A 72,089-nucleotide genomic window follows, 5' to 3' on the forward strand; every position below is an offset into this window, starting at 1 on the left:
AAAAAAAGGAAAAAGATATCTGATAAGGATGTTGCTTTTTTTCTTTTCTTTTCTTTACTTTCCTTCCTACCTTCCTTTGTCTCTTTCTAGCTTCCTTTTTACTCTGAGAAGAATATAAACACTATTTTTTTAAGGTACTATCTACCACTAATGCTTTTATTCCTATTATACATTTTACTTGTTAGTTTTTACCATTTCTCTATATTTATTGCTGAAATGTTGTACCCATGTTAATATTTGCTTCAATGCAGGACTAGTACCTTAAAACATTTCCTCGACCTAACTGCAACCTAGTGACCTCTATCTCTGAAAGCGGGGCAAATGTGACAAGATAACAATATTTAAAGGCATCTTTATTGCTAATTAACTTTGTGAGCAATAAAAATGCCTTTAAATGTTGTTATCTTGTCACATTTGCTCTGTTTTCGCGGACAGAGTACAATATTTGGTTTGATTTCCTACTCGCCAGAAAGGGCGAGTAGGACCTAAAAACAGCTCGACCTTGTTAAATTTAGCTCGACTATGCGAGCGGTCAAGTGGAATTTTCAAGCCCTGCTTAAGATGATTTTTGATGATTGGGTTTCTAATTCAGCTGCTGAGGCTACTATTGTAGTTACACCAAAGGATGGTAAAGACCATGCTGATCCTAAAAAGAATCTTCCAATTTCATTAATAAATCTGGAAGCTAAAATCTTTGCCACGGTCTTAGCTAAATGCTTAGAGTGTCCCATTCCTAATCTTATACACGATTCCCACACAGGTTTTGTAAAAGGGAGACTTGCCAGAGACAACATTCGGACCTTTTGTCATATATTGGAAAAAAGGAAAGCACTCAGTATTGCTATCGGTGGCGATCGCCCTGATGCCGAAAAGGCCTTAGATAAAGTCTCCTGACCTTTTTGACAAGCAGTTTTAGATTCCCATCACATCAGCAATTCATTTATTAATATGGTCATGTCTCTTTATGCACAACCAAAAGCTAAGATCAGAATTAATGGCGCTATATCTTCCTTTTTTAATCTTCGTCAGGACACTAGACAAGGGTGCCCTCTTTCAACTATTCTTTTTCTCCTATCAATAGATCCGCTTCTTTGTCTACTAAATCTGAATCAGGTTTTTAAGGGGTTTTAATTTTGCTCGTATACACTTAAAACGGCGGCGTATAGGGATGAATTTTTTTTTTCCCGAAGATATTGCAATAGCAATCCCCGTTATCCCTAACATCATAAGTGATTTTTCGCTCATATCTGGGTCTGAAGTAGTGGACCTCAGCCAGACCCGCTAGTGCAAGGGGTTCGACCTTCTCAGCACAAGTCCTCAGACCATTACGAAGAAGTTGGCACAGAAACTGGAATAGAAAAAGTAACTTTTATTTCACCTCATGAGGTGGTGCTACGGTTCAAAACAGCACCCTTCGGTATTGCAAGAAGTAGCAACACGAGCTAGGAAAGCATGGCTTATTTATACCCGCACAGGGGCTCAAAAGAATGCGGAACAAACACAAGAGTACAGTTTATGTACATAGAAGGTAATATTCAAGAGGCACAATCGATCAGTGGGAGGAGCTAACAGTTTTGGGGGTCGACAAGCACATTCCTATCTGGAACTAATCACTAACAGATGTGGACCCTAAAGTGAGGGAAGCTAAATATAACTTGTTGCTGGGCAGATTTCAAGCGCCGTGGACAGGAAGATAGGACAAAGCACATGGTCGACACAAGGCAGCGTGCAGTAGACAAAACGGCTGCCGTGAATCCAAAATGGAGTCCGCTATATGTCAAGTTTATGGCTAGAAGTAAGATGGCTTCTGCTAATGCTTAACCTAATCGCTGTTGAATTATAACAGGTACACTCTTAAAAAAGAAAAGACGTTTCCCCTAAACCCATTATGTTTTCGTGTTCACATGGGTGATTCAGGTTTTAACTGGCAATTGACTTGCATCAAATACTAAAGGATTTGGGGCCCGATGTAGGTGGCCCATTACCCGTCGGTAATCCCGAAATTCGGTACATTTTAGGCTTACCGACCGGTATTGAGCCATTTCAGGTGTAGGGGGTGATTCGATAAATACCAAATCGGTATTTACCGATTCTGTATTTACTGAATCATTACTTACAGATTCGGTATTTACCAAATCGGTAAATGGCATGTAGGAAGCACTTTTAAGAGTGCTTATGTGCTCTAAGGATTCGTTATTTACCACCAACTATTAGTTGGTGGTAAATACCGAATACCTTTGAAATTGCAAATCTGCGCATTTTCAACAGTGCTATGTGGCAGACATACATGCCCTTAGGGCATGTATGTGTGCCACATGTGCACACAAGCACTATTCAGGGGTGCAACAGAGTGTCAATGTGACACCCTGCCACCCTTGAATGTTTCCCTATTTTACTAAATCGGTTTTTACCGATTCGCTAATTCACATTTATTCCTATAGGAATAAATGGGAATTACCGAATCGGTAAATACCGATTCGGTAAATACCGAATCGTACCGATTTGGTAATATTTACCAAATTTTTTTCTACATAGCATTTAACGATTCTAAAATACTGTATCTGTAAAATTCGGTATTTTAGAATCTGTAAATCTTCCTTACCTACATCTGGCCCCTTGTTCTGTAAGAACCTGTCAGACGTTATCTTCCTGGTCTCCTAAATATATTTCTTGGTGGGGAAGATGACAAACTCTTAAAACGATGATAACCCCAATTATTAATTTTTTAACTTCCATGCTACCTATAAAACTTTCTTCTGCCTTCTTCCATAATCTTGATTACATCTCTACAAAATTCTTATGGAGTGATAAGAGAGCTAGAATTACCTCCAAACACCTCAGAAAACCTTCTAAGTAGGATGGTTGTAATCTTCGGGATTGGAATCTATATGAGGTTTCTTTTCTATCATCTCAAGGTGCTCTTTTTTTCTTACCGGATTCAAAATTATTACATCCTTGGATATATATTGAAAGAGAACTATGTACTCCTTTTTTCGCCCCTTCCTTTCTCACGGTTTATAATCAATGCATTAAAATATGTTGAAAGACCTCACCAGCCCCAACAAAAGAGCACTAATTAAAGTCCTTGGAAGCCAGGGACTCACTCAAAAAGTTAAGGGGCATACCCATGTTGCTGCACCAAATTCTCACCAAAACATCTGAAATTTCTGAGTCAACAAGCCCACACCAGTCCCCTGGACAGACCACACACATGTCAAGGTCAGTATCATCATCAAGGTCCACCACAGATGAGCCTCTGCCAACCAATCCCACTGAATCTGGAACAGCATCACTGATGAGGGTTGGAACACCGCTCTCAACACCCATCCATCTAAACAGAGCAACAACTTTCGCACAGCCATCAAGAATTTCATTACTTGGATCACCTCCTCTGTTGACTCTCTGCCCCCCCCCCCCTCAAACACAGCAATACAACAAAACCCACATACAGTTAAATGCAACACACAGCCAGTTGATACTCAGAGGGAACTCAGATTGAGGAAACTGTGCTGCAAAAAACTGGAGTGCAAATGGAGTATGAGCCAGGGCAATGCAAACAGGAGCACATTCCAATTCCACCTTAAGATGTTTCCACCAAATGATCCACACCATCAAAAGAACCACTCTGTCAGAACACACCAAAGTAAGCACCAAAGGAATACATTACATCATATTTAACCTCACCATTGGCAGCCATCAACCCAATCACTCCTTCACAGGATCTGTGGTAAATAAATTTTACCTCTGCAATTTTTCCGTATAATTATCAATACAAGACAGCTCATTTAAATTAGAGGCAGAGTCCGTGGTATCTGAGTCATACGGGCTTTAATATAATGCTTCGAAGCATGGGACATCGGGTTCCATCACCACTCAGGTTCAGGAAGGGACATTCAACGTTTTATTAACATTACACATTACATATAGTAAAAGGGTACAATTGAATCCAATACAGTAGGCGTAACAGGTGAAAAGAGAGAGATAAGAACACATGTGCGTAAGAGGAGGCGGGTAAGAAGGCGTACACATGAGCGTGCACTGTACATGTCAGAGAAACGACACAAGAAACGTCACATGTGGGTGGATGCATAGAGAAAGTTTGCAGAATCAGCAGAAACTTATTACCTATATGCTCGCGCAGCTGAGCATGACGTGTAACCAGAGAGAGCTGGGGGCTTTGACTTTAGCACTAGTAGAGGAGACTAATGTCTTGGATGTCAGGGCAACCTGTACCTATAACATATCTCATATCTCATGTTTGGAGGATGTAGTGTCTGAAGTAAAAGGTCTCTCGGGCAGGGGCCATTCAATATCGAATGCTAGTGCGTGCATACGAATCTACATGAAGAGAGTGCGGGGGCCATGGGCTTACCATGGTAACGGGAGCAGTAAATTACTTGCATGGAGGACAGGAAGGCCGGGAGACAGGGCCCTTTGCTCTGCAGCCGGGAATATGTTTACCTATTTCGCTAGACTGGAATGTGTTTTCGCGGAGGTTGAACAGATAACTGTAGGCAAAATACACTTTTGGCAGGCAGTCCAGGCCGAGCCGGGCACCGCTTCGCTGGCAGGAAGTAAGGCAGAGGTCAGGGATGCATACGACTTTCGGAGACAGGAGAGATGAAACAAAGGGGCCTCGTTCAAGGGCCTAGCTCGACTGGGCCAGGAAACATGGAGAAAACGTGTGCGATATTTCAGAATTGCACCATGTAAAGACGTTGGCACCATAGGCATAGAAGCTTAATTAACGGGATTTCTTTGCATGACTGGATAGCTGACATGTTAAGGATGGACGCAAATGTGTTTGCGTCTTGCTAGCATGAACAGAACACAAGTTACACGACATACAAGGAACATGGGTGCATGGATAGGGTGCGAGTAGGGGACACATTAGCTACCTGAAAATTTCTATTACCTCAGATCTGTGAAACAATCTCTCTCAATTCTTCAGCAACAAAATGACTGCCACTTGCAGAAATGTCAACGTAAAACTAAACTGAACAGAACTCACCAAATGCCACCCAATATTATCCAAAGAACCATTACTAACTACACATAGCCCATCATCAGTTTAGGAAAAACCATTGCAACCATGAAGTTCGACAACTCAGGGCCCCACTCAAACACATGCCCCCAACCAAGCCTACTTGGTTTCCACTCCAAATATTTTTGTAATGTTTCTATAAATGATAAGTTCTATTTTTGAGTATGAGTGTGTTGTGATACGATTGTATATTGTATGAGCGACCTCTGACCCTGTTTGCAGGCAGGTTGCTCCACACGCTGCTGCATGGCTCTGCCTGCATTGTTTAGCCTCATCTTGTAATTTTCGCCCGTGCCTAACTTGTTTTTTATTCCTCTGTGCCTGTACTTGCTTTCTTGCCCAGACGTTTTTTTATTCCTCTGGGCCTGTACTTGTTTTCTTGCCTAAACTTGTTTTTCCTTCCTGTGCCCAGTTCTCCTGCGGCCCGGCCCTTTTTTACCACTGCTGCGTACCCGCGTCCCCGTCCCCCTGCAATCCCATTTGCCATCCCGCTCCCACCTCCCAGCTGCTCCTCGATCTCACATCCCCTTATATGGAGGACGCGCAGTGGCTATGTGCAGCGCGCGCGCCGCTGGTGCGCTGAAGGCAAGCCCATCTGCGCCTGGAACACACCAAGACCCCTGGACCCCGCGAACGTCACAACGCCCGACACCGCTACGATGCCAGAACCCTCCACGCACTCAACACCGGGCAATCACACACCTGCTTCCAGGCCACCCCAAAGTGCACCCACGAAGCTTTCACCTGCTGTAACTGCAGCTTCACAAGCATCCGCCCCACCATGCTGCCGACCAGGAAAGAGCCCAACCACCTCAGATGCATCCTTCTCAACACCCGCTCCGCCCTCAAAAACACTGTTGAACTCCGGGACCTACTCGACTCAACCTCCCCAGACATCGCCTTCCTGATGGAGACCTGGCTGAACCCCGCCTCGGCACCCGACAAAGCCATAGCCGTCCCGGAAGGCTACAAGATCACCCGCAGGGACCAAACCAACGGAGCAGGAGGAGGAATTGCCATCTTCCACAGGAACACTCTCAGAGTCTCGACCAATACTGACGACACCCTCAGCACCGCCCAACTCCTGCATTTCCAGATCTACAACGACACCAACACCACCCTCAGAGGAACCCTCATCTACAGACCCCCCTGGACCCCGACCACAGTTCAGTGACTCCATAGCCGACTTCATCAGCACACACGCCCTTGCCTCCACAGACTACATCCTCTGCGGAGACCTGAACTCAAGAACAGTCGCCAGTGGCTGATTATCAATATCGTTTAGTGGAGGAAAGGAAGTTATAAAACTGAAGGAGTCACAAATTCAAAAATAACACAGGGAGTTGATATGTAATCTGCATTTATATTCCTTGGCAGGATATGCATAGACAAAACCATCATCATTTAGGTGATGTTATTTCAAATGGAGAGATTAGAGTTGAATTTAGTTTCCTCCATGGTTACAAATTAAGTCAGCATTAGAATCCCATCAACAGAAGGAGCATCTTATCTGATCCCAAGCCAGTATCCTTGGGTGGTTGTAGTGGCAGGGCTTCAGGCACTCAATGCACCAAGGAGAGTATTCCCTCTGAGGTGCCCAGGTGTTATATATGGATGAATAGAAAGGCCAGTGGTACATAAGCAACATGGTGGCGTAAACAGAGCTATGCACATTGCTTCCTTGTATTCTGTGTCCCAGGGAGGCTGACATGCGTTCTTCTGCTTCATTCTTACAGTGTTCCTCTTCATGGCAGGTACTGGTAGAGCTCTAGGAATGTTTCTTCTGACTATTACTGGGGCGGCATCAGAGGTGTGAATAATGACCTCACAGCTTCTTGGCAGGAACGCACCGTAATTCATAACCATAGACGGGGGTCGCCACTGGGTAGTATATTTCACAGAAATCTGGAGTAGCACATCCTTTCATGCCATATGGTTCCAAAGTTCCACCTGTGGAAAAAAAACACACACAATAATCACTCATTAGCAATGCTGCTACATAAAGCTTTTCTCCATCTCAGAACGAAATCATGCCTCTCCTGGCCACTGAGGCCCTGGGGCTTGAAGCACTGGAGGGCACTACTGCCCCTTCTCCCCATCCGGCTCTGCTTGCTCATACTCAGAGAGGCTGCTGCCTACTGGGCATCTGTAACTGCTCCCGGTGCCTCTTAACAGCATCCAATAATGCTGATTGGAGCTGACAGGACTAGTGTCTCCACTGCCCATCACTGCTGGACTGTGTCCTTTGGCTTCAGCATTGTCTATCACAGGTGAACCATACAAGTCAATGCAGGGCGCTCTTTTGGGGACACGACTCTTATCACCACAGCCGAGCGGCTCTAATATCAGAACCATGGTGCAACCGGGATTTCTCTGGGCCCTATTTGAAGCCAGTCCCATCCCCCCACCATTTCCTTGGGTATCGCTTCAAAAGACCCTCTCCACTACCTCTATCCTGGTCCAGAGACAGTTGGACCTTGGACACTATCACCAATGACTGGTTCCCTTGCTCATGGAATGGATTCATCCCAGCCCATTTTTGATCTCCTCCCTGCCCTTCTTTTAGAGGCCAAACGCCTAGAGTATCAGGACCTGAGATGATGCACCTTTATTTGTTGACGCTACTGTACTACTTTTCTCAGCCTGTCCGATTCACAATTTCCTGCAGTGGCGACCAGCCAAGCAGCTACACTGTCTAACCCCACCTGGACTGGACAGTGATTGCTTTCTCTAACCTGCCACACATCACTTCGTACCTGGGCCTTGCCTTCTTTACATCTTTTACTAAACCCGGCTCCTAACACAATATTCTAATATAAACCCTCTCACCACCTACTCTTCAAGGGTGTAGTGGGGGAGGGGTACGAAGTTGGCCTCTGCATTATCATCACTGGAAAAGCCCCTAGGCGCCATCCTCTAGAAACTTACCTCCTACAGCTGTGTTTCATAGACCTCAAGATAACCGATCTAATGAAGAAGTCAAGACCAAATAGGACACCAGAATCTTTTTTAAATCCGGGAAAAGGAAATAGTGGACGGGTAGCAAGTCAACGCCACAGACTGATTGGGGCACCTGGGACTGGACAACAAACCCTCAAATATAAGTTGACCTTGAAGACTGGTTGTTCCACCTGAACATCTGCAATTATGGAATACCACAATGTCTAGAACGTAATGACACCAACACGTTCCTCTTGGATCTTATCCCATGCATCACTGGTCTGTCCTTTAGCCTCACTGGAAATTCAGAGGGCACATAGAATGTGATCTTATACTAGTTACTCCTCTAATGTATTCTCCACCAGACTTCCTCAGCCTGTTTCCTACATCATGCCCAAACGATTCTTATTATACAGGATTACGGCCACGGTTCTGGTAAAGCTGCTATACTTACTCATGTCTCTGTTGTTGCACTTGTTCACCTACCTCGGGTTGGAAGCACTCCTTTCTTCCCCATCTTTATGAATGGCCTCTATACATCATCATACATTGACAGTTTCTCATCTGCTATCTGTCTAGTTGGCCTGGAGTTGCTAATGAAGTAATGTGCCAATGCCCACTTGCAGTGACGGCTCGTACAGGTAAGCGCGGTGGGGGGTGAGGTGAGGCAGGGATGGAGCGGGTGGAGTGGAGTGGAGTGGAATACAACATAACGGGATAGTAAAAAATAAATAAATACAACCACTTACTTGTGCTTGCTGCATCGCCGACAAAGTACGTGATTTTTTTTTAACTATATACTTCTTACTATCGTGTTGCATGTTGAATTCCATTATCCCCCACCCCGACCCGCTCCCGCCCCATCTCACCGCCTCACTGTGTTTACCTGTGTGAACTGCCATTGCGCCCTTGGCACTCACTGTATTATTTTCTCTCCTCTATCTCCCAATCTTGGCACCCTGACTATACTTATCCCTTAAGAGTATGACCATCATGAGTACCCATGCCATCCGATATCTCCAAGAGGGGTGTCAACACACAAGAAACATATACTTAACACCACCTGAACATACATTTACTACTCATGTTATGTTATCTTAACATAACATGAGTAGTAAATGTATTTCTTATAGAGGACACATTCACCAGGAGGTTTCATGGCGCTGACTCTAGCGTATGCCGGGATCAAGCAGGAACTACACGTGGGCCTGTGTGAATAACCATGTCTTGAGCATCTTCCTGAAGCTCATGAGGTTGTGGCAGGATCAGATTTCTAACGGGAGGGAGTTCCATAGTATGGGAGCCAGCGTCGCAAACTTGCAGCCGCCCTGGCATTGTAGCTTAAAGGATGGGGTGGCCAGAAGTTAAAGATTGCCGGAGCAGAGGTTGCGGGCAGGGGTGTACCTAGCTAGAAGGCATGTGAGGAATTTAGGACTGCGACCATGAAGGGACTTGAAGATTATACAGGCCGTCTTAAATGCAGTGTGTTGAGGGATGGGGAGCCATTGAAGTTTTTTTAGCAGTGGTCTGCCAGATTGCCATCTTGGTTGCTGATGGATTAGTCTGGTCGCCTGGTTCTGAACCAATTGGAGGTGTTTGCTGAGGCAGAGTGGAAGGCCCAGGTATATAGCGTTGGCGTAATCCAGGTGTGATAGTACCAGGGCTATCACAACCTGGATCAGGGCCGAGTGGGTGAACATATGGCTGATCTTCCTGATCTTGCGGAGCTGGAAGAAGCAGGAGGACACAACCGCACCTACTTGGGTCTTTAAAGATAGGTCATCATTAATGATCACCCCAAGGCTTTTTACTGAACTTGATGGGATGGGGGCTGGGCCAAGGTCTGTGGGCCAGCAGTGTGGGCCCCAGAGGGATTGGCTATTCCCGTTCAGGACCAGCTCGGTCTTGCCGGGGTTTAGCTTCAAATAGTTATCGTCCATCCACTGGCGAATGTGAAGCATGGTGCCCTGGAAATCCTGAATTGATTCAGGGGAGTTGTCTTTTGTAAATATCAACTAGAGATCATCTGCATAGTTGAAGGTGATAGTTTTCCATTCCTTCAGGGTCTGAATCAAAGGTATCAAATATAAATTGAACAACAAGGGAGAAAGTGAAGATTCCTGGGGGACCCCACATGTCCTGGGCAGCTTAGGAGCAGTAAAAGGGGCTAGGTGTACCGCCTGAGTGCAGTCGCTAAGGATGGACCTGACCCAGCCGCGGCACGGATGCCGGCCTATTTCACACTGTTCATTAAGATGGTATGATCGACCGTGTCAAACGCGGCCGAGAGGTCCAGAAGGACCAGGGCCTGAGGAATTCCTTTGTCGGCATTTCCTCTTAGAGCATCCAGTGCTGCGAAAATTACAGTCTCGGTGGAGTGGGCAGGACGAAACCCTGCTTGGTGAGGGTCTAAGTAGTCAGACTGCTCGATAAAGTTAGACAAGCATGTTACTACATGAGCTTCAAGGACCTTGGCCAGATAGGGGAGCAGAGAAATAGACCTGTAATTGGAGAGATTCTGGGGGTCCACACCTGTTTTTTTTAAGAGGGGTACTACAACTGCATTTATGAAAGCTTTAAGAACCCTGCCCTGAGATAAGGATGCATTCAGGAAGGGCAAAATAGGGAGGGAAAGGACCGAGAAAGCGTCCTTTAGAATATGTGGGGGACAGCTGTCCCTTGGCGAACCAGATTTTACCCTGGCCAGTAGAGCTTGCAGAGACTGAACATTTATGAGTAGAAAGTGGTTTAGGATATGGGGTTGGATATACCCTTACCACCCTTTTTAGATTGTCTGTTCTGCATCCTTATTGGCTTAACCTCCCTCCACACATGCCCTTAGATAATGTTAGGGTTCAGGCTCTCCTTCACCTGTGTCATTCCTGTGCACCCACAAATACTGTGCTCGCCCTCCCTTCTCCCAATGTCCTTGAACCTGCATACTCCCTTCCCCACCTCCTACTAATTGGCACTGTGACACCACCACAGCAGTCCAATACCAAAATACACTTGCCTTCCTCTTCCTGCTGTATACTTCACCAGCTTCACTTGCTAATGGCCACTACCATAGCTCACCACCCCCTTACTGTCATCACTCTCAAAGTTAATGTGCTGGACTCATTGAACAGGAAAAGATCTGAGCAATGACATGAGCCCTTTGCCAAGAGACACAGCTTTCAGCAATGGAGGCAGAGAAACTCATTGGACGGGTGGGATGAGTCCTCCAAAGCTGCCGGACATCAACCAGTCATGTCCTTACCGTACTCACTTACACCAATCCTAGCTCCAAAAAATGTGTGGTGGCCATTCTCATTCGGAAATCCCTTCCATGTAATTTTCTAGAAAACAGATCAGATGATGAGGGACCATATGTGTTTGCATGCTCTGGACTGGCACTATGGTGTTCAACGTGGGCTATGTCTACGCTCCTAAAAGTGACATGTCCACCATTCTCTCCCACCTCAACAGCCCCATCATTGAACACCGCAAATCCCATATCATCTTGAGAGAGGATTTTGCTCAATAAGACTGTAACAATTAGTGGCCTTCTGGCAGCAGGAAATGAACATTCGCCATACAGAAAGTGGCTTACGGAAATTGAGACCTGCCAAACACACGCATAGGAGGAGCAAAGCTTTGTAAGTGTGCTGCAGAATGCAGACAGATGAAATAATGAGGGGACATAAAGATATTTATTCTTATTGTACCTTCAAAGGAAAGCAGTAGCTTTTTGAAGCATTCCCTGGTTTTCCAGCTGTGAATGCAAAGAAAATCCATGGGTGTGACATCCACTCTCCATACAAGGAACGCCTTCATAGGGCAGAGTAATGTAAGCCAGCCACTTGCCTTCCCTCGCATTACTCCAGATTTACCAATCAATGCAGGGCCATGCAAGGTGGCCTTGTGTTGCTTATGGGGAATCTTTTTTCTATTGCCTCCTGTGTTTTTACTATGTTTTTGCCAGTCTAGAAGCTTAGGGCACTTCTCCACTGCTATTCAGTGCCAAAGTGCAAGTACTCCATATTGTAAATTGTTGTAATGGATTAGTGACTCCATGATTGGCTTATTTGATTTTCTTACCAGACCCTAGAACAGTGCACCATATGTGCCCAGGGCCTGGAAATCAAATGCTGCTGGTGGGCTTGCAGCACTGGTTGTGCCACACACAGAAGCAGCTTGTCAAATATGGCTCAGGTCTGCCATTACCTGTGTGCAGTCTGGGAGTGCCATGTCGACTTGGCAAGTGCACACAATTGCCAGAACCTAAATCTTCCCTTTTCTACATATTAGTCACCCCTAAGGTAGTCCCAAGGTATCCCCTTGGGCAGGGTACATTGTGTGGCATGTTCTGATAGTGAACTACATCCAATTTTGTTCCTATAGGCCAGAATGGGCAGTTTGATTATAAAATCTTATAATCTTAACTAACCAAGGGAACTAGGTAGAAATTCGAGTTTAGTATGCTGAACTCAAAATATTAAAATACATTATTTACTGAGGGTGATTTTTACATTCTGTGTTTGAAACTACCGCTTTTCAAAAGTATGTCTTTTCTTGCCTAACTATCAAGCATGCCTCTGCTAGGTATTCCATGTCTGGTTTGTGAGTGACAGGGGGCTTGAGAGGCTGGCGTGGGTCTTGGATCAAGCAGTCTGATGGGTCAGGGCTGGGCTGAATAGGGGACTTGCATTGAATGGAGAGTGGGGGCTGAGATTTCTTTTCACTGACCTGAGCCCTCATAGAATAGAGAGTAGGGGGAGGAGATTATATTTCACTTACCTGTGCCAGGTCTGGTCTCAGACATTGCTGTCTCCACCTCCTGCCTGGAAGCTGCAGAGATGTGGCTGAGCACAGGCACCCTCTGCCTTCAGAGGACAAATGATGTACTGGTATAAATATTGGGGCCCAGACCCCATAACTCTAGATCACTTCTGGGAATCAAGACAAACCTTTTCCAAGGAATCTGAAGGAGGAGACTGCCCCTGTGCTGTTTTGCTATTTCTGGGGTTGGCCTGCAGTGGATACTTTATTTGCCAAGGAAAGGGGAAAAGGACTTTTTTGGACTTTTCATATTCTTAAAGAAGAATCTCCAAGGGCTTGAAGTGTGCTGGCCCCCTGCCTGATGTCTCAGGGCTACAAGACTTCGCCACCAGCTCCCTTGAATTCCCTTGCTTGGAATTCTACCTGCAGAGAGGTGCCTACTGTTGTTTGGGACCTCTGAGAAGACTGCATGTCGCTGGGAGCTAGAAGCGTGACGCAACGAGGAAAAGCATGTCACCGTTGGAGCAGTTGCCGTCTCATCGCCAAAGAAGCGTGCCACCGCCGCAGCTGTTCACACTCGCATTACCGACGTAGCGTGTTGCATCACGGGAGAAGCGCATTTCCACCGCATAGGTCACAGTCGCATCACCGGAAAAGCGTGTTTCAGGGTCTGTCGCAGCTCAGAAGTTACAGAGTTTACACACGACCGTTGGGCGTGCACGCATCAGATCCAACATTGTCGCATCGCATCAAAGACGCCATTGTGTTGCATTGCACCGGATCATCGCTTCCCATCGAGGTGCCATCTTGTCGCATTACACCGGATCACTGTAAAAAACCGACTCATCAACTCCCCATTCAGTAAGGAAGCGAGCATCAACTCCCCTGCGCAGCAGTAAGGAACCGACACATCCGCTCCTCTGAGTGTAAGGAAACGAGGGATCAACTTCCCTGCGACCCTTTTGTTTATTTTGCATGACACATCCAAGGTACTTTGAAAGTAAAGTATCACATTTACCATATACATTGTGCTAAGCTATTTTCTACTATTATAAAGACTACTTTTGATTACCGAATTGTGGATTTTTGTTGTTTGGTCTTATGTTATGTCTAGTAAAGATTTTCTGAAGTGGTGTGGTATCCTTTTGTAGTGTTTTCACTGTATTACTGCATGTGTTCACACATTATTTAAACACTGCCTCTGTGATAAGCCTGCCTTCTTGTGCCAAGCTAACAAGGGGTTGAACGGAGGGTTTTTTGAGGAGTGTAGCCCCCTTACCCAGACTCAAACCAAGGGTCACTATTTTGACAAAGGTACCTACCTCTGCCATCTAGAGACCCCTAAATCTAACATCATGCATAATGCAAGGGCAATGCAATCCAATCATGGATCTAGCCTCAACTGTCTTAGAATTCCATTTGGCAAACAGTGTGTTCACTCTCAGTCTTAGGTTAGCTTGCCTCCGACCCAGTACAGAACTCCATTCCGTTCTTATCTAGGTTTTCGTTTTACAAATGCCACCTCATCAGGGTATATTTGGTCTATGAAGCATGATTTCTACATTGTATTTGATGGAATCGAGCTCACAGAAGATATTCAGGTGGATTCTATGACAAAAATGAGAATTAATCAGCGTGAAGTGCTTTTAGTTTGAAAGAAAGAACAAGAAACCAAGAAGACTGGTGCAGTAGGAAATATAACGCATAAATATGAAAATCAGTTTATCTCACCAGGTCCGACTACTCTTCCATTGAAGGTGGAGCAGGTGTTCTGCTCCCCGGTGCACTGAATTTCTCCAGTCGGTGTGCAGCCCGAGGACTGGTCAGTGAGACACTCGTCACACTTATAGCCATTCGGTGTCGGATCCAAAGCAGGCACTGAAATAACACAGAAGCGGAATTGAGAAGCCTAATGTGTACAGCAATGGGGTGCTAAGTCATGGCTAAATTCTTCCTCCTCATCAACAGAAGCATTAAACACCACACTTTGTATGAAAATAAAATAAATGTCATGTTCAACTCATGTGGCACAGATTGTTTTATTTCATTTTTGCCCAGAATAGAAATTCTTTTCCATTGACTGCTGTAGAATAGTGTGTGTTTTGGTAACTCACTAGGCATGTTCTCTGTGTCACTCATTTACAAGAGGCCAACACTGCCGCAGCGTATCTTTTCATGACTCTCAAGTCAAGTCAAGTCAAGTCAGTAAATTTGTATAGCGCGCTACATACCCAGAGGGTCTCAAGGCGCTTCGAAAAAGGGAGGGGAATTATATGTCAAATATCCACGTTTTAAGTTGCTTTCTGAATGCTAGGTGGTTCTGAGTAAGGCGAAGATGAGTGGGAAGTGAGTTCCAGGTTTTAGCTGCCAGGTAGGAGAAGGATCTACCTCCCATGGTGGTTTTGTTGATGCGAGGTACAGTGGCAAGGGCTTGGTTGGAGGATCGTAGCTGGCGGGAGGGGGTGTAGAAGGACAGTCGTGTGTTGAGGCATTCAGGTCCGATTTCGTAGAGTGCTTTGTGTGCGTGGGTTAGGAGCCGGAAAGTAATCCTCTTATTGACGGGGAGCCAGTGGAGGTTTTTCAGGTGGCCAGAGATGTGTTCTTTACGCGGTATGTCTAATATGAGTCTGGCTGAAGCGTTCTGGATGCGTTGGAGTTTTTTCTGGATTTTTGCGGTGGTACCGGCGTAGAGGGTGTTTCCGTAGTCCAGTCGGCTCGTGACCAGAGCGTGAGTGACTGTTTTTCTAGTTTCGGTGGGGATCCAGCGAAATGTTTTCTTGAGCATGCAAAGAATGTTGAAGCAAGATGAAGAAACGGCGTTGACTTGTCTGTTCATCGAGAGTGAGGAGTCCAGGATGACGCCCAGGTTGCGAAGGCTCAAAGCGCTGCCTTGCCTTACTTTACATCAAGGAGGTGTTCCATGGGTGTTGCTGTGGGTGCTCCCACTCAGCACTCAGGGAATTTGACACTGCTGCTCAATCACAAAACATTGGGAAATTCTTGAAAGTAATAAACATGACTGGGAGAAACCTCTATTATCCTATAAATAGAGGTTTCTCAATAGAGAGAACATAAATCTTATGTTCCAAAAAGCCGAACCTCTACCCTGGACAGACCATGGGGTGGTGCGGTTCGCCATCCTTATTCCTCAGGCTAAAACAGTGACAGGTGAGGGGTAAACTAGCAGTATGTGTAGGCCTTGGAAAAATATCAAAGCAAATGACTTGGAGGAGTTGCTTCTTGCTTCTGGCCCGGCCCGACCGACAGACGTAAGCACAGCTACTTCCGAATATACAGATTGGATTGATCATGCTTGCCTTAAGCTGGCACCCCCCAAACGATGTCGACCCGCTAGGTTGGCGCCATCAGCCCCCTGGTACTCGGACGTCCTTAGAGAAGCCAAAATAGCATGCAAAAAACTAGAACGGATTTGGAGGTCCACCTATTCGGAGCATGACAAGGAAAAGCTTAAAGCCGGCCAAAGGGCTTATAAAGACGAGATCAGGCAAGCTAAGAGGGTATACTTTACGGATCGCATTGAGAAGGCTAAGAACTCAACAAAAGAACTTTTTGATACTGTCACCAGTCTGGCCTCTCCTAAGGCGGTGATGGTCCCGCCTAATCTAGAACTCTGTGAGTCCTTAGCAAAGTTCTTTCAGAATAAAGTTCAGGTGATATTTACCTCTCTTGAACCTCAGGTGGCTCAGAGCCTCCTTGATACTCCCCATAGGAACTCACATGCGGGATCCACGGGGGCTACTTTCTCAGCCTTCAACCCTGTGGAGGCAGAGGAAGTAGCAAAACTGTTGCTAGCCACCAAATCTGGTTCACCTCACGATCCTTGCCCCACTTCTATTGCTAAACTGGCGGTTGTTCCTATTGCGAACCAACTGGCAGGGATTTTCAACTTAATGTTTGAGAAAGGCAACTTCCCTATGATTTGGAAACGGGCCTCAATCAGCCCGCTCCTCAAAAAACCCTCCCTTGATATTACGGACCCCAACAGCTATAGACCAATATCCAGGTTGCCACTGCCTGCGAAATTGGTTGAGAAAATTATGAACTCCCAACTCTGTTCTTTCTTGCGCAATTCAAAAGGTCTAGACTCAGCACAACATGGTTTTAGAGAGGGGCACAGCACTGAGACAGCTCTGATTAAATCCACAGAGGAGATCCGGAAGGTGCTTGACGAAGGGGGCCAGGCAGTGCTGATTCTTTTAGACCTGTCAGCAGCCTTCGATACCGTCCACCATGCATTGTTACTAGATCGGTTGGAGGGCTGCGGGGTTAGAGGCCAAGCACTTAAGCTCCTGGAGGCCTTTTTAACTGAGCGGGTACAAGTGGTGGCCATGGGGGAGTATGAATCAAGACCTTTCGAGCTCCCGGGGGGGTCCCGCAGGGGTCCTCCCTAAGCCCCACTTTATTCAACATCTACGTAGCCGCTCTTGCCCCTGTAATCAGATCCTTCGGGTTCGAGTTAACATCATACGCCAATGACACCCAGATTGTGGTCTCGGTGCTCCCGGGGACTGAGAGGGAGGTGGCAGGCTGGTTTCAGGATTGCATGTCTGCAGTCAGCTCCTGGATGGCAAAAAGCTGTTTAAAATTGAACTCATCAAAGACAGAGGTGATCATTTTTGGCCCAAGTACTAATCTTTGGAGCCCTAACTGGTGGCCCACTGATATGGGGTCTCCTCCTATCCCTGTCACAAAGGTGAAGAATTTGGGGGTCGTTATTGATAACCTTCTCACCTTCAAACCCCAAGTCAATGCGCTGAGTTCCTCAGTACACTACATTCTGAGAATTATCAGAAAGGTTCTACCTTACCTTCCTGAGGGCTGTAGAAAGACGGTGGTGACAGCCCTCGTTCTATCACGCATTGACTATTGTAATAGCCTTTTTCTTGAGGCACAACAGGGAGTGCTCAACAAGCTTCAAGTTTTACAAAATGCGGCTGCCCGCTTGATTGGGGGTTTGCCCAAGTTTTCCTCAGTCTCCAAGGAGTTGGATAAACTGCACTGGCTTCCGGTACGGAAGCGAATTAGGTTCAAGGCCCTCTGTATTGTCTTTAAGGCACTGCATGGCCTTGGCCCAATGTTCCTTCAAGATCTTTTTCAGTGGTACAGACCAAGTAGACAACTGAGGTCGGCCAGTCTGGGGCTGGTTAAAACCACCCGAATCAAGAGGGCACGCTGGGGTGGAAGGAGTTTTGTCAGGGGAGCTGCGAGGGCGTGGAACTCCCTCCCTCTCTCCCTCAAACTCAATACTAATCTCCTGGCATTCAGGAAGGATCTAAAGACATGGCTTTTCTCCCAATAAGTACCTAGATTCTCGCTTCTCTGGAATTTTCATTTCAGCGCCAGGACGCCGACTGGTATCAGTGCGCTCTATAAATGTAAAAATAAATAAATAAATAAATAAATAAATGGTCCAGGATCTTAAGGGACTCTCTGGTCCATACACACCCCAGGAACCACATGAGGGAGGAAGATCAAACGGAGCTCAACGCATGGGTTCTCCTCCCAGTTACTGGCCATTTCCCCTGTGGTAGATGCAGCGGGTGCCAACTGACCACCGCCACTAAATGCTTGAGTTTGGAACCCGGGAAACAATGGCTACAGCGTAATCACAAGTATTGTAATTCAACCAATGTCATTTACTTGATCAACTGCCGCTGTGGGCTCAGGTATGTGGGCATGACCACAAGAAACATAAAACAACGAATCTGTGAACACCATACTAATATAAGATGGCGCATGAACACTACAAAAACTGACCAAGCATTTTCTACAATTGAATCACACCCCCAACGATATCAGGTGGACAATCATTGAGCAACTCCAGATGAACACAGGGTCACAAAGTGTACTTTTCAAGAAATAACAAAGGTGGATTTATCGTTTATCCACACATCTTTCAGGGATAAACAATAATATACCTTCAGCCTTAATGATGCGATGCTAGTAGAATGGTTAGTATCACAAATCTAAAACTACGGTTATACACCATTGGTTCATATGACTTAACACACTATACTCCATCAACCTTGAATGAATGGACACACCTTAAGAATGAGAATCAACTTTTATACACCATTGGTTATGTGGTATAGTTGGGATAAAAGTCTATATATATTTTGTAAACATGCAGAAACCGGTTGATGCCACACAATAGCCCAACCCCTTGTTTTCTTCCACCTTGATGGTGGAATATAATCTGACCCTATTAACCACAAAAGTCACAGCAAACACATAACCATGGTCATACACGTACTTCATTATTGATCCGACTGAGCCATTCAACACCCACTCGCACCAGAATAAGGTTTTGTGACCATTAACTCCTTAAGAGCGTCGAACGTTCAGCGCCCAGTGCTGAACGTTCGAATAACTGGTGCGGCCCCGTCGTCCAACAGTCGTGCGCAGCACTGGCAAGGTAGTGCTTGCGACGACCGTTGGCCGATGGCAGCACTTAAATGGTTAAATGGGTTTCTTAAAATGCTTCCCAAAATACTTTTATTATGAGCTGTGATAAAATACGCATTCTCCAGTTAACAGGAATATGCGGGCACATACTTTTTTATTTTTGCGACTTTTCCTGTATCCTCAAAGTAGAAAATGCCTTTTTGTCAGGATCGCATTAAAGTCTTGATTGAAAACTTGGGCCCTTTAAGATTGTTCCCTAGACCTCACGCTCCTCACCTCCAAACGTGACTCTCACGTGACTTTTGAATCCTACTTCATCCCCTGTGCAGCGCCCAAGCGGCAACCTTCGGTCCGCGGACGTTTGCAATATAGGTTGCGTGAGGACCCTCCCTATAACAAGTAAGAGAATGCGTGTGAGAGTGCGTGTTTGGCTGTAACAGATGGTGGCACGGTCACTTTGCGAAGTTTACTAAGTCTTCCTTCTGTTTGCTTTGACATGTTATAAGAGAAAAAGAAGGGCTTGGACAGCACACCTATAGTCACTGTTTAGTCAAACAAATATAAGTCACATCAATGGGTATAGTTAACCCCATTCAACTCCAGTTTAGAGATTTTATCAACAACAATAGTCAAAATATAAGGATCCAAGGCATATAGTAGTCTTGATAGTTTTTATTCCAAAATCACTTCAATAAAATTTCCCAGCACACGACTTGCCGACACGTGTGTCATATTATTGCTTAACGGAGTGTTTCATATCCTTCATTTTCGTATCAATTCATGACTCGTTATTGACCACGGTGAAGACTACGCTTACATGGTGGCATTTTGTGAATATCACACAGCATTTGTGATCAGGCCTAGTACCTACATCGTCTGGTTCCAGGACATTACACAATCATCGTCGCCTTGAAAAAGTCTTCTTGAAAAGACGAAACACGTGTCGGCAAGTCGTGTGCTGGGAAATTTTATTGAACTGATTTTGGAATAAAAACTATCAAGGCTACGATATGCCTTGGATCCTTATATTTTGACTATTGTTATTGATAAAATCTCTAAACTGGAGTTGAATGGGGTTACCTATACCTATTGATGTGACTTATATTTGTATGACTATACATGGACTATAGGTGTGCTGTGCAAGCCCTTCTTTTTCTCTTATGTTTTGATGCACATTTTGTGTGCATTTAACACCGTTGGGTAGTAGATGTTGTTAGGGCTGATGAGCACCCATTCCAAAATTTCTGTTGCATAATATTTACATTCCATGCTTACACTTTATCATTATTATACTTTGGCTAACGAATGTGCAGACGTTGCTCTGTTAAGGAACACTACTACCCACGTCTTGTGATGTTAATATTTTAAGATGTTACATGGCGAATATACCTCAGCCGCGAACCCCTTGATGTGAAGCCATTCCTTTCTTCATGTAAGATTTTTAAGCAAACCGAGTTACTTCCATGCGACAAAACATACTCTCTTGTGAAGCGTGTATCGTAAAAACTATCTTCTCCTTTTTAATTGTTTGGGGCTAACGCTATATGAGTTGCTACTCCTTGGGTGGCTCACGGTGTGACTATTCCCATCCAATTTCCTGAGTACGCTCAAAAGCATAATTTGCTAAAAAACGAAATTAACTGCTAAACAGTGAAACATTGCAATACATGACCTCTGACATGAATAGACAACAGAGGTTTTTCACGAGTGTTACAGTAGATTTGAACACTGATGGGGCACTATGTGATCCAATTGTTAGGGGTCTCAGATGGTTGAACACCTTGTTACAAATCTGAGAGTATGTACATGTTTGCAACTGTTGATGCCTTTATGTGTTGTCCCTAGTGTTTTTTCCTTCAGATTAGGGCCATTGGAAATGCCAGAAGAGCCCACTGGGTAAAACCGTGAGTTTTACCATACACACATACTCCCCAGGTTAGGGTACGCCTTAGCGTGCATATACTGCCGGGCATTATTAGTCTGTCCTGATGAAAGCTTTGCTAAATTAACAGATATAAGCAGAAAAATGTCGACCACTTTTGCACAGTTAATTTAGGATACAGCTGACTCACTTTACAGGTCGTGTGTGTGTGTTTAAAACAACAAGGGAACCCCAAGTAAGTCAGCATAGGACCTCAGGGAGCAATTTTTTGGAAACAACAGCGGTCCTATGTAACAAAGAATCAAGCATACAGATATATACAGACACAGTTGAATTCTGTATTGAGTGACTTGTCCAGCCGGACAGTGGTCTAGATATGTTTTCTTTTAACTAGAATACAAGGAGAATATCCTTCAACAGTCTCACGTTGTGGGGCACAAGCCTGTACCCCAATTAAACACAAACACTTTAGTACACTCAAAGTGAACAGGAAAGGACTTTTAGGCAAAAAGCTTAAAGTGTTCTCAAAATCGTAGTATGAACAGAAATTGTAAGATGCACCTTTACATCAACAAAGTACATAATATAGACAATGTATAAGGCACATAAACTGGTCGACGGCGTTTCGATCCCACTTATAATTCAAAGAGATCATCATCAGGACATTTGGTAAGTGCCTAATTAATTGCAAGCCTCTAAAACCTAAAAAGGAAATATGGGGAAAAAAGAATAAATACAGGGAGATATAAATTCAACATCTATAGATCAGAACTCACAGCGTGGTAATTGGTGCTAGAGTGGTGTCAATTAAAAACATCTTCATCGGTAGGGCTTAAGACAATAACGCAGTGCGCACGGGTAGAGTGAGACTACGATTGTTTACTAAATCGTATAGATCCTAGCAAGGAGGTGCGGGATGGGCAATGGAAGAGCTGAGATGTCCTTAGTCGAGGGGTATAGAGAGTTGCCCTTAAACTCAGTGACTATCAGTATTTCCCGTGGGTGGGAATCTGCTATCGTGATTGAGATGGGTTGCGTGCAGTAAAATCGTGTGTATCGATCTCCACTGTTTGATAAAGGAGATCTTGGTGGATTCTCACCCGTTGCTTAACTTCAACAAAATTTTGGCAGGTTTGAAGGATGCTAAATGGTTTTTTTAAGTTAAATTTATCCTCGCCTTATCACCAGGGTGAATTGGCTCTGGAGTCTAGGCACCTTACTGACTATGTTTCCCCTTTTGGTACTTCCCAATACGTTTGTATGCTGTTTTGCCTCGCGTCTGCAGTGTCTGTTGTCCAGCATGAAATGAACAATATTCTCAGGGAAATCAACGTTTTTTTTCTTTTCAGGATGACGTTTCTATTTTTGCTCCAGGTAGGGCATTCCATGATGCTAATCTCCAGGAGGTTTTATCTAGATTTCAGTCCAGTGGTGTGGTGTTGCAAAAAGACAAGTGTTTTCCTTACCAAGGAAGTTGAGTACTTGGAGCATTTGGTTACCAGCCAAGGTGTTCTACCGATACCAAGTCTGGTTGATTCCATTACTCAGACCAAAGCACACTCAGACAAGGCTGGTCTCAAACCCTTCTTAGGTCTATGCAAATTTTATCTGCAGTTTGTACAGGACTTTGTCACCAAGTTGAGGCCTTTGTAACAGATGCTCATGAGATTGGCTGTGTTTGAATGGAATGCTGAGTGTCAAGAGGAGTTCAATTGGGTAAAGAAATACTTTATCTCACCCAACGTATTGAAACAATATGATCCTTAACTTCAAAGTACTTTGATTGTTGATGTAAGTAGTGTAGGAGCAGGTGTTTTTCTGGGTCTAACTAAAGGCGGGGAGGTGAGGAGAGTGCTGTCTTGAACAGAGAAAAAATACTCTGTCATTGAAAAGGAGGTACTAGCCTGTTAGTGGGCTGTAATGAAGTTTTGTAACTATATATGTGGCAGGAATTTACGCCTTCAAACTGATCACAAACCTCTGACTTTCATCGAGTAGGAAGAACATTAAAGGAATTACTCCACGTATTTCTCTAAATTGTTGCAGTTTGACTTTGTACCAGAGTACATCCCTGGCAGTAAGGACAGTTGTGCGGATTATCTGTCACACTTGTCAGAGATTGTTGAACGTGACTCTGATGTGTGTGATGAAGACAAGATTGAATTTATTGTGGCAGCTGTTGACCTTCTGCAATTGTTGCCGATCTCTTGGAGTGAGTGGCGCCAAGCTGTGAGCAATAATGTTTCTATGTTGACAGTCATGTGATATGTGGAGACGGGTTGGCCAAGAGATAGAAATCTGAGTTTTTTAATTGAGATGTATGTTCAAGTAGCAGATGACTTATCCATTGAGGATGGTTTGTTAATAAGATCTGACGAGTTGATTATCCCTGTGAGTTTGAGAACTGGCATCGTTCTACGAGACCATGAGGACATTTGGGAATGACCATAACTAAAAAAAGAGTCAGACTGTCCTTTCAATGGCCCTCTATGGGTAGGGAGGTTGATGATGTTGTCAAGGAGTGTGTTATCTGCTCTACCTGCAATCAATCTCTTAAATTACGCACTCACCCCTTCCTCCCATACAGCTGCCATCCGCACCATGGGCGACGTTGGGGCTCAACATAGTTGGTCCTTTCAAAGCACTTGACTTTTTATCAAGGTTTGCGCTGGTCGTTATGGACATATATACAAAATGGTCGGAGCTGAGTTTTGTGATAGAAGTGCCTTCCAGGACTGCTGCTGAGTGTTTGAAAGATGTGTTTCTGAAGGAGGGTTTTCCTGAACCTCTTGTGAAAGTCTGTGGCAGTCAAAATGCTTCAACAAAGTAGTGGGATTAAACACCTGAAATGCTCACTGTACCACCATCAAAACAATGGTTTTGTAGAATAAATGAACATAGTGTTGGGGTGGTTGTAAACAACTGTTTGGTAGCCAAAGCTGACAAAAACCATGGTTTGGTTATATTTAGGGCTCCCGGTTTTCGGTTTTTACGGATTTTTACATATAAATACAGACGGAAAACAAGTTTTCCTTTATCTGTATTGATATATGTAAAAAACAGGAAAATATTAGTACATTTTGTTCTGCTGGAATCTGGATTCTCCCCCTCCTCAGAGGGTTAAGAGGTGTCAGGCCGGGCTGAGACACCTTCCCGGGCAGACACGGAGCTGCCAGCCGCACCGAGCACTTCACAGGTCTTTGAAAGACCATTTACAGAGACGCAGCAGGGTGCTGGGCCACCTTTTTGCAGAAATGAATGACAGGAGAAGAGACAAACCCCTCCCATCAAGTTAGTAAATAAACAGAGCATCTGGCAAAAAGAACGGCTCACACGAGAACGCAGAGAACTCAATTGCAAAGCTTTATGCTGATGGATTTGAGAGGGCCAAACCGCTCTACTCCCCTCATTATCATTGGGGTTAGGGATGTGAGAATTCTATTTGTCTGAAGCTCAGTGACTCCTCTTAGAAGACGGTTCTGTTTAGGCGCTACACAGCAAGACCTCCTATGCACATACACTAGTATCACTCACAGTCTCTCGTGCAATTCTAGTGCTTGAAAGTTACTAGAACCCGAAGATTTTGGAGCGCTTTACCTGACGACAATCAAATTACGCATGACAGTTATTCATTTTTTGTAGGCACGGGGAGATTAATTGACTTGTACCAGAAGAGCCAGGGCGAGCAATCTCCTTGCCACTCTGCACTGGCTGCCGATTCGCAAGCGCATCTCATTTAAGACCTTAACTACAGCTTTTAAGGCGCTTCACAATCTCGGCGCTGGCTATTTGCAGAGAAGGGTCAATTTCTATCTTCCATCTAGACCCTTGAGGTCTGCTGCCCAGGCCTATGCCATGGTACCGGTAGTGAGACGTGTTCGCTGTGGAGGTCGCTCTTTTAGCTACCTTGCCCCCCATCTTTGGAACACTCTGCCCCTGATGCTGCGAACGTGCCCTAATTTGTCCGCCTTTAGAAAAGGACTTACAACGTATCTCTTTGTTCTGTAAGTTGTTCCTTGGATTTCTAGTACCGTTTGGCTGTCTTGTTGGTTGCTGGTAGTTTGTGAAGAGGATCTATAGCGCCGGGACGCTCTTTGAGCAGCTGAGCGCTCTACAAAACACCCAGTAACATAACATAACATAACATAACTTGTCCAGAATCTAAGAATGTTGAGCCGGCGCTGATCCTCGAACCTCGTTTTAAAGTTCCAAAGTAGGCAGTTTTGGCTGTTATACCACATCCCCTCCCTGATATTCAGAGAGGCTTATTGCACAAACTGCGAGACACTCGACTCTAAATATAATTTTACAAATTCTTGCACAATCTGATTGCTCCCTCCCCAACATATCTCTTCTTGTCTTTTATTCGGTCTGATCTTCCTTCCCAAAGAATTCTGGTATTTGTAGTGTTTAATGTCCTCCGTATTCTACCGGCCAAGGGGGCCCGCCGGATATAGCCATTAGAAAGCCTCAAGCTAGTTAGCAATTATAATTTGAAATCATGTTCTGGAAGTTTCCATGTACACATTTCATGCTTTTTGGCAATCGTCAGAGAGAAGTATTGCTATCTTTTTGGAGGGAGGATCCCAGTATGTTGTTTCCAGTGGTCGAAGTGGGGTAAAACAAAGTAAGGAAACTGTGGAAGTAGAATCAGACGGCAGGAATTTCCAGAGGAATGGAGCAGTGAGTGGAGTCAGAGGTGTGGCCAGAAAGTGCAAAACATCCCAGTTTTTAGTATTTGCTTGGGATGTCAGTGACCAGTTACAGCTTATTACATTATTTAATTCAACCAATAGATACACATGTGTTTGAGGTTTAATATGAGTTATCAACATTAAAATACATTCACAAACTGGGATACATTTCTAATCAAAGAATGTCCAAAATAAGCTTAAAAATAGAATCACAAGCCATATGTCTCTGATCCATGCAGTTTCTATAATCAGCACTTCCCCAATTTTCCACAAAAGCAGTTAAAACATGAATGGCAAAATATCCTAGTTTGCAAATGTTTTCCACATAATTAGGCCACATAATACATCATCTGCTGCATAATCTGATGATTTTAACAAAAAACGTGTTTGTAGCTCAAACAGATCAAATGTTACAAAAAATGTGACTTGTGTTGCTGCAAAGGGGAGGGCCCTTTGCAAAGGTTGACTGGTCACCTTTCTCACTGCAGCATTTGTATGTTACACTGGTAGCGATGAGGCAAAATCTTTGCAGAGACTGTTAATATGTGTAAAGATGTCAAAATAATAAAGTATCAGAAAACGTACGGCATTACGATACAGTCTTTTTTTGCTGTATAATTTAGTTAACACTGCAACATAATTTTGTCCTTCATTGCTGCATAATTCCATTGGCCACAAAGAAGGCAGCACGTGTTAAAAGTGCTTGTGCATGAAGCAGAGAGACCGTAACGTTTGTGAACTTAGTTTGGTGCACGTGCAAATCCTGCATTGCCGATCCGTGCTGAGTTGCACTACCACTGCTAAAACAAGGCCAATGGAGGTACCAATTGGTGAGGAATACTGGCCTCAAGGGTCCTGAGACCTCATTCACAGAGTCGCTGTTGCTCTAGGGTATGCTGCTTTGTAGGCCTACCCGCAAGACTGGAGGTGAACGTCAGTATGGATTGTGGTGGACAAACCTTCAAGGTTAACTCACACTTGCCACTGCTAGGGCCAACCTACTGATGCTAAGACACCAGGGCTTCTAAGGTCTGGCGTGGCCTTCTAGGGTATAGCATGGGAATGTGCTCCCTCAGGAGAGTGGTCTGGTGGACTAGTGATGACGGCTGAGCCTGGTTCCCCAGTTCCATATTCAGCAGCTCTGACCATAGTGCTACATCCTCTCCCCATGGAACACCATACTAAACCACTGAGAGAAAATTGCAGTGCCTTCAGCTCAACCCAATTTTGCCCGCTATAAACTCCTGGATGTGACTCAATTCAAATTATGCACTACACAAGAGTAATACTCTGTCTGAGAAAAAAGTAACAACATCCTGGAAACAGCAAACACTCATAAGGAGTGCAAGATTAAGTAAAGCATATGAAATGTGAGCAGGAACAACATGGTTCCATTAACGCTTTTACACTAATTATTCAGAAATCAATGAGTGTTTTTGCCTGAAAAGTTAATGACATGACTACAGGGCCTGGAAGGGACCCGTTACAATGTCCATTGGTTATATACTTACAAAATAGAAGCAGTATAGTGGAAAAATAATTTGTAATTAGTTAATGCACATGCACTCTGTGTTGTTTAATGAAACATTTAATTTTGCTTCAGGCAGCCTGCCTGTTGGAATGCAACAAACATTTTAAGATATTATGAAAGCGTTAAAAATATGGTCCACTTTCATAATATCTTAAAATGTTTGTTGCATTCCAACAGGCAGGCTGCATGAAGCAAAATTAAATGCTTCATTAAACAACACAGAGTGCAGGTGCATTGAATAATTACAAATTATTTTTCCAGTGCGTCATTTCAGCACAATGCGCGTTGTCACCAATCAATCGGATGTCCACTGTAAGAATTCCGCCCAGGGAGAGGAAGGAACGAGGCAAGACTGCAGTATAATAATGACTGGTACCACATTGCCCGTACAACCTGCTGAGTGGCAGGTGCTGGCTGTGCTGATGTCCATAGGGGACAAAGCTTATTTACAATGCCAATAGCTTAAACTAGAGTAAATGCGAGACCTATTGCATGGCAACTGCTTGTTCTCCTCTGCACACACAAAACATGTAAATGTAAATGTAAATGTAAATGTAATGTAACATCAATCCTCATAGTAATGGCCAGGGACAGCTTTAGCGCTGGTGGGGCACAATTGGGTTGCAGCGGAAGGCTGTGTGAGTTTCTCTCAGTGGGGCAGTATGGTGTTCAGTGGGGGAAAGGATGTGGCATTCCGCCGATGACAGAAACTGCAAGGCTCTGAGACAAATGGCTTGTGATAGCACATTTAAGCATATTTGGGACATTTTGCAAATGGCAAAGTTTTTAAATGAATGTATAGTGTTGACCCATAACAACTGAGCGCATGTGTGCATTGTCAATTTAAATAAATGTGGAAAAATACTAGCTGTAGCGTCGTGTTTTGCTTGTGGCAAAAATAAAGGTGGATAAATACAGAAAAAATGCCCGAAAAAAATTATGGATAAATACAGACGGAAATGGCAAAAAAATAAATACCATAAAACCGGGAGCCCTAGTTATATTGTACTACTCCTCATGCAACCACTGGGGTGTCACCATTTGAGCTGCTGCGTGGTCATAGATCCACCACCAATTTTTGCATCAGTTGAATGAATAAATGAGTTACATTTTGACAGTGGACAGATGCGAGTGTGAGGAGTTGTGTGACCATGAAACAAGAGAAGCAAAAGAAATATTTTGACGTAAGGAAAAATGTTAAAGACATTAAGGTGGTTGTGGGAAATTCTGTTTGTGTGAAAAAGCTGCACATGTGAGGAAGGGGGGTTTAAAATGTGGGCCACCCACCAAGGTTGTGAAAGTTAATGGTGAATCGGTGAAGAGTGAAACCCATGTAGTGGTTATCACTGAATATTGAGCTGAGTTTGGAATCTCACTGTGCGAGGGTTCCATGTCGAGTGTTATTGGCTATGACAGTTGGAGGTCAGATGCTGTTTGATCTCTACCCTGAGGTGGTTCAGCCATGGAGACATAAACAAAGTGACGGAACTTACCTTGCCTCCATACTTCACTGCTACAGGAACATGTCAAAATTCTTTAAATTAATGCAACGTCTCATTTAAGTTACATATTTGTGAAGCTGGGGCTACTTGCAGGCTAGGAATCTCCAGGATGGCTCTACCCAGATAGAACTCCTGCTCTGGCAGCCTGTTTGGGAGCCCCAGGTTTGGGTGGCCACACTGCAGATAGGGGTTTTGTATTAGCCCCCAACCTTGACCTGTTCTCAGGCCAGGTCGCTCCCCCACCGCTCCAGCGCTCCCTGCTAGGGCTGTACCTGCTGCCCGTCGCTGCTGCTGGAAGTTCAAGGCCCTCCTCCACCCGCAGGCTCCCGCCTGCGCCTCATCTCTGGTGGCCCAGTGGTGGGCGGTAAGTATTTAGTCTGACCTTTTTCCTCTGTCTGTTTTCTATCTCCTTGATTTCCTTTTGTATCTTGCCACCTGCATTTCTGCCTGTACTGTATCTGTATTCTGCCTTTAGTCTTTACCTTTGTGTTTCTCTTTGCCTTGTTTTTCTCACTGCCTGTTTGTTTTCTAGTGCCCGTCTCTCCCTGACTTTTTCTCCTGTCTCCCGTCCCCGCCCCTGCATTCCTTTCCCGCCGCTGTGTCCCCTGCGGCCCCGCCCCCATCTTCTCCCATTTGCCTCCCGCCACTCGCCTCCCAGCTGCTCCTCCCTCCCTCCACCCTTCTTAATGCAGGCCGCTGCGTGATGAGGGTACGAACCTTGACCTGCTCTCAGGCCAGGTTGTCAGGTGAATCAAGTCACTCTTACCTATATGGCTTGGTGCTCTTACCTGCAAGGTGCTTGATGGGTTTTGCGGAGACGCTATGAGCCAAACTCCCAGAAACCTATCCTACCTCTTGTGGTTTTTTTTATAAATTCACTCCAAGATGCTAGATAGTTTTTAGGGAGAGTGGCCGGATCTGACGCTAATGTAGGTTCTAGTAGTCGACCTGCAAAACAACAAGCTCACCTTAGAATCTTTCCTACATTAACTGTACTCAACTCAACTCTCTGTGACACTTTGTGGTTTTACTCTAGATTTTAAACTTCCTACCTGCGATCTACTAAGAGGGGCTTCGCGTCCTGGAAGTGGTGTGATGTAGAGTCTTGTCAGGTTAGCAGAGATGATGGTATGATGACGTCCTTGTTGTTTATTCAGCTGAAGATTTTATTCCACCTTTTCTATAAAGATACAATTGCACAATTAAATTCTTATCTATCATAAGAACATCAAACATTTGACCTTCTCTCTGTTGCACTTACTTATCTGCTACTGCTTAATATTCCACCACTTCCTTGTTTTCTATCGTCTTTGAATTAACGCTATTTATAAAAGATATGGAAACAAAATACAGCAGGCCTAATACAAATACAACTAGCCTAATACAAATACTGCAAGCCTAATACAAGCTTTTACACAAATAACACATGTCTTTGTTTTCCTTTAGTCCTTTTCCTCTTGCAACTTCAGAAGAAATAGGTTTCCAAAAATTGTTCTGATCTCAAATCGAGTGGCTAGCGTTGGGCGCCTTTCAAAAGAAAAGTAAGTACTTAGCTTTTGTCATTTCAATGCTGCCGTGTCCTGAATTCCCTTTTCCGTCAAAGCTGTGACCTCTGAAGGGACCTCGAGATGCGCAATGTCTTCACGATGAAGGCTGGAAGGCTAAGCGCCTTCTGGAAGGTCGGGTGTGGTTTTTATACCTGAACCACACCCGAACGTCAAGACGCTAACGTGAACTCTGCCGCTTGCTTCCATTCAAGCGTCCAAGAAAAGATAAACAAAATGCGTCTGTTCTAACTTCTGGCCGAAGCGAGAACACAAGGCTGCGAGTTACCAAGCAGGGATTTTGCCTTTGGATACGATATTCTTTAAACACCGCCAAGAGTCACATTCAAGTAATAACTCCCCGCCAAGAGTCACAAAAGAAATATCAGATCGTAAAACATGATACATTAAGCACTGGTACATGCAAACGTTCTAAATCACATTTAACACTTCAATCAGCATAGTAACATATTAATGAACATAAGGAGTGCTGGATGCACGGGACAGGGGTGGGTTTCAATAATACAAAATTAGCGCAGTTTCTTAACGTGCGCGTTACAGGCTTTTACCTTCAATGGGGGTTGCTGAACCTAAGACCGTGAAATCATGACACAGGTCGCTCCCCCACCGCTCCAGCGCTCCCTGCTAGGGCTGTACCCTCTACCTGCTGCCCCTCGCCTCTGCTGGAAGTTCGAGGCCCTCCTCCACCCGCAGGCTCCCGCCTGCGCCTCATCCCTGGTGGCCCAGTGGTGGGCAGTAAGTATTTAGTCTGACCTTTTTCCTCTGTCTGTTTTCTTTCTCCTTGATTTCCTTGTGTATCTTGCCACTTGCTGTTATGCCTGTACTGTATCTGTATTCTGCCGTTAGTCTTTTGCTTTGTGGTTCTCTTTGCGTTGTTTGTCTCACTGCCTGTTTGATTTCTAGTGCTCGTCTCTCCCTGCCTTTTTCTCCCTCCTCCCACCCCCCGCATTCCTTGCCCACCGCTGCGTCCCCTGCGGCCCCGCCCCCATTCTCTCCCATTCGCCTCCCGATACCCGCGTCCCAGATGCTCCTCCCTCCCTCCACCCTTCTTAATGCAAGCCGCTGCACGGCCGCGCTGCTGGCGCTCCGGAGGCACGGCAGAGGCAACCCCATCTGCGCCCATCTGCTCCTGGACCGCGCCCAGCGCCAGAACTCCGGGCCCCCGCACACCCCACCGCATCCGACCCAAACACAGCTACGACGCAGACTCCCTCCACGCTCTCAACACTGGGAGAGACCAACATTGCATCCAGGCCACCCTGAAACGCACCCACGGACACTTCTCCTGCCGCAAATGCAGCTTCACCTGCAACAGAACCACCAAACCACCAAGGACCAGACCCAATCACCTCCGCTGCATACTCCTCAACACCCGCTCCGCATGCAAACATGCCGTCGAACTCTTGGACCTACTCGACAACACCACCCCGGACGTAGCCTTCATGACTGACTCGGCTCCAGACATCGCCATTGCCATCCCAGACGGCTACAAGATCACCTGCAGGGACCGCGCCAACGGCATCGGAGGAGGAATTGCCATTGTCCACAAATCCACCCTCAAGATCACCACCCACGCAGATGACACTCTCAACACTGCCGAACACCTGCACTTCCAGATCCACACCGACCCCAACACCACCCTCAGAGGTCTACAGACCTCCCGGAACCCGGGCCCAGTTCAGTGACTCCATCGACGACCTCGCCAGCACCCACGCTCTCGCCTCCACGGACTACATCCTCCTCGGGGATCTGAACTTCCACCTCGAGAACAACAACAACGTCAACTCCGCCACACTGATCGACAACCTCACCAATCTAGGCCTCAGACAACTCATCACCACATCCACGCCGCCGGCCACACCCTGGACGCCGTCTTCCCAACAACCACCCACGTCTCCTTCAACCACACCACCGAACCCCACTGGACAGACCACCGCTGCATTCACTTCACCTTCAAAAAACCTGCCATGCATCACCGCACCCAACAGCTGCCTCGCTGCTGCTTGAGCAAAATCACCGAAGACCAGATGACCACCACTCTCTCCCTGAACCAACCCACCGAGCCCACCAACCCGGACGCCACAGTCCGCAACCTCAGACAGTGGATCGAAGACTGTGCCAACACCCTCGCCCCACTGAAGAAACCTCTCAACAACCATGCCAGCAAGAGAGCCTTCTGGTTTACCGAAGAGCTCCTGGCCTCCAAGCGCGCATGCCGGAAACTGGAGAAGAGATGGCTCCACTCCCGCACACCGGAAAACCAAGCAGGCCACCCGCAGACACCACCACCTCATCAGATCAGCCAAGAGGTCCTCCTTCAAAGACAAACTGGACAACAATGCACACAACAGCAAAGAGCTCTTCCGCATCATAAAAGAACTCTCCAACCCCAGCACCAATGCCTACGACATCCCGCCCTCACAGGAACAGTGCGTCTTCCTCGCCAACTTCTTCCACCAAAAGATCGCTGACATCCACCACAGCTTCAATGCCACGACAGACCTGACCGCACCAGACCCCACCCCTCCTGCGAACACCATCAGCACCAACCTCCTGACCTCCTGGTCCGATGAGGAGACACGCAAGGTCATGAACTTCATCCACTCAGGATCTCCAATGGACCCGTGCCCACACCACATATTTAACAAGGCAGGCGCAGCCATCGCACCCCAACTATGGAAGGTCATCAACATCTCCTTCGAAACCGCAACTTTCCCGGAAAGCTGGAAGCACGCCGAAATCACAGTCCCGCTCAAGAAGCCCAAGGCGGACTCCAAGGACCTCAAAAAGATCCGGCCAATCTCCCTGCTCCCGTTCCCGGCGAAGGTCATCGAGAAAATCGTCAAATTGCTACTGACCCACCACCTAGAAGACAACAACATCCTGGATCCATCCCAATCCAGATTCAGACAAAACCACAACACCGAGACAGACCTCATCGCCGCCACAGACGACATCAGGTGCCAATTAGACAACGGCGAAACACCAGTCCTCATCCTCCTGGACCTATCTGCCACCTTCGACACGGTCTGCCATCGCACACTAAAGACTCGCCTTCATGGAGCCGATATCCAAGAGAAGGCCCTCAACTGGACCACGTCCTTCCTCTCCGGCAGATCCCAGAGCGTCCGCCTTCCGCCTTTCCGATCCGAAGCCATCGGCATCATCTGCAGCATCCCCCAGGGCTTCTCCCTCAGCCCAATGCTGTTCAACATCTACATGGCTCTCTCTCACAAGTGGCCCGCCACCACAACCTCAACATTATCTCCTACGCCAACGATACTCAGCTCATCCTCTCCCTCACCAAGGACCCACGCACCGCCAAACCCAACATCCACGACGGTATGAAGGCCATCGCCGACTGGATGAAGAGCAGCCATCTAAAACTGAACTCGGACAAGACGGAGGTCCTCATCCTCGGGCCCAACCCCTCAGCCTGGGATGACTCCTGTTGGCCGACCACTCTGGGGACAGCACCGACACCCACTGACCACACACGCAACCTGGCATTCATCCTCGACTCCACCCTCTCCATGTCCAAACAGGTCAATGCCGTCTCCTCCTTCTGCTACAACACCCTCCGCACCCTTCGCAGGATCTACAAATGGATCCTGGCCGAAACAGGAAGAACGGTCACACTGGCCCTCGTCAGCAGCAGGCTGGACTACGGCTACGCACTTTACACCGGAATTCCAGCCAAACACCTACAACAACTCCAGCGCATCCAAAATGCCTCCGCCCGACTGAACGTCAATGCACCCCGCCACTGCCACATCACCCCCCCACCTGAGGAACCTACACTGACTTCCCGCCGACAAGAGGATCACCTTCAAACTCCTCACCCACGCACACAATAAACACTCCACAATGCCGGACCAGCCTACCTGAATAGCAGACTCAACTTCCACCCACCCACCCGCCAGCTCCGCTCTGCCAGCCTCGCCCTCGCCACCGTCCCCCGCATCCAATGTACTACCTCCGGCGGCAGATCCTTCTCCTACCTCGCCGCCAAGACCTGGAACACCTACGTCAGACTGAAGACCTACTCGCCTTCAGAAAACTCCTCAAGACCTGGCTCTTCGAACAGTAGCGTCGCCCCCCCCTCAGCGCCTTGAGACCCTCATGGGTAAGTAGCGCGCTTTACAAATCCCCTGCTTGATTGATTGATTGAACTCTGGCATTCCTCATCTATTCTCCCTGACCATGAAATACTGCATCCCGGGAACCATGAAAGCAGAACCCCGGTAAGGGGCATTCACTGCAACCATTGGGCACGTCCTTTCATATTTGGGTCAGCCACGAAAAACATGCATAAGAAACACGAGACACTGAGGAGGGCTTGCCTCTCCTGGGCAGACATACAGGCACCTGAAGACCAATGGTTTTATTTATTTATTTTTATTTATACAGCGCGCTGTTACCCGAGGGTGTCCTGGCACTAAATGAAACTCCTAAAGGTTCAGGCCAAAATAAGATTACCGTGTAAACAGCCAGGTTTTAATGCCTCTCCTGAAGGCCATCAAATCTGTCATGTTCCTCAAGGAGCCTTGCAGGAGCCCAACTTAGCCTGCTTCCCCTCCCCTTTATGGAGAAGAGAAGAAGACAGCTTGAAGGGACGTGACATCGGAGCAGAGGTAAGTGGTGCACTTTGCCCTCAGTCTCTTTATTCTACATGAGAGCCCAGAGACTGCTTTACCTGACCGAGAGTCACTTGCTTTGCTCTTCCCCATCTTCATCTAGGATAGTTAATTATTTGGCCCGAGGGCCACAGCCCCTTCACCTGAAGCGTGGACTGCTTCATAAGGTCCACTGGGGCAGAATATGCGGCCCCAAGGTGGCTGCATTGGAGATCTTACTTGCTTTGGGGTTACATAAGCCCCTGTTACCTGGAAGCCTGGAGACACTGCACTACACTGGACTGGGCAAGAAACCGGGGATTACCCTAAGGTCTATGGACTCAATAATATACTTCATTTCTGGTGACCCCCCCATAAGACTCACTGATCATCCCCAGATTGGACCTATTGGCAGTGTTATGGCTGACACTTTGACAGACCCTAGCACAACACACAGATGCGCTATTGGTCCACTTCTTGACAGAGTGTCCTCTGGTCTTTTGTTGGCCCCCATATGCTGCAGCCTAAACCAGCAGCACACCAACTACTCTTTTCAGATACAGTCTCCCACTACAGGCCTCCAGCCCTACTGGCACCCCAACCGGAAACACCTCAGGCTATAGGGATGGCCATGCATGCCATACTGAAAGATTTTAGAAAAAGGGACCATCTTTGTGACCATGGACTTACAACTGAATAACTTTACCTTGTAGGTAAACTACTTACACCTGGAGGTCACTGCCAAGACTCTACTTGATCCAGAGTGTGGACCAAGTAGAAACTCAAAACGGACTGGGGCTGATACAATACATTTTCATGCACAAAGTCACAGATTTAGAAGACAGGTGGGAGAATATTATTTTAGGTATTTTTGTGCCTTAGGGATGGGAGGGGGAGGATGTGAAGATTTTCCTCAGGACTCTAATTCCCAATCTGTTGTAGCTCTGTCAGTTGGAATCCCTGGAATTTCATTGAGGACACAAGGTCTGTTCTCTTTCCTAAGTCCTGATTTGTCTGCCCCATCCAATTGCTGCCTGTCTTCTCCACCATCAACATGCCAGAGTCATTAGACAAAGTGGCAAAACATAACTCGACCCCACTGCTCTTCAATGTATATGATAGTACTAATTTGGCAGATTCCTCTTCAGAACCACACCCAAGACACAAGGAGTTTGGGACATTATTTTGAGTTATTGGACCCAGCCTGTTTGCAGATCACAATTAATGGAAGGTCTAGGAAGTTCAATGACCCAAGTGACTTGGAAACCTTCCTAAACAAGTATGACAATGCCTTGTTGGACTTGGGGGCCCCCTGGATACCATCTTCTTCTGCCACCGAGACAACCGGGGCCTCCGAACCCCACTATCAGAAACAGCAACATTTATTGGTGGGGTTACACAAGGGATCGGATTGCATGGGGCTCAGTGGGGAGGTGGAGGCTGTAAAAAAGAAAAGAACAGGTACATGTTTAGATCACTGCTCAAGCTTCAGAGCCTGCAGGAAAATCTGGACCAAATCGTGTAATCGCACATCGTTGAAAACTTGACCATTGTGAATGTTGAGCTGCCGGCCCTGGAGGTTGTAGGCTGTTAGCCGTGTATGTATCTAAGTACGCTAATAAAAGGTGTTTATTAAAAAAAAAAAAAAACATCTGGACCAAACCGGACTACACCGCCTCCCTTCTGGAGTGCGGCTGAGGAATTAGATGGCATGAGAGCCCCCAACTGGGAGCACTCTCAGGCCCTTGTTCTGATCGGATGTAGTACCCTCTTTTTAATGGCAATGTTGGTTTGAATACTTACCTGTCCTATCTTGCTGCCTGTGCCTTGCTGGTGTTGATTGGGCCCTAGAGCCTTCCTTATTGGACACAGCCTGATGCCTCCCTAGTTATCTCCTAGCCACCCACAAGTCTCCATGATCATTGGGCTACCGGGTGTTAAATACTACTTGGGAGATGGTTATACCATGACCCCAATGACACATGTGATCTTCTCCGGACGACGTTCTGCCTGGGCACGCCTTCTGCAGCTATTAGAAGTTGGTCCCAAGATATCTATAATCAATCAATCAATCAGGAGTTTGTTAAAGCGCAACTACTCACCCGTAAGGGTCTCAAGGCGCTAGGGGGGGGTGCAGGTTCCATTTCATCAAGGAGGGGGTCTGTCGAAGAGCCAGGTTTTGAGGTTTCTTATGAAGATGGGGAGCGATTTTGTCTGTCTGAGGTGGAGCGGAAGGGCGTTCCATGCTATGGCCGCGAGGAAGGAGAAGGAGCGGCCTCCCGATCTGGTCTTTCTGGTGCGGGGGACCTCGGCGTAGGAGAGCTGGGCTGATCGTAGGGTCCTTTGGGGTGCGTGGAATTTGAGCCGGCTGTTCAGGTATGCCGTGGAGGGCCTTTAGTGCGTGGGTGAGCATCTTAAAGGTGATTCTCGCCTCGACAGGGAGCCAGTGGAGTGTGCGCAGGTGCTGGGAGATGTGGCTGTGTTTTGGCAGGTTGAGGACCAGTCTTGTGGCGGTGTTCTGGATGTTCTGTAGCTTGCGGATGAGGTTTTTGTTTATTCCGGCGTAAAGTGCGTTGCCGTAGTCGAGTCTGCTGGTGACCAGGGCGTGAGTGACTGTCTTTCGGAGTTCGAGGGGGATCCATTTGAAAGTCTTACGATGGAGGCGGAGGGGGTGGAAGCAGGAAGATGAGACAGAGTTGATCTGGCGGTCCATTTTGAGCTCGGAGTCCAGGATGATTCCCAGGTTGCGTGCGTGGTCTGTGGGGGTTGGCGGGTTTCCAAGGGCAGTGGGCCACCAGGTGTCGCTCCAGGCGTCGGGGTTTGGGCAAGTGAAATTCAATTTTGGAGACTATAGATAGAAGTGCAGGTGAGACTTTAAATTATGCAAACTTTTAGTGATGTCAGGACTTAGAGGTAAATAAGCTAGTAGGGATGTTAAGGGTTGTTTTTCCACATGGATACGTATTTTCTTTTAGGACTTGCAAGCATAAGGATAATATTCCCTCCGCCAAGCTAAATTGCAACAGATAATACATAAAAGCACCCGCGTGAAAGACTGGAGGTATGCAATATGAGATATCTAAACAACCATGCATTGAATAGGATTGTAATAGATTTAAGTCTGTCCTCTTGCCAAAACTTGAGAGTAAGGATCTGTTTCCCCTTTTAGGCAGGTTCAATTCGAAGATAAGGTAAAACATTGGTACATAAATCTGGTAGTTAATGGATTATAAGGAATTGTGGGAGCAATTTCACACGATGTCTTTGTCACTTGCAATGTGCATGAACAGTGTTCACCAAAGGGGTGAAGGCAGGTGCTGTTTTTTTACACTGGAATCTGTTCTTGTGTTGATCAATTGATTGTTAATGTTTGGAGTTGCATGTACTCACTCCTTTTGTAAATATGGACACAGGTTTTCTAATGGGCCATGTGGGGCTCTATCCTTTTTTTCAAATCTATGGAAATGTACATAATGGTAAAGGCATATTATTTTGTTTTATTGCCAGCCCTGACGAAGCCGAGAGGTATGTAATAACCTTGGCGAAACGCGTTGGTTGGGATTGGATCTGAACAAAAAAAGAAATAAAAGAAGAAAATCTTCATGGAAACTTTTTGGATGTCTTTTTGTATGGACTAAGCTGAATTTGGGCTATTACAAGTGGAGTGCTTCAATCTATGTTAAATGTGGAACATGTGTTTCTTGAATTCAGACGATGGAAGGCGTTTTTTTCTCTGATAATAACATAAATTGGAAACAGGACACCTTCACTAATTGTAAATCTAAAAACATAGTTTATGGGATCCTATGCCTATGTCAGAAACTCTATATTGGGAAGACAAATCAATAAATACAGCAAAGAATATCTCAGCATAAATCGAGGATTTGCAAGAAAGTACTGTCTGCACCGTTAGTGAACCATTGTATCAACCAGAATCATGGAGAACAGGATCTGCGTTGGACAGTGATTTCAAAGTTGGATCCGACCCACGAAGAGGAGATTTAGAAAGAAAACGTACACAGAGAGAAACTTTATTGATTGTAAAATTCAACACAGCAGTCAATGGCTTAAATGAATTATCTGAAATATACAACTTTTGAGAGGTACATCAGGACGTGTGCACCAAGTCATAAGTCTTATCTTGTCAGAATATAAACTTATGCCTTTGTCTGCATTAGATTTGACACAGATACGGCTGCAGGGCTGTAAAACTACATTTTCCATCAGGTCTATGACCATGTGACAACAAGTATGCTCGATTCCCTTGGAAACATAATCTGTGAGAGGGACATCAGGACGTTGGAACTTAGTCACTGGCATGATTTTGCCAAAACACAAACTTTTGTTTTCATTATGTTATGGTTCAAATTTCACATAGACATGCAGGCAAGACTGTGAAACTACAATTCCAATCAGCAGCTTGATCATGTGACATCCAGAATGCTCAATTTCCTTAGAAACATATATAAATATACAATTGTCACATTCCCTATTCATTCCCAGAACAATTACGATATGCCACATCCAATATACAACCTCGATAAACAACCTAAATATTCAAGCTACAAACTCTCTCTGAGAGCGCACGTCCTTGGCCTGTCCGGCACCTGTTTCGGCATTCTCAGAATGCTCCGCAAGTTTCTTCCCTTATTGTCTGCGGAGCACAGACGGATTACGGTGCAAGCGCTCATCGGATCTAGGCTAGACTATGCCAATGCCCTTTTCTTAGGCCTTCCGGATTACTTGGTTCAGCGTTTGCAGGTGGCACAGAACTCTGCAGCCCGGGCAATCTTTGGTCTGCATAGACGAGTACGGGCCTCTGGGTTGCTGCAGACGCTCCATTGGCTGCCAATCCGGAAGCGGATTGTTTTCAAATCCCTGACGCTGGTGCACAAGGCTTTGTTTGGCTCAGGCGCAGGATATCTGAAGAAAAGATTAGCTTTCTATCGCCCTGCTCGCTCACTGCGTTCGGAATCCCTTTTCACTGCTGTGGTTCCACGCGTGAGGAAGGCCCGCATTGGGGGGCGCTCTTTCAGCCTTAAGGCCTCCCAGCTGTGGAACTCGCTTCCACTGGTACTCCGTAGCACTCCCAACTTGCTTCAATTCAGGAAGAATTTGAAGACTTGGCTTTTTAATCATTCTGTTTAGGTGGGTTTCTTTTTCCTTCTCTTTTGGGTTCTGTTTTACTTGTTATGTTGATTATACACTGTAAGTTGCCTGTGGAAAGCGCCGGGACACTCTTTTAGAGTAGCCGAGCGCTATAAAAATGCACTTTAACATAACATAACATAACATAACATAACATAACATAACATAACATATACGTTGGATCTAAAATACGAAAGCTAAAAGAACTACATTTCCCAGCAACCCGGAGTCCATGTGACAAACGGGAAGATAAATGCCTGAGACGCGCTAGTCGTGGAATCCCTTATCGCGAGGAGAGCAGACGGCCATCCACAACGCTCGCCGGAGATTTACTCAAAAGAAAGTGCCGCCCGATTATGACAAGATCAGAATTGTGACTAAATGGCCAAGCAGAGTTTACACGTTGGAGTTATGGATAGCTCGAGCGTAATTATGAATGGTATTTCGGCTGGCTACGTTTTATCAAGCTAAAATGATCACACTGCAAATGCATGAACCGAGAGCATGGGAAATCGCCTTCAATAGCTTTTTCCAAAGATCGTCAATTTTTACATTTCAAACCACGAACTACAATGTGAATAGTTTGTTAGTTTTAATAGATACCATGAGCGACTATGAGCGACTTTGTATTTGGGAATTTTACCAGTTGCTGACCCTGGTTTAAAATTACTCTTGCAGGCAAGAAACCACGACTTGTGACAATTTAAAACACACAAGGTATGTGCTGTTCAAGGTTTGGCATTATGTAAACAAGTCAACTCCTGTTTAGAAACTACATTACACCCCCTGCTTCTTTTCAATCTTTCAGGAGTTGTTTTAACAGTTAGGGTAGCTGTTGGTGCGCCCTCTCCCACATAAGCAAATGAGTAAGTGTAGATTCTAACAGTTACGAACACTATGTTCCATAAGATGTATTCTGGGACGGAGTTCTTATAATTTTTTTCCTCTCTTCTTTTTCTTGTCTCTAAGTATCATTGATTGAATCAGGTGTGGAGCCATATATATAAAAAGATACATAAGGAGATGGGCTGATATCTTATAGAGGTAACCGAGGTCAAAATGGTGGTGCGTTGTTCATGACGTTGTTGGCTAGTTGATAACATTATAATATAGTGTCACTGTCCTTTTTCAGCTATTGGTCCTGATGAGGACTGGGTCTAATAACACCTCAGTTCGAAACGCGTCGACCACGCATCTCTGCTCAACAAGTGCTATCAAAGTGGAATCCCCCTTGTCTGATATACTGTAGAAATCTAATGAAGTAATTAGGACTTAAAGAGGGTAGACAAAAAAATAGGCACTGTTGACTTCAATATTATATAGTCAAAACAAAAAAAAATCTTAATTCATCAGTGTATGTAATTTTTTCATGTCTAACTTTTTCATGTTTAATTTTTTCATGTTTAATTTTTATATGGTTATGTGTTATTGTATTTGTTTGTAGGTAATGTCCAAAATTAATTTGATTGTTCTATATGTTGCATAATCATTTTTGTAAATTGTGGGTGTGGGTTGTATATATGAATTTTTTGTGATTCAAAATATGTAAGTTTTTTGATACTAAGAAAAAAACAAATACTAATTGAAAAATAAATACAAATTATGCAATTCAATTTGCCTTGGTTCACATTGACTCACAAATGTGTCTCCAATAGTAAGTAGGACAATGAGTGCTTAACAGTATTGGCAATTGTATTGGTGTTGTTGTTATTTGGGCCCAGCCTTACTCTGAAAGGGCTGAACCTCTTTTCTCCCAATAAAGACTGGTACGAAACTGGACAAAGGACACAGCAGTATCCTCCCCCTTGTCCAGCCCACCATAGGGAGGGACCCCTGAATCATCTCTACCCTCATAAGGGTATTTAATGGCTTATCTGTTGGTGGGTCCCTAGATTCGTCGTAGGACAAGATACAATTTAGACACCACTTCAACTTTGACAGTCTGGGCACTCTGGACTTTGCTGGGCTTCGCTCTGGGCATCAAGACTACAACCTGGAGGACTCTTGTTGCCCTTGATCTCTTCTTCTCACTTGTCTGCTGCAACATCCATGCCTGTGCACCATACTCAAACCTTCCAAGGCCTGTGGGCATCAAAGAAACCTGAATAAATCTCTCTTGAAGTAAAGGAGTCACTTCCCTACATCCGCAGCCACCTCAACTAAACGGGCTGGTCTGATGATCCTGAGCTACTCCATACTCCAAAAGGTTCTACAACACAGCTGGTAGTTCTTAACATCCCTTGAGGCCTGCCCTGTCCACTCACCACATTTGAGGCCAGTATCCCTCATTGGAGCTGCAGGAACTGTACCCCTGTGCACTGTGTCCACTTTCTGTTGAAAAGACTTGTTGGGTTCCTTTCACTAATATCTTTGGGCTCCAAGTAGACCCAACCTCAATTATCTCCAGTGAACAAGATCCTCACCCCCACCACATCACTTGCACCGTGGGCCTGCACCTTTGGTGAGCTGCTCGAGCTCCTCTGCGACTCCAGTGCCTCCGGCCTGTGGGTCCTCTTGAGGGTCACCTTTTAATTCTTCTGGGCTCCCCTGATTGCTCAGGGCCAGCCCTGACTCCCTTACTTGTGGTGAGTCTCCTGGACCTTGATGGTCTTGTCATCGCGCCTCTTTTAACTTCCCCATTGGTTGCAAGTTGCCTAGGCTTATTGGTCTCTCCCTGGACTCCAACCCTTCAAATCGCGACATCCACTGCGGGACAGCTCCTGGTCTTCCACAGCATCACCTTGTCCACACAGCAGCAGTTACAAGGTCACCGTCAGCTCTACTGTGACCCCCAACATTGGTTTCCATTCATCTTCATTACATCAGGGTCATTCCTGAGTGGCGTAGACTCTGTCCCATCTGCTTGCAGATTCTTCCCATCATGAATCCACCTTTAGGTTCCACCGGACACTTTCACCTTCCCCAGCAGCGGCATCTTCTTGAAGTTTCCCATTGAGACTGACAACGGTTTCTGACACCACTTTACAACTATGCACCCAACTTTACTGGTGCAGGTAACCTGGTTGCCTAAGGAATCCACGGGTGGGTTGTCTCTCTAACCTTTTGTCTTCCAAGGAGTTTCTTCAGGGGTCACTGGGAAGGTTCCTTCTTCTTTAAAATTGCAACCATGACTTACCTTTTGACTTGTGTTGATCCCGCAGTTGTGTTCCCACACTGCACGCTGCCTCTGTGGGGCTCGTAGGTACTTTCTTTGAGTGGTTCCTTGGGTCCCGAGCACTTCTTCATCTACTGGGCATAGTCTTGACTCGAGTCGTGGGTTCCATGTCACTATTTTAGTGTTTGGTTTGGTCCCCCCACTGGTGACCCCTGTGTATTCTGTGCTACTTACCTGTTTCTATTGCAAAGTATTGTACATTTTGTGTATATCTCTGGCTAAGAGATATCCGAGCATATTAGTGAGTGTCTTATATTAAATAAAAGTAAATATATAAATACACCGTGTGGTTATTTTTGTATTTAATCTATACTTATAAGATTTTGTTCTGGTACAACAAGCTGCTTTACACTCCTTCTGGACTGAAGGCTGCTTTCCACAGCTGCCACTTAGAGAGCTTTTCAAGGTTGTCTAACATCACTAAAATCACCATAAGGGTTGCCTGGACTGATGCTGGGCCAACCTCTCACACACTTGTAACAGAAGGGTCACCCTGTACGAACCTTGCACAGCCCCTCCTTTTTACAGATGACAGAATCATAGACTGCATGCCCCTGCACAGCCCCTCCTTTACAGATGTCAGTGTCATAGACTGCATGCCCCTGCACAGCCCCTCCTTTACAGATGTCAGTGTCTTAGACTGCATGTCTCTGCACAGCCACTCCTATACAGATGTCAGTGTCACAGTCTGCATGTCCCTGCACAGACCTCCTTTACAAATGACAGAATGACAGACTGCATGCCCCTGCACAGCCCCTCCTTTACAAATGACAGAATCATAGACTGCATGCCCCTGCACAGCCCCTCCTTTACAGATGTCAGTGTCATAGACTGCATGTCCCTGCACAGCCCCTCCTTTACAGATGTCAGTGTCTTAGACTGCATGTCTCTGCACAGCCCCTCCTTTACAGATGTCAGTGTCATAGACTGCATGTCTCTGCACAGCCCCTCCTTTACAGATGTCAGTGTCATAGACTGCATGTCTCTGCACAGCCCCTCCTTTACAGATGTCAGTGTCACAGTCTGCATGTCTCTGCACAGCCCCTCCTTTACAGATGTCAGTGTCATAGACTGCATGTCTCTGCACAGCCCCTCCTTTACAGATGTCAGTGTCATAGACTGCATGTCTCTGCACAGCCCCTCCTTTACAGATGTCAGTGTCATAGACTGCATGTCCCTGCACTGCCCCTCCTTTACAGATGTCAGTGTCATAGACTGCATGTCTCTGCACAGCCCCTCCTGTACAGATGTCAGTGTCATAGACTGCATGTCCCTGCACAGCCCCTCCTTTACAGATGTCAGTGTCATAGACTGCATGTCTCTGCACAGCCCCTCCTTTACAGATGTCAGTGTCATAGACTGCATGTCCCTGCACAGCCCCTCCTTTACAGATGTCAGTGTCTTAGACTGCATGTCTCTGCACAGCGGCTCCTTTACAGATGTCAGTGTCATAGACTGCATGTCCCTGCACTGCCCCTCCTTTACAGATGTCAGTGTCATAGACTGCATGTCTCTGCACAGCCCCTCCTGTACAGATGTCAGTGTCATAGACTGCATGTCCCTGCACAGCCCCTCCTTTACAGATGTCAGTGTCATAGACTGCATGTCCCTGCACAGCCCCTCCTTTACAGATGTCAGTGTCATAGACTGCATGTCCCTGCACAGCCCCTCCTTTACAGATGTCAGTGTCTTAGACTGCATGTCCCTGCACTGCCCCTCCTTTACAGATGTCAGTGTCATAGACTGCATGTCTCTGCACAGCCCCTCCTGTACAGATGTCAGTGTCATAGACTGCATGTCCCTGCACAGCCCCTCCTTTACAGATGTCAGTGTCACAGACTGCATGTCTCTGCACAGCCCCTCCTGTACAGATGTCAGTGTCATAGACTGCATGTCTCTGCACAGCCCCTCCTTTACAGATGTCAGTGTCATAGACTGCATGTCCCTGCACTGCCCCTCCTTTACAGATGTCAGTGTCATAGACTGCATGTCTCTGCACAGCCCCTCCTGTACAGATGTCAGTGTCATAGACTGCATGTCCCTGCACAGCCCCTCCTTTACAGATGTCAGTGTCACAGACTGCATGTCTCTGCACAGCCCCTCCTGTACAGATGTCAGTGTCATAGACTGCATGTCTCTGCACAGCCCCTCCTTTACAGATGTCAGTGTCATAGACTGCATGTCTCTGCACAGCCCCTCCTGTACAGATGTCAGTGTCTTAGACTGCATGTCCCTGCACAGCCCCTCCTTTACAGATGTCAGTGTCATAGACTGCATGTCCCTGCACTGCCCCTCCTTTACAGATGTCAGTGTCTTAGACTGCATGTCCCTGCACAGCCCCTCCGTTACAGATGTCAGTGTCACAGACTGCATGTCCCTGCACAGCCCCTCCGTTACAGATGTCAGTGTCACAGACTGCATGTCCCTGCACAGCCCCTCCGTTACAGATGTCAGTGTCACAGACTGCATGTCCCTGCACAGCCCCTCCGTTACAGATGTCAGTGTCACAGACTGCATGTCCCTGCACAGCCCCTCCGTTACAGATGTCAGTGTCACAGACTGCATGTTTCGGCACAGCCCCTCCGTTACAGATGTCAGTGTCACAGACTGCATGTCCCTGCACAGCCCCTCCTTTACAGATGTCAGTGTCACAGACTGTACATAATCTAAACATCCCCTCTTGTATAGGTGTTGGAGTCACAGAGTGCCCAGACTGCACAATCTCTCAGCTGCAGATATTGAACTCCAACTCCCCTGCACATCCCCAATGGCATAAATGTTGGAGTCACAGACTGTGCATACCCTGCGCTAGAGATGTAAGTTATAGACTGTGGCCTACACACCCCTCTGTTATGGATCATACTCCGGAAACTCGCTGGGGTACAGATGTGGGAGTCATAGACTACATATTCTCTCTGTTACAGGTGTTAGAGTCACAGACTGCATCTACCCATTACATACTCTGTTACAGATGTTAGAGTCACAGACTGCATCTACCCTGCCCATTACCTGTGTACCAGATGTCAGGGTCCATACACACTCTCGTACATACCTTCCACCTCCCCGCTGTTGCAGAAGTCAGAGTCACAGCACGTTCTAGTGATCCAGTAGGACAACACCGAGTTTAGTAATGAGACCTTTCTTCCACAGGCTGCTTGTTCGGAAGGATTCTGACAGTTCTTGAATGCAGTTAAACTAACATCATCCCCTGTTGACACAAAGGCATGGTTTGATTTGACAAAAACCAAATCTCAGTATGAGTTCCTGAGCCGACATGGATACCTTGCAGGAGTCTGGATGAAACAGTCAAACCAAGAAAACACAAGGGTGTAATGTGTGAAAATAGCATAATTTCAGTGTTTATCGTCTAAATGTCATTTTTAAGTAGAGGGAATATCCCTCCTGAATTGGTTTTAGATGGGGTGTCACACTTTGCCCCTCCCATGCTTTTTTCCACAATTCTAAACCTCTTCCAATAGCTCCAGGTAGGTTTCCAACCCATCATTTTATGCCCACTGTGCCACTCCATACAAAAGCCTGTCTTATGCAAATCAGTACTTACCTGATACCCATGAGACCAATCCATCTCAAACTACCAGGCTAGGCCCTCCCCGGAAGGGAACACGAGCACCACAGACCTGTTGCACCATTATTAGGCCATTTTAGTGAGTTATTGCTTAGCTTAGAGGCCTCTGGCACAGCGAGCAAGGGACCATGGTAGGAATGTATGCCCGCCGGCACATGTTACCCAATCAGTCGCTGCCTTGTGGTTACATCGAAAGGGTATTCTGAAGGTACAGAGGAGGCTTACAACCAACCCGTAAATGGCCAGAATTTGTTCTTAATTTGTGCTGGTGTTCTCTGGTGCTTGACACCTGATCTATTTCATAACAGCAGCACATATATATGACAACCCACCACATGGTGGCGCTGTTGGTCTATTTTTAAAAAACACAAGAGCAAAGTGTTTAACAATTGAATATAGGATTCATAAAATATTAATCCCAGGGTGCTTGCTCGGGCCCTTCTTACAGCTTTGGTTCACCTAGTCTAGGGCCAACTGTCATACTTTAGGACTGTAATGGAATGTAGGCTCTTCACTCTGTAATCCCCTTCCTTTGCCCTCTTACGTTCCACTCAGTGCCAGAACACTCCTCGGAGTAGCCATGACCTCAAGAAATCTCACTATTCAGTCATTCATTCATTCATTCATTCCTGTAGTTCTGCCATTGGTACAGGTATCTGGCAGAGTTGACAAGCACCACCGGTGGTGCAAGCTGCAGTGTCCTCCTAAGAAATATCCTGGGCCCCGGCACTTATTACTTTACAAACTAAGCACTGGCCAGAATGTTAAGGACAGAGTTACAGATGTGGCATGTGACACTCACCAACTGTGTTGTTCTCCAACCCTTTGACACAGTAAGTGACGTCAGGAGGGCATTGCTTGAAGATACCAGAGCATTGGCTGGCGCCGGAAGCAAGGCATGTCTCGCAAAGTAGACAATCTGCTGGAAAAAGAAACACAATCTAGAGCTCTGAGCAAAATTATGCTTTTTATTTAAACATTGAGAAATACGTAAAAAATAATGATTGTGCTTTAGTCTTAGAGCAGCGCACATTCATACTTCGCGTGGACATTTTTTAGGAATAAGAAGAAGAGAAGAAAGTTCTGGTACTCAGTGGTACAAAATATAACAGAAAATATGTAATGTATCATGGAGTTTCGGTTGTTTTGAGAGTACAAAAATTAATTAATGTCAACAGAAATGGATACTTAGGGAGAAATGAGATTGTAACAGACTGAGACCGATAAAAACACACAAATTGCCAGACCCAGGCACATAGAGACAGACAGAGACAATCAGAAAGAGCTAGCAATAACTAAAGAAGTGAAACAACCAAATCTGGGGGCATATCATCAAGGCGTTATAAAATTATCGCTGCTTTAGCGTCTGTTTTCAGACGAAAAGCAGCGATAATTTTATTGCATTATTTACCTTACCTTAGCACCCTGGGTGTGAACCTCCGGCTTTGCATCTCTAATGAGATTCAAAGTGAGCGTTCCGTCCCAAAATAACTTTAGAAATGTCGCAAACCGACATTTCTCCTATTTACAAGCTGCACGCTAAGGAGCATAGCAATAAGAAAAGAGCTCTAACCTTCGTTACCACTACTTTCCTCACGCTTGCTTTCAGGTTGACTTAGCCATGTTATCCTACGGAAGGTGGATATCGTGGCTAAGTCCACCCTGCTCTATCAGCAAGGTATCGCCTGTCACAGTGCGATTATCGCTGGATTTTAGTAGCGAACGCTTGGATTTCTATCGCTTTGGAGATAAGCTTTGCTGATAGCACGCTATCTCCGCGATAGAAACCAGCGATAGCCGGCGATAATGATCCTAGCGCTAATTATCGCTGGTTGTTGTCGATATGTTCCTTGATGAACTGTGTTGTTTCAATGAGAGAGAGAACAGAAGAGCACCCTTTTGAAGATAATGTGTTTTTTCTCTCTGCCTGTGCTTTTGTCTGCACTATGGTGTGATGTGTCGCATGGGTTTTGGACTGGAAGTGTACCTTTCCACTACAAAATGATGTGCTTGCATATATTTTTATGAATATTGTTCATTAGAGCACACATACAAATTTGGAAATGCTAGGAGAAAAGAACATATTTAGAGTGATGCAGGTACAATGCAAAGGCTTCAGTCATATTTACAAAGCTACACACCGCCTGGTTTCATGCCCTTGTATGGATTTGTATAGAAATGTAAAGCAAGGCAGCTGCTTCTGCTGAATTATGTTACATTTCCACTTGGGAAATGTTACATGAGTGGAGCTTGGGCGTTCCCATCCATTGTGCCATGGTTTTTGCTGCATTTCCGGATATTGAAAGAGTTGTGAACCTGGGACTGTGCTGAAATAGTACACATTGTTAAGCAAGGCAGATAGAGGAGAATTATCTTTATATTTCCCTTTGTTATTTCCTCTTTTCATATGTGCACCATTCTGCAGGACACAAAGAAAGAGGAAAATGCCTCTAAAGATTGTTTTTGTGCAGGAAGGGGATGCTTCCTGCACCAAAACAGTCCTGCCTGTAGCGCAGTGTCCTTGCATTGTGGTGCACGGGTGCCTATATCTAGGATGCACACAATGCCAGAGGAAGGAGCAGAAATGTGCAATGTTTTCGTAAATAAAGAGCTTTTCTGCTCTCTCTCTCAGTGCAGCTTTGCTTGCTGCCTTGGGTTATATCAAAGTTTAGTAAATCTGTCCCTAAATCTTCTCTTCATATAAACCATATATCAGAATAAAAAAAAAACTATATGTAATGGTGCAGGTATAACCACACTATGGATGTTCAGTTATTGCGACTCTGACCCAGTTATGAGAAAAGATTATTCTTTCAGTTCTTCTCAGTAATGCCTTTGACTCTTAGTTAGAACAACATGCGCAGAAAAAGTCAGTCCCCGGTTGTCACCTCTCTTTTCTTTTTATTCCTCCTCTGTGTGTCTGACTCTAAAGCTGATAAGCATGGCTGTACTTGTCAGAGACACTTCATGCAGTAGTGCAGGAACAAATGCCAGAGTGGAGCTGATGCCACCAATGTCACCTCACTGAAGCCATAGGGATTGAGAAAACTCCAGGCATCACCCAGAGCAGATAAGGACAGGAATAAGGGTGGAGAATGTGTCTGGTGGTGCACATTGTCTACACAAATGATCCTAGTACCATCTTGCAGCATCACACTTCAGAATCACAAAGAAATTTGCTCCTTTTCCAATTTACAAACTGCTGACATTGTCTTTAACATTTCTACAATTATTTTACAGCCAATTATATATGGCTTAGAAACTATTACATCTACTGCACCCCTGCAGTATTGTGGCATTGTTTGGTCACAACATGATCTTGCTTTGCAGCAGAAGAAAGCAAACACCAATCTCCATGTTTAAAGAATGAACAGACATTTGTCAGAATTCATTGCCTGAGGTTTGACCTTTGTCTTTGAAGCACAACCAAGGTTACCAGATAAAAACAACATTTAAAGACATCTTTATTTCCCATTCACCTTCTAAACTCCAGCATGGTTCTTTTGAGAGTGCAAAGAAGAACAACGAGCAACGACTCACTTTTCTTCCCTCATTGAATAAAACAAACCAATGAAACTGAACTCTCCACCAAAGTTTAAAACATCTGGAGATGCCCCTCTCTCAAGTGAGTTGAGAAACCCTTTAGGTTTTTAAAAAAACCTTCACAGACTAACGCAACTTAGTAGAATGCTCTGTCACAGAGTTCCTGCTCCTGGGTGTGCTGTGACACCAGAATCTCAGCACATTGGGTTTTTGCAGGGATCAGAGGAATATTATGACCTCTAGGTTTCCCACCACTCAAGACAATTGTAATAATGGAAATTTTGGGTAAGATTAAAAACATAGTTGGATATGATATGAGGTGCTGATGAACTCCCACATCCTCAGTCTACATGTTTCAGCCATCTAATAAAGCACCCACAGGCTCAGTGTGGCTTTCTTCAGGACTGAGTGGCCCTATCACTAGTGTGTCATTCCCAATCACTGAACACATTCACGATAAGACATGCAGTACATACGATTTCTTCTATCATTCTGTGTGATTATCTGAAGTGAATAAAATAAGTGGGACATCAATTAGGTTATTTGGTGGCTGTTTGTGATGCTAAGTATGGACAAAGCCAGCGTAGCGCTCACATGCCAAGTGCTCAGTTCCAAACACGCTGTAACCTACACATTATAATCAGGAACTTTCAGTGATTGTTTGTCAGCCCACAGTATTGCCCTTCATGCAGTCAGCATTGGTTTAATGCATAAACTGATATAGTTCTTCTTCATTCAAGATTATCAGCAATGGCTGACTAGTTACACCCACTCCCAGGATAGGACTACCTGTGATAGATGACTGTGCAAACAGTTGTTTCCAGCTGTGTAATGACACTGCGGGCACAGATGGCCTATCCAATGGCACACTAGCCACTTGCTACCACTCAAACATACATATCTCCAGGTCCGGCTGGTGAAGCATGCTTACACCCTTGACATTTTAAATGCATATAATAAAAGGTCCTTGGTAAAGAGCATGCTGTGGCTACCAGATGAGGACTAGGGGCTCAGGTGAAGCTGGATCTTACACCAGCTTGATCCTTTGAAACTGTTCTGCTATGTCACTTGACTTGCTTTAGAGATGCCTGGGAGAAGTTGGATCTCAAAACTATGTTGTGTTCTTCATGGAAATAAACTAAAAATAAAACATGAAATGTGTTTTCTCATGACCATAGATGAGAGTGTAGATCAGCTCATGTTAAAGTGAAAGTCACTCTTGAACTGTATCACTGTCACTAGATTCAAGCAGAATGCTTGGACATTTGTTTTCCAATTCCTAAAAATCTGAAATCTGCTCTCATGCAGCTAGTTAACATACTGGTAAAGATTTCCAGTTTTTAAGGACTCACGCTCACAGTTTTAAAAAGAAATGAAAGGTATGAAGTAAATATGAAAATATAAAATCTATACTACTATTATAAAGAGAGAACTTGCACCTTTTGGCAAGGTAAACTCGGGAACCACAGCGCCAATCCACACACCCAATACATTGTTGTAATCCTCAGGGTGTGTAGATGGACATAGGCTCCATAAAATAAAATTAAAAAGTATATTAAAAAATTAAAATTTAAAAACAAAGTAGTCCCTTGCACCTAGCGCCGGCCGCGACGTCTGCGTGAGGGGAGGAGCGGCCGGCGTTCACCAGAACCAGGAAGAGCAGCGCGACGTCTGAGTGAGGGGAAGAGTGGCGCGAAGCAGAACCAGGAAGAGCCGGAGGACAACAGCGCCGGTATGAGAGAACCGGAGGAGCAGTGGCAGCGCAGGGAGGAGCCGGTGGGAAGCGGAGGAGCAGTGAGAGGTACGTTGCGGGGGCGGGGGGAGGGAGTCGGCGGCTGCACCGCCGTGTTGCTGAAGTCCGGGCAGGAGGCGGGGGGCGGGAGGGAGTCGGCGGGTGCACCGCCGTGTTGCTGAAGTCCAGGGCGGGAGGCGGGGGCGGGAGGGAGTTCTGCCCTGGGATAATGCAGCCCGCAGCCCCCTTCTGCCCCAAGCAACGCTGGGGCGGGCTGCTAGTAAAGAATAAAGCTGATTATTCCAAGATTTTGTGCTGAAAGGCAGCATCTCTCTTGTTCTGACCACTTGCTAATCAAATAAAATCGAGCTTTATTTGATCATATACATATAGTCATAAAAGCAAACATCAAAATCTATAAAAAGATGAATCACACTATGAAAATACAGATCTCAAGGGAATGATAAAACTGTACATTTTAAAATATTTATACAAAAAAGGTTTAAAAGGGGAAAAGCCCGTCAGGGATCAAAAGACATACTTTTCCTCAGCCACACAGCTTCAAAAAGCTAGAAACCCTCCAAGCCACAAATTCATTCTCTAAATATTTTAATCGCACGAGGGCTGCACGACATTGTCTTAGGCCGAAGGAACTCAGAATAGAAAGTATCCAGAATTCCCTTAATTCATTTAAAAAATGTGCAAAAGGAAAGTAAGTGAATGGTAGACTGTTCTGATGTAGAGACAAACATACACCGAGAGAGTTCTCTTGACCAGTCATTCATTAGTGGGATAGGCAAAATTCTGTGGACTATTCGTAACTGGAATCTCATTATTAACATTCTGTCATGATCTTTGGAGACAAAATTTAAGTAAGGTTCCACGTCGAAGGTTGTAAGCCTTAGCTGATGGTAGATGACTGTGGGTTTTGGAGCTTCAACCGCTAATCTCGCAGATCCCAATATAGCCAAACAATCTTTCTTCAAGGATTTCCTTGACATTTGGGTCATTGAGTTTGGTCTTAAATAATACTCAGGATGGCCAAGATCTTTGGCAAACTGGAATATATACCTGAGCCAAGAAATTTTCAATGCTCCATCTAGCTTCATGCAATCGTGCAGGATATCGCGATTTAATTGGGTCTGTTCACTAGACCAAATCCTGTGCCAAAGGAGTATGGGCTCAAGTTTAATAAGATCCATAATATATGAAAGACGCAACTCCTCATGGCAAACAAAAGAAGACGTACCAGGTGGAACACCAAGAATAAAATGAAGAAAGAGATTTTCTACTGTTTGCAGGGAGGTGGGATTAGAAATGCCCCAAACCCAAGCCCGATATACCGCAGCCGATACACACTGAGCCTTGTATATTTGTATACGCTCCCTGGGTGGTTTCCTCCCTAATCTTTTGGTAGAAGTGGTCAAGGCACTAATGGATCTTTTGAAGGACAATATTTTATGGGCGATTGCTTGGCTCCAAGTATCGTTGTAGCTAAAGAGGACACCTAGATATGAAAAAGTCCTTGTATTAGCTATCTTGCTTCCCTCCAGAAAAATGTCTCGCCAGTAGTGCTCCGAGACCCAGTTACACAATTCATTGTAAAGGTCTTAGAGAGGTTTATTTTTAATCCCAGGTCACCCAAAAAAGCACTAAAACTAGTCTGTGCGCGCTATAATGACCGCGTTGTCTGCGTATAGGAGAGCAGGAATTCCTCTCCACCAACTTGCGAAAAGTCTGAGCCCCCCTTAAGAAGTGCATCAGCCATACCGTTTAAATATAAGTTAAAAATAAAGGAGGCCAGCACACAGCCCTGGCGCACCCCTCTTCTAACAGGAAATCCTGATGTGCATTGCCCCTTCGTCTCAAATCTAACACTAGCTGAAGCTCGCTCATAAAAACAGTGCATGAAAGCGATTAGTCCATGATCCACCCCTAGATCGGCGAGGGTCTCCCATAGCCTTGCATGGACAACAGAGTCGAAAGCTGCAGTCAAGTCAACGAAAACTACATATAGTTTCCCATTCTTTGCTTGTGTGTACTTCCCGACTAACATAGCCAGGTTAAGACTTTGTTCAAGGGTACCCAGGCCCCCCCGGAACCCATACTGCAGTTCAGATAAAGCATTGGATTCAGTTGCCCAATCCTGTAACCATTGGAGGATGACTCGGCCAACCACCTTTACCATGGAGTCAAGAAGGGAGATCGGTCTGTAGCAAACAGGATCTTGACGATCTCCCTTCTTGCAGATTGGCACGATGGTTGATTCAGACCAAGTCTTAGGGAAGGTGGAGCCGTCACTGGCATTAATCAGCTGTGTTAAAAGAGGGGCCCATAACATTACATTTGACTTAAACAAATCAACTGGAACCCCATCGGGACCAGGGGCCTTGCCCCCTTTACTACGCTCAAGGGCTAACATATTTTCATCTAGAGTAACATGAAGGTTGCCCTTGTATGTGGACGGGGTACTGTGGAAGTGGATACTCATTAAGAGATGGACTGTTATATAGGGCAGAGTAATGGGTTATCCAGTTCTTTTCTGAAATGGCCAGTTCAATGGTAGGTCTCCCATCCCTTTTCATGGGTGGAGTTCTTAAAATGTTCCAAAAGGCCGCAGAGTCCTTTTTTTGCGCTGCCTCGTGTAACTCCCCCACGCTTCCTCCCTCAGTGATCTCTTTCTATCTGCTATTGATTTCCTGTAAGTGGCTCTTGCCCTCTTTACCTCCCTTTATAATCTGGGTTGTTTATGAAGTTCCAGTTTAAGACGGGAATATGCTTTAGTACAAGCGCTTTAAAACCAACCAGTTGTTTTAGGGAAAGAACCACGTTGGACGGACAATAGCTTTTTTACCTCATTAGTTATCTCAATAAAAGAGGAGGTGATTTCTTCCGGAAAGGAGAACTCACTGAGGCCAATCAATGAAGCTCCCTCCCAATAGTGCAGGGGTTCAATAAGTCACTTAGAGAAGATCTTTCTTCTACAGAGAAGCTGCGGGTGAAGCCTGGTTCAAAGAATGCGCTGTAGGTGTTTGTGCATTTCCTTCTGAAACACACTGAGGACAAAAGAGAGCACGGCAGAAGGAGGGTCTGGGGACATTGCTGGTTCTGGTTTCCAGCAGCAAACCTTCATCTTACAGTCAACTTGTAGGCAAACATATGTTGGTGATCTTCTATTGGTCACCATGACAACAGGTGCCCTGAAGATGATTGTGATCATTGTTCCAATGCACCTCTTTCATTGTGAATGATCAATATTGGAAACACAATCCTCATAATGTTAATAATAATTAAAATTCATTACAGAAATTCAAAGGCACTCAAGGGCAGATTTACAAGCCCCTTGCGCCTCTTTTATGCCGCCGTTGCGTAACTTTTGTGATGCAGCGGCGGCGTAAAAGAGGCGCCGCGGTGCCGGGTATTTACAGCGTAGATGGTAGATGCATCATGTTGTAAAGCCCTGCACCATAAGTAGGCGTTCTGGCACGGGGTGGGGGGCATTCCCGTACAGGAACACCTCCTAAAAGTGGCTGAGTGAAACCTACAAGATTTCACCTAGTCACTTGTAAGGCCAATGCTGCGTCAAAACCTTGAAGCAGGTGTAAGGATTGATGAAGTATTGCAAAGATAGGGCCCCCCAGAGCATTGCTGGAGCTGCGTCGCTCTTGCGACGCAACTCCAGCAATGCTCTGCCTTTACGGCACAGATGCATTACGCATCTATGCCTTTCTTGCCCCATGGTGCTCTTCATTTACAATGCGGCGCATCCATGGTGGAGGAGCCGTGGCACACAATCACTGGCGCATTCCTGCTGATATGCAGGGATGCGCCAGTTATTGTAAATCTGCCCCTCAGTTTCAATGAGGCCATTAGATTGCATTTATATAGAAAGGACAAGTCCCAAGGTACAGCACTCAAAACCTTAGCAAGGGCCAGCCTCAAGCAGACCCTAAGATACAATTCAGTACCCTCTAAAGAACACAAGTCATTCCAATTAATTTTACACAAAGCTCCTCCTAAAGTTTGTGTGGGGGGTCCCTGGCATTTACAGGTTGTCTAAAACTGAGAGAAATGATGAAAAATAGAAGGAAAGACAGGAACAAGGAAAAATGGCAATGATATGATGGAAGATAAAGACAGCTGGGGGCATTTAAACTCACAGCAGATTTCTGGAGTGAATTAAGCTCTGTCCTGATCCTTACTCTCTTAATATCTATGTGCGTCTTAGTGTATACTCACAGCAATCAAAACTGTACAAGTTTACGACCATCTTACCTCCAGTTATCAGTGCCTGGAGCATGACCACAGCTGCAAGAAAGGCCTTCATGGTGCTAGTGGAGTAAAGATTAGGGGATGGAGCCTCCGGCCTGGATCACTTGCTGGGTCTTCTGCACATCTCATGCTCAGGACATGCCTTTTCTACTCTCACAGAAGGGGTGGGGCACAGGATTCCTAAGTTATAGTCACAGGATGTGGCGGAGCTCTTTGCATGTGACTAGGGCCACTTCTCTGGTTCTGGCATCATCCCTTAGGAATATATTGAATTAAACTGTAGGGAATGATGTACGGTAGATTTGTTGAGTAAATACCAAATTGTACTGAGGCCATGATTATAAGTGCTGAGCGCAATTCAATCCAACAAACAAATATATATAAATGTGTGCAGCAGTCACAATTATAAATAATCTACTTAGGGGTATTTACCATGTGGTTGAGTATTTTCTGCCTCAATCAATCAATCAGTCAATCAATCAACAGGCATTTATAAAGCACAGCAAATCACCTGTAAGGTTCTTGAGGCGTTGAAGATATCGACTGATGCGTCATAGTTTGCTCATTTGAATATCCAGGTATTTCAATCTTTTCTGAATTGCTGGAATGGTCCTTAGATGCAGGGGAAATCTTTTCCATGTCTTGACCGTCTGGTGCGATAACGATCGTTCTCTGTTATTGCTTCAGCAGATCTGGAGGCTGTCTGCGCAGAACAGGCCCGCAGATCTAAGGTATCTGTGTGGCTGGTGGGAGGCCAGGTGTTTTCGATGCATGCTGGTCCTTCCTCGTCCAGGGCTTTGTATGAGTGGGTCAGCATCTTGAACTGGCATCTCTTCTTTACCCAGAGTCAGTGTAATTTCTTGAGGTGGAGTGTGATGTGGGTCCTTCTGGGGTGGTCAAGGATGATTCTTGTCACAGAGTTTTACATTGTCTGAAGTCTCCTCAGGAGACGTTCAGTGATTCCTACTTCAAGTGTGTTTTCATAGTCCAGCTTGCTAGTGACAAAGACCTGTGTGAATGTCCTTCTGGTGTTCAATGGGAGCCACATGAAGATCTTGTGGAGAATGAGAAGGGTGTGAAACAGGTTGATCAGACTGCGTAGACCTGCTTCTTTATATATAGCTTTCTGTCCAGTATGATGCCAAGGAATGTGGAAGTGGTCTTTCAGGGCGGGGGTGCGATGAGTTCCGTGGGTCACCATGCATTGCTCCATGGTCAGGTGTTGTTTCTAAGGATGAGGATGTCTGTCTATTCTGTGTTGAGTTTGAGACAGTTGTTCTTCATCTAGCAACATTCATTGTGCATCTGTGGAAGCTGGCTCTGATGGTGGAGGGGTCTTTAGACAGCGAGAGGATGAGCTGGTTGCGGTCAGTGTTGAATCAGAGCAATCTGATGGTGTAGGCCAGCGTGGTCATGTCGTTGTTGAAGAGGGTGGGACTGAGAGATGATTCTTAGGGGCCTCCGCAAATGACTTTCTTGGGCTCTGATGTGAACGCTGCGAGATGGATCCTCTGGTTCCTCCAATGAGGTATGAGGCGATCCATTTGAGTGTGAATCCTTGGACCCCGATGTGGTGGAGTCTGTTGATCAGGATGTGATGGGAGATGGTATCAAAAGTGGCTAACAGGTTTAGGATGATGAGGGCTGCAATTTTGTTTAATCACAGTCCAGGAAGGCCCTGATGTCGTTGGTGGCTGCAATCAGGGCTGTGGTAGCTGTGTATGCATTGGGTAATTATTGCACCTCTGACAATTTTTCAAGACAAAAGGTCCCAAGAACAAGCAAAGATGAAGAATTTGGGCTCATAAACACTGTGTCTACATGTATGGCTACAATACAAGGACCAGCACCTGGATAAAGAGGTATTAACCACACGCAGAAAGTACGGTAGCCTGGATATCCTTGTCCAGTTCTTATTGTATGCGGTAAATACCTCATCCCATTCCATCATACTTTCTGTTGTGCTTTCTTCTGGATATGCTGCAGAGTCTGCTTTTTGTATATTATCTCATTCATAAATTCATACTTTTTGAGTAAATATGCAAATTGGAATTCTAAAATCTGAAGCCTGAGGCTCACTAAATCATTTAACATGAAGATGCAGATAGCATGCATGAGACGGACATGAATCACATTGATAGGGTGCAGTTAATATTTTCTATTTCCTCTTCTTCCTTGTTTTCTGGCTTCTTGCTCAACTTATCAACTCCAGATACACACTGAGGAGTGCACAGCTAACTCATGTTTGACCTCTTTCTGGCCTTCAGACCTAGGGTGTTGTAGAGCTGTGAATGCATACTTCTTTGCTAATACTGTCACCTATTTACACCTCCCTCATGTTCCCTCCCTTCGGTGCTCCTTGCTTACTCCCTCTTTATACCCCACCCTTTGCTTTAGGGGTGCCCACCAATGGCCAGTCCCACGCCCTCCTGCAAAATGAATGTTATGCATGGGATGCTTACCCCACCTTGTAGAAAAAAAACGGAAAACAAAAGACCAGAGGACATACTGGTCCTGGAGAGAGACAAATCTCCTTCAGTGAGACCAGGTGGACACAGTCCAGTTGGAAAAAACAATACTCAGGAGGATTATTGCTGTGTTCAGAAAATGAGGAAGATACTGCTCAACACACTCAGTAAGTAGCAGTGATGCTAATGTTAGCAACCGACAGACCTCTGAATAAATGTGATTCCCACTGTCCCAGAATCATCACAGCGACCTTCCAGACAAAGAAAGAGGATGGACGTGAATGTTATCCAAATACAAATGACAGCAAAGAAGAGGAAAAAGAACAGTTTTACAACAGATTCCAGACCTGGAGAAATGCCTCGAAACATAATTATACTGATAGGGGACCTCAATGCCAAGAGCGGAAGCAACAACTCTGGGTACGAAGAAGCCATGGGAAAACCATGGCCTTGGCAACATGAGCAAGAATGGATAAAGGTTCGGAGTTCTACATAACCTGTACAGTCCAGTGATAGGGGGCAGTGTAATCTCACACAAAAGAATACACAAGACAAGTTGTCTGTTGTCAAAAAATTCAACTCAGAATCAGATCAACCATACTGCATTGCCAAGACGTTCCGGAGGTTCCTGCAGGATGTGGAAGTGATATCATACCATCACATTCTCAAAGCAAGGCTGAAGCTAAAGCTGAAGAAAGCATATGACACCTCCCTCCTCAAAAGTGCTCAGACATGGAGTGAATTTCAAATATTGCAAGAACTAAAGTATAACAGAGATCCTGTAAAAAGTCAGTGTGAGAAAGTCAAGGAAAAATTGAAATCAACATTCCAGGACATACTGTGTCCCAAGAAACAGGTAGCAAAGAGAAAATTAGGAGCAGACAATTAAATATTTGATGGCCTTGTCTCTCAAGTCCAGGAAGCTACAAGTCATAAAAACTTGAAAGAACTCTACCACATACCAAGGAAACTCTTGAGAAAGACCTGTTAAAGACAAACCTGAGAAGACAATCATGGGTAACCGAGGCCAACAACGAAGATGGATAGTGCACTTTGAAGAACTGCTGAACCAGCTCATGCCACAGGCTTAGCCAGCCAGCCGCCAATCCAATTCGGCAGACTAACTAAGGAATCAAGCATCTGAGAAATGGGAAGGCAGCAGGACCTGACAACATTCCTGTGGAGACACTGAAGGCAGACTTTGAAAAATCAGTAGACATTCTCCACCCAATGTTTGGAAGGATCTGACTAGAGGAAAAGGTGCCATCAGAGTTGAAAGAAGGGATATCTCATCAAGATCCCTGAGAAAGGTGACCTGACTAACTGTGCAGACAACATAGGGCTCACTCTTCTATTGACCCCAGGCAAAGAATTCAACATACTCATCCTGAGCTGAATGAAGGAGCAAATTGATGCTCAGTTGTATGACCAGCAAGCTGACTTCTACAAAGGCAGATCCTGCACAGACAAGATTGCAACAATGCTCATAGTCATTGAGCAGTCAATGGAATGGATCTCCCCCTATGCACATTTATCGACCATGAGAAGGTATTCAGACAAAATATTGAAAAACAAATAACGAGAGGCAAATATATTGAATTTAAAATATCATACATGCAAAAATTATTGTTTGTTGACAAGAATATTGATTTTAAGGTAAGTAATATTGATGTTAAAAATATCTACATTATTAATATCAATGTAAACAATATGTACGTTGTTGATATAATTTATAAAAATATCATCGTTCATAATATAGTTTTTATTATTTTATCTATTTTAGTATATATTTTAATTGTATATGTTATAAGTTGTTCGTATAATATTGTTAATGTTTTTTTAAATACACTTTGTAAATTTGTGGTTGTTTTTAAATGTAATGTAATAGTTTATTGTTATTTTTAATGCCATTGTAATTTGTGGGGTTTACAGAGGTACAGGGTGGGAACTAAACAGATTATTATTATTTATTGTTTATTTATGATTGATTTTTTTATTATGGGAAGTTTTTGGTGCAGGTTGTAGGGTTTACAGAGGTAAAGGGTGGAAAGTAATTGATAATTGTAAATGTTTAATTTTATTTTGGGTTTTTTATATTTTTATTGTGGGTCCTTGTGTTTTTGTAGGTGTAAATGGTGTGCAAGAAATTAATTATAATTATAAATGTTAATTTTTAAAAATTATTTAATTGATACTTAAAAAGTAAATTCTGTATTCATGACACGTTTTAAGTTATGTATCAGGTGCGGGTTGTTGAATTTGTTTGGGTAAAGGGTTGGAAGTTAATTGAATATAACACATGCATTATTTCTTAATTGTTATTAATTGTTTAATAGAGTACATGATTAAATATGATAATGTCTCAATTACACATTAGGTGTTAGTTGTTGCATTAGTCGGAATAAAGGGTGGGTAGTTCATTAGATATAATTATTTTCTCAGTTAATTATTCATTGTTTACTTAGTAATTATGTAAAAGTTTACCAAGGAATCTGATGAATTTAATTGAATATTTTAGGATGATGTTAGAATGTTGTAGGAGTGCTTAACTTCTCAAGGCTACAAATGGGAGCCTATGTATGCGTCATACAACAGGCTCTCATTGACTTCAATAGGGCTCTGAGGGACCCGTGACTGTAAGAACTAATCACATAATTCTCAGACGTTCGGTGCCCCGGAGTGCGAGCCGGTCGGAAAGCACTCTGGATCCGATTCGGATAAAGGGCTTTACCAACGAGATCGGAATCAGCTCCATACTAGTATATCCAACCTAGTGATTTATTTCGTAGAACAGATTTCTTTCAATGTGTTCCTTGGAGATTTGCAGTAAAGTACCCAAGTATATACCAAAATATTTCATATGTTTCCGTTGCCATTTGAGATCTGTCTTTTTAATTATCGGTGTATAAGTGTTTTAGAGGAAACACTTTTTTTCAACATTCACTGCCATATTTATGTACACTATGCATTGCTTTTGCATGATGCAACAGGGTGCTTGCATGGGGTAACCCTAAATTGTGACTTATTGGGCTACACAAAGCCACATTGCATGGCCCTGAGCTGCTTGATAAAGTTAGAGTGACGCAACACATCACAAAGTTTAAAATGGTTTTCTGAGTGCTTCCGGGGTCTTAAACACTGTTGGTATCTGACAGAAGTGAGAGGTGTTGTTCGCTTGGGTCACTGGGTCTGACACAGATTGTACGCTAAGCTCCTGGATGTGAAACAGGGTACAATTTGGAAGTTAGGGAAAAAAAGATTTGAATCTGTGATATCAGTTGTAGCTTGTGTTTGGTCACGAGGGGCCAGTGGTTCTTTGAGTTATTCATTTTCTTCGCCCGAAAGCTGAAACTGACATTTGTGTCAGTGAAATGTTCATGCCGATGTCTCAGTTATTAGCGTTGAACTCATAGTAAGTTGTTAAAGCCAGTAATCCCTGTGTGTGTTTACCCATGACCAGAGAGGGACTTGAGATTCTCTAAAATCCACCCAAAAAGCTAGACAGCATCTGTCCCTTATAAAGTACCCAGATTCTCATGAAGTCACCACTAAAACACATGCAAACCAGGTTGCCCACACTGTTTAAAAAGTGTGAGAACGTTTGCAACCAGTGGCATGCATACACCAAGGCACAAATGCTTCCCTGGTCAAAGGAGGGAACCTCTGATATTAACATAATCGAACACATGAAGGCACACATACAGGCCAAATACCTCAGACAGATGTAGGACAGGAGAAAGGCACTGTTAGAACTAAGAGCCATCTTTGAGGAGGCCCCGACCGATAAACCTTACCCATGGTCAGCCAACAAGGCATCCACAGCTCACCCGCCTACAATTGTCAGCGCTGGCCACAAAACAAGAGACCACTGTGTCCTGTTACAAACATAACTAAGGAGTCAATTATGATGTCGGTTAGAAACTCTTTTGACCAACTTGGTTTTGGAATCGTTTTCAACCGAATCAGGATCGGTGGATCTGAACAACCGATTACGATGCTTCCGAACACCATTTGATAGCACTCACATTAACTTCCACTGTTCTGATCACAAAAACAGAATAATGTAGGTAGCTTTTGGAGGTTCGTACCCTTCTTAATCATGCAATGATTCGATTGGGAATAAAGTTCATACACTATCCAGAGGACCGTAGAGACTTTGCAGACCGCACAGAGCAAACCTTGACCTTCAATTAATATTCTTTGACGTTAGCTAACAGAACTTGCCTTGAAAAAGCCCCCTGCTGTCTAGCTATTGGGCAAAACACGTGCCAGCTGTTTGATTTCTTTTTGTTTTTTGTTTTGCACTAGCAGCTTGCCTGCACATGAAAATAAAGACATTATTTATTGTCCTGCCAATATATTGTATGAACTTTATTCCAGATCAAAACATTAAATGATTAAGAAAGGTACGATACCTACACTATCTCTCTTCCAATGGCTTTTGGGTGTAGCCATTTGTGAGGCACGTACCTACAGTAAGTTGGGTCTCAAGAAGAAGTGCATGAATTCTCAAGTATTGGGGTGTCTTTCATAGATTCACATGCCTGAATCATTCCCCGTCGTTGGAGTGAGAGTCCCACAGTACATAAAAAGGCAATAATATGCCTATAATAACCAAAAATCCTTGGGAACAACCAACCAGGAAGAAAAGTAGCCCTAAGCTACAGGAGCAAAAGCTCCCACACTCATGAATATCCTAGTCATTTTGTATAGACCAAACTGTAGCCAATCAGGTGACAGCACCCACAAGAATGTTCTCCCCAGAGGCTCAGGCTCTCAGATTTTCTACTGCACGTCGTGTGAAGGGAGTCTCTCTGAGCTCTGCTCAGTTTCTTCTTACTTTGGTTGGTTTTTTACCTTCTAAAGATGTTTACTTCTAAATCCCTTTTTAGGGCTTGTGATTCCTGTGGAAAGCTAAGGCTGTTCAAGGAGGATCCTCACAAGAAATGTATATTTTGTCTGTATCCAGATCGTGAGGTGAAGGAGTGTAAAATCTGCAGGACCTTTCCTCAGAAAACCCTCAGGGACAGAGAGGTTCGTCTTCTCCTCTGGCTCCAGAGGATAAAGGACAAAGATAACCCCATTTCTGAAGTAGGGAGCATCGTCTCGGGTCTTCTGTATCCTCTAGGAATAGGAAAGCTGAGGTTGAGTTAGCTTCTCCTGGGGCGAAGGTGTTGAAAAAGGCCCAATCCTCTCAGGATTCTGGCGTGCCTTGTACTTCAAAAAAGGCTTCTCCAACTATAAAATCTGGTCCTACTACGCCCTCAAAGAAAACTGGAAAATCTGCATCTTCCAAGACAGCTTCTTTACCTCAGGCTGTTCCTTTGACCACTTCATTATCAAATACAGCTTCACCGTCACCATCTCTTCATATGGCCACCTGTTCAACATCTACGGTGACTTTCTCCTCACCAAAACCAGCTATGATGATGTCTACAGCCTCCTCACCGTCAACGCTGGTTCTGGTACAAATTCGACCTATCTCGTCAACGAAGATAGTGCCATCTACCGTCGACGCCCCACCGCCGATGAGGATCCTGAAGGTACTGTTGATGAGTACTCCGTCGTCGACTTGATCGTTGACGAACATCTTGCCGTCGACGAAGCTAGCCCTACCGTCGATGACATCCTCATCGACGAAGACACAGTCGACAAAATCCTCGTCGACGAAGATACCGTCGACGACATCCTCGTCGACTAAGAAAATACCCCCGTCGACAACCTCCTCATCAATGAAGAAGGCGCCGCCGTCGACAACGTCATCGTTGATGAAGAAGAAGACACCCCTGTTGACAAAGTCATCGTCGACAGCAATGTTACCGTTGACGGGCACACCGTCGACGAAGATTCTTGTTCCTTAGTCATATACAGGTTTTTAACAGTTGACGGTGGCACCGTCGACGCCCCCACTGTCCCCTGTACGGAAATGCAAGTTTGGTCATCCAGGCCATCAGCAATACTTCTGCCTTCATTGTCTACCACAGCTTCAATTTTGGAGAAGTGTGGTTCATCTTTGATAACTTTGTCTCCATTGAAATTGTCAGAAAATTTATTAGATTCTGAGGAAGAGGAATCCTATGAAGATGACACTTTCCATGCAGCCAGAAGCCCATCTGAGCTGCTTATCAAACTTCAGGAGGTGGAGCAGGATGAAGAGGAACATTTCCTTGAGCCTTCTGGTCGGGCTCCTGTGTCTGTGCCTACCACACAAATGCCGCTGGACTTGTTGCAGAATCTTCAATATATGTTAAGCGATTATTATGGTCGTTTTCCCCCATCAGAATCAGGTGATTCTCACTTCTCTACACCTGTGCCAAGAACATCTACCGCAACACTAAGGCCTCCAAGACCAGCTTCTCCGCTGCCAACTACGGAGATACGGCCTACAATACTTTCTTTGCCAGGGCCATCTCATCATACGCAGAATGGAAATTCTTCACACGAAGAACGAGAAGAAGGCGAAGTGGACGACAAGTCAGTATTGTCGGAGTGGGATGAGTATCAGGCACAAACTCCTTCTTCAGTTGGCCAAACTACGGCGGATTCCCGGCCGGTGGACATCGCAACCTTCCACCAAATCATGGACAGGGCAACAAAGAGGTTCCGCATCACAATGGAAGCTAAGCTTTTATCTGGAAGGAAGGTCTAAAGGTAATGGCGACGCCAAACTCTCTACCTGCAGTTCTTCCTCAGGTAGATAAGAAGTATAGGGCGCCTTACACGTCATCGGCATGCCTTATTGGCCAGGCAAAAACGTATTCTGTGGTTGCCCAGGCGGCTCAGAGGAGAGCTAAAAATCCATCTACGCAGGTCACTGCTCCCCCGGATAGGGAGGGAAGACACCTTGACTCAATAGGAAAGAAGTTCTCAACTATTGCAGCAACTAATGTCCGTGTCACGAACTCCCTTGCAATCCTTGGGAGGTATGACAGACAGATGTGGTCGGACATATCGCCGTATATTGAAAAGCTTTCAGAGCGTGATAGATATGAAGCCAAGAAGATTTTACAAGAGGGAGAATGTGTTTCATCTGAAATTATTGATGCTGCAGTGGACGTGGCAGCCACAGGGCTCAGACAGCTGGTGGGTGCAGCTGTTCTGAGAAGACAGGGATGGTTAAAATCTACATCCTTTCGCTTGGAGGTCCAGTCTAAGATCATGGACATGGCCTACAATTGGGAGTTCCTTTTTGGACAACATGTGGATGAGGCTTTACAAGCCATAAAGAAAGATACTGAGACTGCACGGTCCCTGGGATCTCTTCAATTTTGTAAGTCTTCCTTTCGTGGAGCAAGAGGAAGAGGCAATTTCTCTAACAGAGGAGGTTATTCACAGCAGCGTTCCAACAAACAACTCACAGGGTAACCAAAGATACCAACCATACCGACAACAAACGTATGGTCAAAAAAGAAACAACTACTCTTAGTCAAGAGGAAACACCTCCTATCAAGGAAGAGACAACAACAAGTGCAAGTGAGACAAGCATCCTGCCACCACTTTTACCCAACCTGAAGCAAATTGGAGGAAAAATATCCCTATACTACTCAAATTAGTCCAAGATTACCACGGACAGATGGGTCCTGGACGTGGTATCCATGGGTCACATTCTGGAATTCATCAAAGCCCCTCCAAATTCTCCCCCAAAAGGACCACCACCAGCTCATCTCAAGGAGCTGTTCTCCCAAATATATACTATGATTCCAAAAGGAGCAATTGAGAGGGAACCTCAACATCAAAGAGGAAAAGGATTTTATTTGAGATTTTTCCTAATTCGCAAGAAGACGGGGGAATGGCGCCCCATCCTCGACCTGCGTGCCCTCAACAAATACCTCAAGACATTATCCTTCAGAATGTTAATGCTTCAAGAAATCCTCCCGTTTCTTTCAGAAGGGGATCACATGACAACACTCGACCTTTAGGACGCATACTTCCATGTGCCCATTTTTTCCAGACACTGGAAGTTCTTGCGGTTCAGAGTGGCTGGCAGGGACTTTCAGTTCAAAGTCCCCTTCGGACTACGATCAGCCTCCAGAGTCTTTACAAAGATGCTAGCTCTTGTGGCAGCCCTTCTGCCACCAGAGCTAGAAGGGCTGCCGCTTCTGTCGCTACTTCAGAGCCTAGGTTTCTCGGCAAATTTCGAAAAGTCTCATCTGACTCCATCACAGAGAAAATCTTTCTTGGGAGCGAAGCTGGACACAAAGCTCGCCCAAGTCTTCATATCAAGAGAAAGACGGTTGAAGATTCACAAGATGGCTTCTGCATTGCTAACACGAAAGTGCGTTACTGTTCGCAAATTCAAGTCTTTCCTGGGGATGATCTTGTCCTGTATTCCTCTCACCCCAACTGCCGCCTAAAGATGAGGCCCTTACAAGAGGAACTCAGGGGCATATTATCAAGCCTGTGAGCTAAAATTATCGCCGCTTTATCGGCCGAAAACGGCCGATAAAGCGGTGATTATGGGCTTGATAATATGCTCTGTGGAATTCCAATCGAAGCCCATGTTAGATGTCTTCACATCTAACATGTGCTTCGATTGGAATTCCATAGAGCATATTATCAAGCCCATTATCGCCGCTTTATCGGCCGTTTTCGGCCGATAAAGCGGCGATAATTTTAGCGCACAGGCTTGATAATATGCCCCAATGTCTTCAGTGGATACAGGTAACAGGATCATTCGAAGACGTGATCAACATAACCCCTCGGATGAGGAACTCCTTTTAGTGGTGGATGCAAAAGTGCAACCTGCCGGCAGGATGTGCATTCCTGACAGAAGTGCCCAGATTCATCGTGACCTCAGATGCTTCTCTGGAAGGCTGGGGTGCCCACCTTCAAAGAATGACAATAAGTGGCAAATGGAACATACAGCAGAAAAAATGGCACATAAACCTCTTAGAGTTGCAAGACATTTTTCTCGCCCCGAAATCCTTTCAAGCAATTTAAGAGGGCTTTGCGGTTCTAATTCGAACAGACAACACAACCAGCATTCATTACCTGAACAAACAGGGCGGCACAAGGTCGGCCCGATTATCCCATCAGGCACAGGAGATTTGGAATTGGGCACGGGATCACAACATAAATCTGTTGGCGGTCCATGCCTCAGGGGTTGCCAATGTACTGGCAGACTCCCTCAGCAGGTCTGCTGCAGGCAATCACGAATGGGAGCTACATCAACCAACCCTGGATCACATATTCCAAGAGTGGGGTCAGCCCGACCTGGATTTGTTTGTGACGAATCAGAACCGGAATGCCCACGCTTTGGAAGCTGGATTCCCCACAAGAACTCATGCAGGGATGCCTTTTGATGAACTGGTGTCGGATATTTGCGTACGCTTTTCTGACGATTCCTTTTATCCCCAAGGTCATCAGGAAGATGAGGAGACAACCATGTCGTCTAAACCTGATTGCTCCAAGGTGGCCCGACAATATTAGTTCACCGAGCTGCTCCTCCTCTCGGAGTGCAGACCGATACAGCTGCCTCGAATACCGAATCTCCTGACAATCCAAGAGGGCCAGGTGTAACATCCGGACCGAGTTCGTTGAAATAATCAGCTTGGCTCCTCAACACAATGAATTTGCCAACGTAGACATTCCTCAAGATTGTCAAGAAGTTCTCGCTAATGCTAGAGCGCCATCAATGATTAAGACCTACAAGCTCAAATGGAAGCGTTTTTGTGCCTGGTGTCAAGCTGCTGATCTGCATCCCATTCATGCTAGACCAGAACAAATTTTGCCTTTCTTTCTGCATTTGGCTAGATCGGGTTTGGCACATTCAACCCTAAAGGTATTCCTGGCAGTCATTTCCACATTCCGTCAGGACGGAACAAACTCTGTTTTCTTCAAGAATAATCCAGCAATTTTTTAAGGGTCTATTTCGTATGTTTCCTCCAATTCAACGACCACCTCGATCGTGGCATTTGAACGTGGTGCTAGCTCAACTCATGCGTCACCCCTTTGAACCCATTCATAAGGTTGATCTCAAGTTTCTTACTTGGAAGGTCTCTTTGCTATTGGCTTTAAGATTGGCTAGAAGGGTCAGTGACATTAAAGCATTCACTTCAAAACCGCCTTTCTTACAATTTACCTCAGACTCTGTGGTGCTACGTACCAATCCTAGGTACATGCCCAACGTTCCATCGGATTTTCATCTAAATGAGCCAGTGATCCTCAGGACATGTTTTCCAAATCCACAATCACCGGCTGAAAGAGCTTTACACTCTTTAGACATCAGGAGATGTCTCATGTTCTATCTTCAAAGAACAGCAACTGTTCGCAAGACAGACCAATTGTTTGTGGCATATGGAAGACTGCGCCAAGGCTGCGTGGTATCCAAGCAAACTATAGCCAGATGGGTCTCGTCAGCAATTGGGCTACGTCATCAACAGGCAGCCTCTGTTCTCCCTCCTCCTCTATGCTCTTGTTTAGAGGCTTCTAACATGTTATTGGTAAATACCTGCTGTATACTGTAAGCGTCTTACGAGCATAATGTTTTCCTTGTACTCCTATCTACTCTGATTCAGGCATTTGAATCTATGAAAGACACCACAATACTGGAGAAGAACAATAGTTACATACCGTAGTCTGTGGTTCCCCAATATTGGTGTCTTTCATAGATTCACATGCAACCGCCCACCTCCCCTCAGAGGCTCCCTCAGGCAATTATGTTGGTTTCACTCCTGTGCGAGAAAATCTGAGAGCCTGAGCCTCTGGGGAGAACAATCTGGTGGGTGGGTCACCTGATTGGCTGCAGTTTGGTCCATACAAAATGACTAGGATAGTCATGAGTGTGGGATCTTTTGCTCCTGTAGCTTAGGGCTACTTTACTACCTGGTTGGTTATTACCAAGGTTTTTTTAGTTATTATAGGCATATTATTGCGGGGAATGATTCAGGCATGTGAATCTATGAAAGACACCAATACTGGAGAACCACCGATTACAGGTAAGTAACTATTGTTCTTCCTTTTGCACACCCTAGTTTTTTACCATGCACGAACACAGGATAACATGGAGAAAATGGGTGTCTGGGGTGACCTTGTACCCTGTCATGGACACCCCATGGTGCCTCCCACACAATGCATGGATTACCAGAGGGGTCCCTTGGGTACCCCCACGGACCTCAACCGGAGACCCCAAAGTCAGATTCCGACAGCTGTTTTGTGTCGGGCAGGCCAACTCAGAACGGCTTTCAGCATCCGACATCGTAATCTCGGAAGCTCAGAACCGATTTGTACATTCCAAACAGTTTACTACTATCGTAATCGGTTGGTCGTAATGTTACCAAATTAGTTGGAAACAGGTTCCGAAGCAGTTTAGGAGACTTTCCAAACATCGTAATTGGCTCCTAAAATGCAGGGGAAGCAAGATGCCATCTTTGGGAGCACACAAGGTAAGTTTGCTGCTACTCACAAGCTCGCAGGTCAGACAAACTGATAGTGGCCAGAGAGGAACATGATATTTTTGCACTGTCATTATGCCATCTGCTAGCCCACTAGACAGAGGGAAAGGACCACAATGATATACCCTGGTAAGATGAAGGATACTTCGAATCAGAGGTCATAGCAGAAGACTGCATCTGGCAAGGAGGGCGAGATCCCAAGTGGAACATCCCCTACACTGAGGATTGCCTAAGACAATGTGAACCCTGTCAGGGAGAGACCAGTGTTTTTTTTTTAAGGTTGGGCGTAGTTCGCGAAGTAGCGCTACGCGAAGCTACACGAAGTGCACTTCGCACTACGCGAACTTCACGTAGCACTACGCAAGCTGCGTAGTAGCATGTTCGCACTATGCAAGATGCTTTTTCAATGATTGCACAGTGCGGACAAGCATCCGGCACTGTGCAATCATTGAAAACGGCATCTTGCACAGTGCGAGCTGTAGTTTTCTGCTGCTCGAGTAGATTATTACTCGAGCTGCAGCTTTCTCAACGCGAACTGGTAGTTTCTCATTGAGAGCGGTCGCTAGCATGCGCAACCACTCACAATGAGAAACCTTACCTCCCCACGTTGAGAATCTCGCCGGGATGTCATTTTGCTTGCTCGCAGTCACGAACATGACGTTCAGGACCGCGAACAAGCAAAAAATGAGCGCTGCACTACGCTACGCTGCACTACGCGTGTTCGCACTGTGCAGCTCGCGAAGTTGCGCAAACTTCGCAAACTCCGCGAGCGTAGCGTAGTGCTTCGCCCAGGCCTAGTTTTTTTTCCCAGGCCTAAATGTACCTGTTAATGTAGAGCAACACATCAGGGACCATCAATATGCCATGGGCACAGATGGATAAAGAAGGGCTAAGAACCAACTTGCAAACCTTGCTGGATAGTTTTGGGAAATGGTTCTCATGTTTTGAGAAGAACACCATGGCAGTAAATCTAGTAATAGGCAATGTCAAAAGTCTGCTAAGTAGCCTCTTCGGGGAAGAGACGTATAAAGTGTTCACCCGAGCTTGCATCCCAGCAGTCACGCTAATAAACACAGAGCATGAGGGGGCTGCATTCATTTCATACCAGCACCAAATATGGAGAGCCCTGAGGGAACTATTCCCTTACTGCACAGACGTAGGAAGGTTAATGGCACAAACTAGGGAAGGCCTCGACTGATTTTTTTGATAGAATGATGGAGACAAGAGATAGGGCAGCCATGAACTGAGACTGGCCTGCAAGATGCATTTATTTATAAAAAATCCTCAAAAAGAGGATGCCCACCAAGATACAAAGTGGTTTGGGCAGCGTAGTGGGGTTAGATACAAATCCCTGGCTGGAGATACAGGACTGTATGGACCTTGATAAGTCCTGTTCTGGTAATAACCAAACAGCAAGTAGGCATTTGGTTATTACTGGAACTGGATTTACGATCCAATATGGGCATATACTTTGGGTCCATTACAGATCTTCAGATACTGTGTGGAATTTTGAGTGACATGTGTGGGAGGGCAATGGCACTCTATTTATTGGATTTGGATGCACCCAAGCTTAATAGTCATACCACCAGAACTGGATTCTGTACTCATTTCTTGATGAGTGCTTCTCGGATGTAATGTCTGTTCCTTATTGCTGATCTATGTAGCATCAAATGTACTTCATTATTTTAGCCTTAAAAAATTCCCATGGACGAAACACATGCCAGCTTTCTCATGATGAATTAACAGATGAGAAGCAGTTAGACCTGTTTGACCCCGTGCCACAGCACATTTATACCCAAAAGAATAGGGGT

At 45.2% G+C, this 72,089-nt stretch overlaps 1 protein-coding gene across 2 annotated transcripts; it reads right to left on the reverse strand.

Moving 5' to 3' along the window:
• Positions 1-6,869: 6,869 nt before the first annotated feature.
• On the reverse strand, positions 6,870-56,472 carry LOC147725212 (phospholipase A2 inhibitor and Ly6/PLAUR domain-containing protein-like). Of its 2 annotated transcripts, none has more exons than XM_086967137.1 (5): positions 56,421-56,472; positions 47,673-47,789; positions 46,337-46,492; positions 14,477-14,623; positions 6,870-6,994 (listed from the first exon to the last, which is right to left on the reverse strand). In XM_086967137.1, the coding sequence occupies exons 1-5, from the start codon at positions 56,470-56,472 to the stop codon at positions 6,870-6,872; spliced, it is 597 nt and encodes a 198-aa protein (XP_086823263.1). The 2 variants fall into 2 exon arrangements, with proteins under 2 accessions (XP_086823263.1, XP_086823262.1); XM_086967136.1 differs by having other exon boundaries at positions 47,673-47,792.
• Positions 56,473-72,089: the final 15,617 nt, after the last annotated feature.

This window comes from Lissotriton vulgaris, chromosome 4_1 (genome assembly GCF_964263255.1).
Source record: "Lissotriton vulgaris chromosome 4_1, aLisVul1.2, whole genome shotgun sequence".
NCBI lineage: Eukaryota > Metazoa > Chordata > Amphibia > Caudata > Salamandridae > Lissotriton > Lissotriton vulgaris.

Bases quoted from the DNA above. Each gene is read 5' to 3' on its own strand.
- LOC147725212 (XM_086967136.1), bottom strand. From the start codon at position 56,472: ATGAAGGCCTTTCTTGCAGCTGTGGTCATGCTCCAGGCACTGATAACT. The intron at 14,624-46,336 runs GTATGTACGAGA...GTGTTATTTCAG, and splicing joins CAACAGCGGGGAGGTGGAAG to TGCCTGCTTTGGATCCGACA. The intron at 6,995-14,476 runs GTGAGATAAACT...TTTTTTCCACAG, and splicing joins TGGAAGAGTAGTCGGACCTG to GTGGAACTTTGGAACCATAT.